Source organism: Pongo abelii, chromosome 14 (genome assembly GCF_028885655.2).
Source record: "Pongo abelii isolate AG06213 chromosome 14, NHGRI_mPonAbe1-v2.0_pri, whole genome shotgun sequence".
Taxonomy (NCBI): Eukaryota; Metazoa; Chordata; class Mammalia; order Primates; family Hominidae; genus Pongo; species Pongo abelii.
The window spans coordinates 95,544,125-95,616,213 of record NC_071999.2 but is presented as its reverse complement, the minus strand read 5'-3'; the positions used below and the strand labels follow the sequence as shown (position 1 = coordinate 95,616,213).

The following is a 72,089-nucleotide window of genomic DNA, read 5'->3' as shown; positions in this document are numbered from 1 at the left end:
TTAAAAAGTAAAATGTAGAAAACTTAAAGAAATTGAGGCATTGGCTGGGTGTGGTGGCTCATACTCGCAATCCCAGCACTTTGGGAGGCTGAGGCAGGCGGATCATGAGGTCCAGAGATCGAGACCATACTGGCTAATGCGGTGAAACCCCGTCTCTACTAAAAATACAAAAAAAATTAGCTGGGCGTGTGGAGGGCGCCTGTAGTCCCAGCTACTCTGGAGGCTGAGGCAGGAGAATGGCGTGAACCCGGGAGGCGGAGCTTGCAGTGAGCGGAGATCGCACCACTGCACTCCAGCCTGGGCAACAGAGCAAGACTCTGTCTCAAAAAAAGAAAAAAGAAATTGAGGCATAATTAGAAAACAAATGATATTTTTAAAATTTATTGATAAAATGTATGTATAATTTTCTCCAGCATCATTGACTTGTCCAGAGAAAACTGCAGGATTTTTAATCAATCATATTAAAATAAAATTATGAGTAAAAAACCATGAGTATGCAGGTAAGGACATGATCAATGCTATGGAGGTATAAGGTCAGTGATGATGTGGATTGGAAGTGAGAATACTAAATGTAAGGTCATTGTTTACATGAATCTTTACTCAACTGTATAGCATGTAAAACAGATGTGCTTAAAGTGCCAAAAAATAATTTACATAATTGTATGTGGATAAAATTAGATAACAAGATGTACTTAAGCATTATAATTATATAAAGCAAAATTAGTATAAAAATTTTTCTTTTTTTGAGACAGAGTCTTGCTCTGTTGCCCAGGCTGTAGTGCAATGGCACGATCTGGTCTCAATGCAACCTCTGCCTTCCGGGTTCAAGTGATTCTCCTCCCTCAGCCTCCTCAGTAGTTAGGACTACAAGCACACCCCACCATGCCCGGCTTATTTTTGTACTTTAAGTAGAGACGGGATTGCACCGTGTTGCCCAGGCTGTCCTCAAACTCCTGACCTCAAGTCTTCAAGTGAGCCACCTGCCTCAGCCTCCCAAAGTGCCAGGATTGCAGGTGTGAGCTACCACGTCTGGCCATATTAGTATACCAATTTTAAAGCCCATTCCTCCTATTTAGTATGGAATAAAGGCAAAAAAACCAAACCAAACCAAAACAAAAAAACGATTCAGAAGTTCTTACAATAAAATCTGTAACTATTCAATGCTTGTTTTATATGTTAATTTTAGCAAAAGACAAATACAGTTAGAAGCCTCTATAATATTTAAAGTCTGCAGGATATTTTAACTTAAAATGTAAGATCTATTTATTGTGAAATCAGAAAAACAATAAAGGTTGCATTGGTAATCATTGCAAGATTGATAAAGAAACATGTAAGTACATAATTCTTCTCACACATAACATATTCCACACTGTACCCTATATGGGAAAACAATTAATAGAATATGGGACGTCTTGTGTTACTGTCTCTGTGTACGTATAGATAGAGAGAGAGAGAGAGAGAGACTGAAGACAACTTTACATCGGTATGGGGGCCTTGGAATGAAGATCTAACTCTTTATAACCTATTATCAGCTATTACAGAAGGAATCAACATACTTAAATATCTACAAATACAATACAAAAGTATTACTTTTGATTAAAAAATAATTTTTATTTTCATTATGTACTACATAAATGTACTTTGTATTTAAACTCTGGAAAACAAAAATGTTTAATGATTTCAAAATGTGGCCCAAATGCAGAAGCTATAGGTAAATCATTAATATTACTGTGCAAACAAATTGAAAATTCATCTGTGAAATAAAAACAAAAATTGCAGATAAATATGCGAGAACAAATAGTGTATATAGTTATTCTAATACTCAATAAGAAAAGACTGACAACTCAGTTTTTAAAAAGTAGATAAAAGCTATGAAGAGAAATTTTACAACAAATGTAAAATAAATTAAAAAATAAGCATCTGAAAATATGCTGAATTAATTGGTAATTAAAAATATGAAAAAACAAAACACTGTAGCAGTATGGCAAGAATTAGAGACAGACTTGCGTATGTTCTTTAAGGGAGTATAATTAAGGCAATATTTTGAAGGGCAATTTGACATGGATTAATTCTTACAGTGCACATTTTCTGCTTAATTTATTATAAGAATATTATTACAAAAGCATTCTCATTTGAAAGTGTGGAGATGTTCATTGCAGCACTGCATATAATACTAAAGTATCTGAAAGCAAATTAATTGTCCATCAATAGGACACACTTTACATTAAGAATGCAATATTAATGGAAGGGAATATTTATTGGTATTACCCTAAATACAGAATAAGATCAATCTAAAGGTTATGATGTGCTTGGAGTTCCAAGGTATTATTGTTTTTACATTCAAAAGAGGAATGAGGTAGTAATTACTTACACCTCCATTAATGTCATTACCACATTTATTTTCTTTTATTCAGTTTTATTGAGGTATAATTGACAAATAAAAATTGTATGATATATTCCAAGTGTACAACGTGATGTTTTGATATATGTATACATTGTGAAATGACTACTGCAATGAAGGTAATTAACGTAACCATTGCCTCACACAGTTACCTGTGTGTGTGTCTGGGCAGTGAGATCTACTCTCTAGCAAGAGAGTAATTTTCACAATAAAAATGAAAGTATTCTGTTCTCCTTTTTTGACAAAAGTAAGACTTTGCATTGTATTTGTAGATATCAAAATATATTGATTCTTTCTGTAATAGCTATACAATTTGATTATGAAAGAGTTAGGGCCAGGCACAGTGGCTCACGCTTGTAATCCCAGCATTTTGGGAGGCCGAGGCAGGTGGATCACCTGAGGTCTGGAGTTCAAGACCCGCCTGACCAACATGGAGAAATCCCGTCTCTACTAAAAATACAAAATTAGTTATGTGTGGTGGCGCATGCCTGTAATCCCAGCTACTCAGGAGGCTGAGGCAGGAGAATTGCTTGAACCTGGGAGGTGGAGGTTGTGTTGAACCAAGATCATGTCATTGCACTCCAGCCTGGGCAACAAGCGTGAAACTCCAAAAAAAAAGAAAGAAAGAGTAAGAAAGAGTTAGTTCTTCATTCCAAGGCCCCCATACCAAGTTATAAAATTTGATTATAAAAATGTTAGATGTTTATTTCAAGGCCCCCCAATAAAATGTCTTTAAGCATTCAATTAATTAATCTTTTAATTAATTAAGATCAATTAATCTTTTGGTATATTTATTTTTGTCACATTTCAACAGAATCACACAAATATATACACACAAAGATTTTCGTTGTTGCTTTGTTGTGGTTTTGCTTTGTTTTGCTTTTCTCCAAGACGGAGTCTTGCTCTGTCATCCAGGCTAGAGTGCAGTGGCGCAATCTCAGCTCACTGCAATCTCCACCTCCCGGGTTCAAGCAATTCTCCTGCCTCAGCCTCCTGAGTAGCTGGGATTCATTACAGGCACCCGCACCATGCCTGGCTGATTTTTGTAATTTTAGTAGAGAGGGGGTTTCACCATGTTGTCGAGGCTGGTCTCGAACTCCTGACCTCGTGATCTGCCCGCCTCAGCCTCCCAAAGTGCTAGGATTACAGGTGTGAGCCACCACGCCCAGCCAGCTTTGCTGTGTTTTGTTTTGTTTTGTTCTTGTCATTATTACTCCTTGGTTGCCATACTATGAACTATAGTCACCACACTGTACATGAGATCTTCAGAACTTATTCATCTTGTATGGGTAAGTTTGTACCTTTGACCTACATCTTCCAATTTTCTCCACTCCTCTACTCCTGATAATCACCCTTCTCCTCTTAGTTTCTGTGAGTTTAGCTTTTTTAGATTTCACATGTAAGTGAGATAATACAGGGTTTGTCTTTCTATGTATGACTTATTTCACAGAGCATAATGTCCTCCAGGATCATCCATGTTATTATCACAAATGGTAGGATTTTCTTTTTTTTAAGGCTGAATACTATCCATTGTGTGTGTACGTGTCTGTGTGTGTGTGTGTATTATATTTTCTTTATCCATGTATCCATCAATGAACACAGAAATGGAAGTGTCAGTACCCTAGTTAAAATAATGGTATGCTGTAATACCTGAATATTTGACTTACTGAAAAAAGGCAGGGTATTTATTTTATTTTTAAAACCCATTTTTAGACATATTTGGTTTTGGTGAAATGAGCAAAGTGGCATTGAGGAAAAAAATATATATATATACACTTTTCATTCTCACTGCATTGATGCTATCAACTAATCTTTTGGTATATTTCTCTGTGGCACATTTCAACAGAATCATACAAATATGTACACACAAAGTTTTTTTGTTGTTGCTTTGTTGTGTTCTGTTTTGTTCTTGTCATTGTTACTTCTTGGTTGCCATATTCCTAAATCTGCAATATTATAAGTGATGATAGGACTTTCCATTAAGTAATAGACTTGGATATTTAGCTCTGGTTTCCTATGGTTTGATCCTAATGTCAATAAGACATTATTTATTTAAGTAAAACATGTCTACATTTTAAATTAGAGATACATTTCAGTAAATGGGGATTTTACTTGTCTAAAATGGTAATGTCAGAAGAAACTTGTTCTTGATTTGAATTCATCTAATAGGACAAACTCCTTTGTCATATAGTGAGAGTTGTCAGAATTTAAGATCATAGCCAGTCTCAAAATGATCATTCTCAAAATGACTGCGTAGTTGTCAATATTCTTCTGCATTTTAAATTTGGAGAGAACCACATTATTTTGAGTAACAGTGTAATCAATTTGAAATAGGCAGAAGACATGGATAATTTAATCATTGTATCCAAAATAAACTAAAGGACAAAGGACGATAAGAGACAAAGTGCTCATGCAAAATTACTGTAATACTTGTTTAATATATGGTCCATGATGGTTAAATCTATGAATACATGAAGCATGAAGGAAAAGAATTATCAGGGTAAGCAATTTGCTAATTTGCATCATAAAACTACAAAAATGAAAGTTCTAATTTCCCAGTAATTTCTAAAATGTGTGAGGTCCAATAAGTCTTTTTAATTAAATTTGTCAAAATTTAATAAATCTGGAAATTTAATGTCTGATGTGTGTTTTTAATGCAATGTTGAACCTAAATTACTATAAATAATGAAGCAGAATGAACCAGTCTTACATTATTTCATTATCTTACAGCATTCTTTTATGCAACGTCTTTTTTTGCAGTAACATTATATAACCTCAGACATTATAGATAATGGTTGCAGAGTATATGCTAGGAAATATTGACATAGCTTAAAGAGTTTTGCTTCAAATTTTATTATAGGAAAAACAATTGTCCAGAAACCATCTTAATGATAGTTTTATTAGTTTTGAAAATTTTGAATATAATAGTGGTTATTAATTGTTTGTTGTCATAAAGCTAAAAATCAGGTTTCAGTTACGATTACCAGGTAAAATAGAGCTAAATGAGTATATGTGTGCACATCTGTGTGGATGTTTGTGCATGTGGATGCTATTTAACTTGACTTTCTAGATTTTCTATTCGTTTTTGTTTGTTTGTTTGTTTGTTTTGGAGACAGAATCTCACTCTGTCGCGCAGGCTGGAGTGCAGTGGCGCAATCTCAGCTCACTGCAACCTCCGCCTCCAGGGTTCAGCTGACATCTCCTGCCTCAGCCTCCCGAGTAGCTGGGGTTACAGGCACCCACCACTATACCCAGCTAATTTTTGTATTTTTAGTAGAGACAGGGTTTCACCATGTTAGCCGGGATGGTCTCGATCTCCTGACCAAGTGATCCACCTGCCTCGGCCTCCCAGAGTGCTGGGATTACAGGCATGAGCCACCACTCCCAGCCTCCCCTCCATAGTTTTAAATTGTACACTTCTCAATCTCCACTTACCATCTCCTCCTTTTAATACCTCAACTTTATTAACCTTTTGACTTCTGCTAAGTTCTTCAATCCATTTTATCCTATTATTTTCACTGTTTATTAACCCATGATGAGTATTCATACTTTCCATTCCATGGTAAATCATATTATTACATATACATTAATCCCTTTGCTTCATTTTAGTTCTTCATACGTGTGTAGTAAAACCACTGTCTTTTTAAAATCCATTTTAAAAACGGGCATGTATGACTTTGTCCATGGCTATTGCAATAGAAAAGAGTCCGTAGCTGGGTCTGAGTGCAACGAAAGGGTCTTGGAGTGTTTATGAGTGGAGTTGGGAGGCAGAGGTCATGGAGAACCTGTGTTTGCTAAAGGGCCTCACCCAAAGGAAAAGGGGACTTTCTCAACTCTTCAGGAAAAGAAGTAGTTTACAACTTGGAGCAAGGTGTCCACTTAAGTTAGGTTCTCGTCCTCTCACAGAGGCTGGGAGACAGGGACATTATCTTCCTTGAGAGTGCTTTGGGCTTTCGAAATAATGCCTCCCACGTCCTTGAGAAAAACATTTCTGGGTTGTAAAACTGGCAAGAAGCTTTTAAAAAAAAATGTTAACGTATTAAGTTGACAGAGAAAGAATTTACAAATTTTCGAAAGCGAATTCTCTGTGAAAAGAGAAGTTAGAGCCTGGAGTCAGGAGATGCATTTCTTGGGTTTAGAATGTGTAAGGCAAAACTTAAGGCTTTCTTGGTCACTTCCTGGCTACTATTTTCTCTTCAGCAGCATCATCTCTAAATGATGAGGTGTGCCAGGCATCCCTTGGCTTGTGGCAACATAACGACAATTTCTGCCTCTGTCTTCCTTCCGTGTCTGTCTTTACGTGGCATTTTCTCTCTCTTTTATTTATTATAATTGCCTCTATGCTTTTTCCAGTATCATGCATTTAAACTCATTTGCCTGGCAGGTAACAAACAACTCTCCACAAGGGTGCCCGTTTTGATCAATAGGAATTTTATTACTTAGTGAAAGTAGTAAATTCTAAATTCTAACAGTTCTGAAATGCATATCTTTAACTGGGATATTTGAGTCACCAGCTCTAATTTTGTAGCCTCAAAATCTCTGTGTTAATGTCTATGAAAGGATGTGCCTCAGTGTTGGTAAAGCTAAGATATTCTTGAATAAATTTTCTGTTCCTTTTTCTTTTTAAAAAAGTTAAATAAAATATTACCTAACATGTAATCCTTAAGCTCCAAACCCCATTAAAATTTTACTGTATATTTTAAGAAAAGATTGCCATTGAATTGTCTTCTTTTCTAACTAACATAAAAAACTTTTGGATAATAATTATTATATTCATTCAATATCAATAACATGGATAGCAAGCTCCTTTGTCAGCTTTGAATATAAAAGCAATGACATTCTTAATTACATAAAGTTTCTTTCTTTAAATAAAATTTTTATTAAAAATATTCTCTTTACAAATTTCAGATTCTTGTGTTTGGCTCTAATAAATGTTTTTGTGCTTAATTATACTCTTTATATGTTAGCTTATGATACTTGTTGATTTATATAAAAGCATACCTGGCTCAGGAATCTGAAAAATAATTAGATGATTACATTAAAATGGTTCCTCATGCCATGGAAATAAAGAGGCCCAAATAGTTTTATAGTAATCTACATGCTTGCAGTTATTATGCAGTATAGGTTTCCTACAATGCAATGAGAGCTGAAGAATGTCTATAACCAGCTTATTTACTAATAAAGCATTCAATACTGCATTTATAAATCATTGATTGATTCAACAGTGGAATGGTGAGGCCATTTTTCAAAATGTCTATGATATCATCACTTGAAACTTAAAACTCTTTCTTCACTTTTTAATTTAACTTAATTTGTTGTTTTGGTTTTGATTTTTGAACATTTTCAGTGCCCAGTATTGTGCTAGGTGTGGATGATTCAACAGCAATTAAGGCAAAATTTCAAAATTAAGTAGTTTATTTTTACTTGAAGCTAATTAACTTCATTTTAGTGATAATTCATTTTAGCAGTTTTAAGAGAACTGACATGTAAATATATATTTATGTGTCTTTATATGTGCATATTGGTGAGGGTGGGTGTTATAGTTTATTTATTATCTATCTATCTAGCTAGCTAGCTAGCTCTATCTTATCTCTATGAAGTCCACTTCCTCTGTTCTGAAAAGTATTCAGCAGGTATCAATAAACAGAAAGAAAGCCAGTTAGCAACACAAAGTATTTTAACTTTCACAGGGGGCATAATAGTTTAACAGGCTCTTGAAATTCCCTGGGTGTTAAGACATCTGTTAGGGCTGAATGCCAGTGGTTTGCGAAGCTCTCAGAAGCAATAGGGAATACAAATCAAAACTGTTCAAAGGATGTTTTCCTGTCTGCCATTTACCAGGAGTTTTACAGAATTCTGTGGCTATTAATCTGATATGAAATGGGAAATTAGCAGTTGCTTTCTAACCCACATCTGGTGGTAAGTGAGGCCACAGTGCCGTCCAGATGCCATTCATTGCTGCATATTTTCTGCTCCCCATTTTGGCTGACATCTGTAACTACTTCAATATGGCACTCAATATGGCACAGCATATACAGAGAGAGAGAGAGAACTGCAGCCTTGATGAATGAAATGAATAAGAACAGTCTATTTTCAGTGAAATAAATAAACAGTTCCCATGAAATATGTGTCCTCCCTCCCCCTAGTCTGCTCCTTTTTTGGCTAAATATGCTTAGTTGTTCCTTAACAAAATGAATTGGTGTTTTAGCCTTCATTTTTGATATTCCATGAAGAATCTATTGAAATTAGCTTATTCAAAAGTTCGGATGACCAATACTGGCTTCAGCAATTTTGCTGAATATTAGCCAATTCCTAAAACAGCAATTTTCTTGTCTTTTTAAATTTTATTGTTAACTTCTTCAGCAGTTCAGTTCCAATTTGTATTTGCCTTTTGAATGCAAGCATACATTTTGCTAAAGGCTTTTTCGATTTCTTCTTAGGTAATGACTTATCCCAACTCTGTAGAGTACATTACCTTCTAATAGTCAACTCATATGTCTTGCTTCTCATTTCGCAAAGCTTGCCCTTCAGTGTATATAAACAGTTTATTTTCCATTTCTTTAAAATATGTACAAAATTAATGTTCTGTTTATTGGGATTTTTTTCACAAGACACCCTGAACATATTCCCATTTACTTTAGTTCCTTCTCTATAATACTTACTATATTATATTTGAGCAGGAAACATTTTTGGAATAATTAAATTTCTCATTACATCTTCCCACATTTATCATTAATCCAAAATAAAACAATAAAAATTGAAAATATTTTAAGTGCTACAATGCTAGAACTTACTGTATTCCACCATTTTTTTCTATTTAACATAGTAAGTTTATGAAAATTACATTATAGGTCTTTTTTTATCTATATGCCTGGTTTATACATATTTTAATTCCAACATACCCTCTTAATTGGTAGGATGAAATGTTGGGAGGACAGACGTAATCATTGGTAATCCAACCACTCAAGGAAACATATTATCAAAACCTTACCGAAACACAGATTCAAAATCAATTTGTATTATTTGAAAATAAACACAAGGGAATTTACTTCATAAAAATATAAAATGTTGAGGATATTGGGAAAAATTCATTTATTTGAAGTTAAAAAAATCTTTAAAAGTCCCAGGTTTCCGCCTAAAACCTATTTTTAGTTATTTCCTATAAAAATTCCATTTTTGTTTTTGCTAGGCCACAGCTCTGGCTCAGTAAGGACACTACTGTTATTTTTCTGCATTTCTGACCCCAGTGAGTAGCACTGTCACTTCCAAATAATTCTCAAAGTTGAAATGGTTCCTCAGAACTTCCACTTCCACTTAGGATGTAGAAAGCGGCAATAAATGTTGTTGTCACACTATAAAACCTTACAGATAATTTCGTATTTCATGATAAAGGATTGTAGGCTTGTCCAATATGCTCAAGAATAAGGCAAAAACATTGTATTCCTTACTGGAAGGCATATAGATTTAAAAGAAAAAAATGGTTTTATTCGCAGATGGCATGATTGCTTATATAGAAAATTCTGAAGAATTTCCCTAAATCCCTAATAGAATTAATAAGTGAATTTAGCATAGTTCAAGAATATGACTCAATATTGAAAATTAAATTGTATATCTTTTTTTGTTTGTTTGTTTGTTTGAGACTGTGTCTCGTTCTGTGGCCCAGGCTGGAGTGCAGTGGCTTAATCTTAGCTTACTGCAAACTCTGCTTCCTGGTTCAAGTTATTTTCCTTCCTCAGTCTCTCAAGAAGTTAGGATTACAGGCGCCCCCCCAACACGCCCGACTAATTTTTGTATTTTTAGCCAAAAATACAAAGGTCATTGGCCACAGTGGTCTCAAACTTCTGATCACAAGTGATCTGCCTGCCTCAGCCTCCTAAAGTAATGGGATGACAGGCGTGAGCCACTGTGCCCAGCTGAAAATTAAATTGTATTTCTATTTTTGAGCAGTAAAAATTTGGAAAATGCAATAAGAAATATACACACATACATATATATATAATTAAAATATCATCAATAAAATGCAATACTTAGAAATGATTGTAACAAAATATTTACACAACTTGTATGCTGAAACCCAAAAATTTATTATGGAAAAAATTAAAGAAGCCCTAAGGAAATAGAGAGATATATCAAGCACATAGATTAGAAGACACAATATTGTTAAGACGTCAGTTGATCTATAGATTGAATGCAATCTTAATCAAAATTTTAGCTTTTTTATTTTTAGAAATCTACAGTCTGATTATAAAATATACATGGAAAAACAGAAAACCTAGAATTGTCATCAATAGAATTCTGAAAATGAGGAAAAAAATTGGAAGATTTGTACTACCTAATATAAAAACTTACTGTAAAATTTACACAAATAAAACATTGTGGTATTGGCAAAAGGATGAATATATAGATCAGTTGAAGAGAAAATCAAGATACACCTCTACATATTTCGGGACAACCAAATGTCAAAAAAAATGAACTAACACAATTAAATATTCTTTTAAACAAATGGTACTGAATCAATTGCATATCTATATTAAAAAACCCTCAAACCAAGACTGCTGCAATATAAAAAATAGTGTGTGGCCGGGCAGAGTGGATTACACCTGTAATCTCAGCACTTTGGGAGGCTGAGGTAGGTGGATTACCTGAGGTCAGGAGTTCGAGACCAGCCTGGCCAACATTGTGAAACCTGGTCTCTACTAAAAATACAAAAATTAGCCGAGTGTGTTAGCGGGAGCCTGTAATTCTAGCTACTTGGGAGGCTGAGGCAAGAGAATCGCTAGAACTCAGGAGGCAGAAGTTGCAGTGAGCTGAGATTGCACCATGGCACTCCAGCCTGGGCGACAGTGAAACTATCTCCAAAAAAGAAAAAAGAAAAAAAAATATACCTATATATTTGAGACTGTCTCAAAAAAAATATATATATAATGTGTGCAAGAGCTCATAACAGTACATATAATAACTAAACTATGAAACTGTTGGAAAAACTAGAGGAAAACCTATGAGATGTGTGATTATATAAAAAGAACTTAGTACCCAAAAAAATGGTGTATGGAAGGCTTAGTACACCAACTAATGACTGATGTTATTAGTACTATTTTTTTCTAGAGTGAAGCTAGAGGAGCTGCTTGTGCAATTAAAATTTTTAATAAACATGCTTTCTTTATCAAATATACTATGAAACACATTGTTAAAAATCCAAATTTTCTACAGGGGCACATTAACTCCCATCTCAAATTGCTAAGATAAAAACAACTGCACAAAGATAAGTTATTTTTTTTAAAAGGCATATGTATTTAGTGGTCCGTTAGTGCATATGTGTGGGGAAATAGCGGTGCTGAAAACTGCAATAAATATAAGCACTCAAGTGCCTTGTTTTAAAAATTATCTCTTTGGAAGAAATTTCTGTTCTTTAAAAAAAGGTTCTGTATAATTATAAATTCAATTTTGTGCAAGTCGCTGTAATTTTAATTCAATATTCAATTCCACCTGACAACCTACAATTATAAATTAACTCTCATGGCTTATGTATGGCCTGAGATACTAACCACTAAGATTTATAGGGAAAAGGGCCCACAGTATGGTGGTTTGGTATGCAATCTACCATATATTTGTATGCCCATTTTAATTCTTAATAACATAGGGCTGCTGAAATTTTGGCAATTTCTATTTCCATATATTTTCTATAATGGTTTGTCAAATGGGAAACATAAAGTTAAAAATGACATTTAAATTACTATGGAAGACATGAGACTTGGAAATTCTGTTCTTGTGTACATTTAGTGACATATTTGTGACATATTAAATTTGTTTTTAATGTTCTCCAACATGAATATTCTTCTGTTATTCTGCACAGTGATATGAGGATGTATTCATAAGACATAAGTTAAAAATTTAACTTAAGACATGCTATATAAAAAGTGTTTTCAGTTTAGTGATGCTAAATGTTCATCTAACAAATAAAAATGTCACAGTGACTTGGGCAGTGGTGAAAAGTTGCTTAGCTCAGTCGATATATTCCAATTAGATTTCAGATGAGGTGGCTAAAACCTTACTATTTTTAACTAGATTGTACAAAGGGATATGGTAGAGAAATGAGGTGAATTGACACACACAAAAAATGCTATTATGGAATAAAAGTACAAATGGAGACCCATACACAATATATATACATATTTTTAAATTATAAATCAAGATACAAATTGTTAATTAAAATATATCCTGTTGTCCTACCATATCAAATATATTGTAAAGGGGAAAAGTTTTTTTAAAGGATATATGTACAGCTATAGCTTTTCTATAAGTGAAAGTATGCAAAATATCAAAGATGACTGAATTTAATTATTACTGCAAATATCTGTATATTCCATTGATTGGAAGGCAATATTTAGTTAGAAAATTTTAAAAAAAGTAATTATTTTAAAAATATTTGTTCTATAAAGATTTTGTCTTACTCAAGAAGAAAATGCATTTGTTAAAAATCAAGATTTTTATATAATTTTTATTTTATTGGCAGTAATAATTGTTGGGAGACAACTTGTTATGGGTCTGTCATGTTTCTGCATGTTTTTGTAAGCAGAATCACTGATTGCCCTTAGTTTCAGAATTTTTTCCAAGAATGTTTGTATATTGAACAGCCTCAGAAGATAGTGTTGCTCACTGTCATTATTAATAATTTGTGTTTGCTGGGTTTGGAGTTCTTTTCCTCTAAGGCAATGCACTGTTCTATTTGAGTTGCCTTATGGGAAGTGGGGGTCGGGGAATTACCACAAAAATGCTGGCATTTTAGCTATCACCATTGCTATGAGTTATAAAATGTCTTGGCCTGTGATCTAGAAGTCTTCAAACAAATTAGCTGGTAAATAGCATATAATCTCTCAGCCTTGAGAGGCGTGGGGCAATGATCTAAAGATTAAATAGTAACATGTAAAATATATTCTAAATTCTTGAATAATATAAAATGTAAATGTATTAGGCTTCACTTTAAAATAATTATTATGATGTGATAATCTATATATCTATATCTGTATCTATCTATATCTATATATCTATATCTATCTATATATATAATATATATATATATATTTTTTTTTTTGAGACAGAGTTTTACTCTTGTTGCCCGGATTGGAGTGCAATGGCGTGATCTCGGCTCACTGCAACCTCCACCTCCCGGGTTCAAGTGATTCTCCTGCCTTAGCCTCCGGAGTAGCTGGGATTACAGGCATGCGCCACCACCCTGGCTAATTTTGTATTTTTAGTAGAGACAGGGTTTCTCCATGTTGGTTAGGCTGGTCTTGAGCTCCCTACCTCAGGTGATCCGCCCACCTCGGCCTCCCAAAGTGCTGGGATTACAGGCATGAGCCACCACACCCGGCCGGTTAATCAGTATTTGTTATATAATACATAATTATTGGTAATCATTTAAAGTATGAAATAATATAGTAAACATATTATGTAATAACTACATTATCAAACATGTAAACTAAAGTAAATATAAAAATCAAAAATTAAAATCTTCAATTATTTCCATATTGGCAAATATCAGCTTCCCCAAATATCTTAAGTATCTAATAAAGTTCAAATAAAAAATTTAATAAAGATTAGTTATAATATTCTATATCATTCTAAGTAACATTTTTTGAAAACTATAAATCTTTATAAAAGTTTGTATAAAAACAATTTTTTTACATTTTTATGTTTCCATATCCATCTAGTGGCCAATATGAAAACTATGTCAGACTTTATGCCAGTCATGTTTAGGACACATACATATAAATTTAAGCATAATATTTGATTAATCAACAAAATATTTATCTTTGCTTGAGGAAAAGAGGACACAAATAAGCAGTATAGAGCCCCTCTGAAATAGTCTTCCTCACCAAAATTCATTGTTCAAGAAAGTTTAGTGTTACGATTGAAAGAAAGATGTGGATCTATTTTCCCTTTCTCCTAATTCAGCTCCTGTGACAGCATCTGGGCTTTCCTTCAGGGTAAACTATAAAACCTGAAAATGGGCTTCCTAGGTTCAACTTTTCATGTCCTTCAAAGAATTAAAAATATTAATAAAAAAAGGATGTCAATGTACTTCTGTTCTAATGAAAACAAGCATGTAAGTATGACTTACCATGTCTTCCTACTTAATTTATATTAGGGAAAGGGCTTATAGAGAAGAGAGAAATGACCAACCTGTATTGTGATCTTAGCTATATGCAGAACAATTTTACAACATCTGCAGACACTATTCTTCTATATCTTTCTCTGAATCAGCTTATTTAGAGAAATGTTTGGTTTAATTATTATTAAATGCATGAATTCCTGGTCCCTTGCCTTAATTTGGAAGAATTCTACAAGGCCATCTTGGCTCCAATATTTTGTGGAATTGAGTAAGACCTTCATTATGACTACACTGCAGTCAATGCCTCTCTCTGATCATTTTTTTCTTTTATTGTCTCATCGTAGTTGATTCCAAGAGCACTCCCCAATTATACCTTGCAGGCAGATATCAGTCTCAGAGTCTGTTCCATAGAAAACCCTGCCTAAGAGAGTTAATGCCTGAAACAATCCAAGGAAACAGACTGTAAAATAGAGTTTGGGTGCTGAGTCATCTACTGGGGAGCTAAGACTAATTATCCCATCATTGGTGGTAGGTGTCCCACTGTCCTTGACATACCATGTGCTACAATTTGTTAAGCTATTTTTTTCCTTTTTTTTTTCCCTAGTGGTGAAGTTAGATGAGACACCAATGAAAGAGAATGTATTAATGGGTGATGGGAGATGGGTGATGGTTGAACCTAGAGAGGTTAAAGTGCAGGGGTAATGGCAAAGATAATAAACATGAATGCCTTGGAGAAGAGCAATAAAATGATGATGATTAGTTGATCGAATGAGAGCCAACTGTAAAAGTCAGAGGGTCTCTTTTGCAGTATATAAAAAGACTCATTTACTGCAGCAGGTGGGGCAGAAAGTGCTGATGATAAAGCCTAGCACTTAATTTTAAGAGTAGTAGAGTACTAAAGAAGTTTGGATTCTCTTCCTTAGCTAGTCTTCTATACAGACAAAAGGCTTTAATTGGAGAAAAGTGGGATCCCGAGACTTGGGAGGGCAATGTTTGGATAACTCCACTTGAAAAACCATGCGTTAGGAAGAGGCAATACATACCCAAGTAGGCAGAATGACTTCACCAACTAATGTTGGCCAGCCCAATGCTGGTATGATGGGCAGTTATAATGTATCCATAACAAAGGTGTGGAGGATATGGGGTGTGAGTTGGACCAACACCGCATGCTCTACTCATATAGACTGACCCTATATGAATTACTGCTTCTGTTGGAAGTACAACCTGCCAGTATGAGACCCATGCTATATCCTAGTACAGCATCACCACTTGAAGAGATCTAATGGCAACAACTTGGTCACAATTGATTATGTCGTCCTTCTTGCATTCTACAAGGGGGGTGATACATCTTGACTTAAAATGACACATATTGGGATATGGCTTTGCTTTTTCTTCTGACATTTCCATATTATCTCACATTGCCCCATGCAGAAGCTTCCATCATGAAAGAGTAATTAAATAGACTTTTGAAGCTACATCTTTAGTGCCAGTTTGGAGACAGTGCCCCAAGGATGTAGTGCCATTCTTCAGAATGCACTGTAAGCTATATGTCAAATAAGGTTATATAGCACCACATCTTCAATAGATGAAAAGCATAAATTTAGGAACCAAAAGGAAGAAAGAGTAGCCTACTATATGTCTCCCACTTGACTTCAGGTGATTTGTGATTTCCTTTCTCTTAAGTTTGGACTTTAAAAGTTTGACGTCTTGGTTTCCAGAGAGAAATGGTCCTGTGTAATAGGATACAGTAAAAATAAAATTAAACTTCAAGCTATGGGTGCCATTGAATAACTTTGTGTTCCTTAGGTGAAAAGATCAGTTAGCAAGGAAAGGAGTCATGATCCTGGTAGTGCAATCGACCATGCTAATTTGCAGAGTGTAGGGTGTTGAAAATGGGGGAAAATTTTTTTACTTAACATAATGTCCCCCAGGTTAATCCATGTTGTTGCATGTCAAGATTTCCTCCTTTTTAAAAGCTGACTAGTGTTCCATTATATGTATATACCACATTTTCTTATCCATGTAGCCATTGATGAATATTTAATTGTTTCCATGTCTTGCTACTGTGATCGATGCTTTAATGAACATAGATGTACAAATATCTCTTTGAGATTGGGATTTCGGGATCATATGACATTTCTATTTTTTAATTTTTTGAGGAACTACCATACTGTTTTCCATAGTAGCTTCGTTATACTGAGGGAAATAAGCCAGTCACAGAAGGATGAATACTGCATGATTTCACTAACGTGAGATATCTGAAATAGCCAAACATACAGAAGCAGAGAATAGAATGGTGGTTGCCAGATACTGAGGAGAGGAGGAAGGAGGGAGTTGCTATGCAACAAGTATAAAGTTTCGGTTGTTCAAGATAATTAAGTTCAAGATATTTGCCATACCTTGTGCCTCTATATAACAATACCACATTGCACACATACAAATTTGTAAAAAGGCAGAACTCATGAAAAATATTATTACTACAATAAAAAAATATAGGCAAAGAGTAAAATAGAAAACAACAATGAGGGTAGAGGGGAATATCTTCGGCATTTAGATGACTTACAGAGGTGCTCTTGGTATTACTTGGTTCAGTTTTGATAATAAATGGATGTGTGTAGCATTCATAGACTGAGAAAGTCATGATGATCAGAGATTCAGATCCCCCAAGGCTGATGGTCTGATTCTCCCCACCAGACAAACCCCTTAGATGGTGACAGAAGTCTGGAAAGCTTTATAGAAGAAAGAGAAAATGAGCATCATTGGCAGCCTCTAGTATGTTTCCACTAACTTCCCTCATATGTTTCCCAGGAAAAGAGAGCAACAATTCTGCAGCTCTTCCTAGAAGTACTCATATAAAGAATACAGAATAAAGTAGTACAAAGCATGAACTATTATATAAGGCAAGCCACGGCCTATTATTCAGGTCCCTTCCTGAAGACTTAGGCAGTACTTCCTCCAGCTGCTGGGAGTATTGGCAGCTGAGGACTCAGCTGAGATAATGTTGGGGAATTATCTTTGGCTAAAGAGAGTCTCCTTATTCAAGTTTACCTTATCTTCTTGGAACAGTCCACATTCAGAGACTGGATACTTTTCCTTCAGGCAGGGCCATTTTGAAGGGCCATCTTAATTCCGGAGCTCTCTGTGGGACCGACTGATGAAGCTTCTGTTGTGGGACTGGCTGATGAAGCCTCCGTGGTCACTGAATTACAGTTCAGATCCACTCTCTGAGCAATCCTACATCCTTCACTCTCCAGTGAACTGCCTGAGTACAAACCTGCCTCTCAGAGTCTGTTTCTAGGGACATTGACTTAAGATAACAAATTGTATATAAGATTAAGTTTGTTCTATTATTTAGTTTTAATTCTGAAGTCTCCTTGTTTATACTCATTGCAGTTAGTTGCTACTATAGTATTTTCCTCCTCAAAGTGCTTTTATGAGGAAAAAGTATCAGACATTTTATCCTTTGTGTTTCAAGGCTGATGCTAAATTATCTGTCATTTATTCTGTATTTCTACTTACATAATTAATGAATAACTTGCCTTTTGGGATTTAGTAGATTTTTTTCTCAATTTTTGTTCAACTGTACAGTGTAAATTTAAGTTGAAATCTCAAATAAAAAACAAAGTGGGTTGTTTCACAGTGGACATTGCTCTATTTATTATGAGTTTTCCCTAACCAGAAACAGACTGGATAAAATACACTTGACCTTAAGTGGATGAATAATCACTCTTCTAAGGTGTTTATACTCTTCTAAGGTGTACTATGGATATGAATAAGACAAGGGATCCTTGATGGGTATCTACCAGTTTGAGAGCCTAGTTGCAAGCAAAAGGAAAACAAATCTGCATATATAATCACAAAAAGCATTTGTTAAAAAGGCATTGAGTGCCTCACCAATTGCCACTTGTTTGTGTGTTTGTGTGAGTGTGTATGTGTGAGTGTGTATGTGTATGTAATTTTCTTACTCTCAATCAATTCCTCTAGAATTTTTCTTTTAAGATCCATAAACATTTTAGCCTTTATGGACCATATAATCAACCACACTTGCTCAAAACTGCCTTTGTAGCACTGAAGAAATTATAAATAACGTGTAAAAGAAAAAGAAAGAACATGACTCTGTTCCAAGAAAACTTTGATTACGAAGATAGGTAGCAGGCCAGATTTGTCGCAAGACCTACTTTACTGACTCCTGCTTAAAACAAACAGTGAATTCATTCAACTTCCCAGAGTCAGATTGGAAAGTAAGTCATGATATACAGGGTTAAATAAAACCCATCTGATGATAATTTATTGTTTGTAGGGCATGACTCTCCAGAACCCTTAGATAGGAATTTGGGCAAGATTAAAAATAAAACAAGTTTAGTCCTCATCTCCTTTGTCCACAGATTATTTGCCTATATATATTTATGTTCCGTTCCCTGGAATATTTCCTCATCAAGGGACTTAGTTTTGTTTTTTTTTTTTCTGCATATTTTTTGAGAGGTCTGTGGGTTTAAGCAACTCACAGATCCTTAGAATATTCCATTGTTCCCTTGCAATTACCCTTTCCAGTTTTATCTTCAGATTATAGAAACACTGTTGAGGCTTTCTTCCTATGTGACAAACCCTCCTTTCAGTGTATGAACTAGTTGGTGATTTTTAAGCTATGTGTTTCTTAGGACTAATAGAAGCCTCTCTTGTCTTCCCTCCTGTAGTTACTGTTCATTTAACTTTTATATGCACTTCTTTCCTGCCATTGGTGGCTAGGCCCCACCTGCATTAGTTTTTGAGGTGTGTGGCATTACCACACCTAGTTAAGGTGATTTTTTTTTTCTTTTTCCACCTTTGTTTCTCCTTTACCTCTGAGGAGATTAGGACAGATTCAAAAGGTATTACAATGATGCCATCTGCCATTTCCTCATCTGTTTTAATAATTACCATACTCTATTGTGTGGTTGATCAAGATGATCTTAATGTTCTTCTCAGCTTGACTCAACTGTAAATAAGCTTCCTTCTGACTATAGGCCACTGACCTCCATTTTCTTAGATCATTTAAGTACTTTATAAAATTTGCAATTATAAATTTTTGATCTATCGCTTCGAGGTATGAGTCTCCTCTTAGACTCTTAGCAGTTTTACAACTCAAGACTGTCTTTCTTAAGGACCTGGGAGCCATCATTTTGAAATGTTATCATCAAGAAGGATAGAGCCCCTATCTTCCAGTCTCTGTGGGAGGGTGGAAGTCTAACTTTAACAAATAGCAGTTAGCAAATACAGTTGGCCTAATCACACTGACCAATTATAATGTCCCCAGTACTTTTCCACTAGGTCAGACCAGCATCAAATACCTGCCTACATTTTTTCAGTGGAGTTGAGTTCAATCTCTTTCCCCGATTGCAATAGCTTTGACCTCTATTGCAACAGTCCTGAATAAAGTTTTCCTTTCCTGTTTAACTCTGTCCAGTGCGATTTTTCTTTGACATGTTTGGGTATAGACATATATTTTTTGAGACAGAGTTTCACTCTTGTTGCCCAGGCTGGAGAGGAATGGCGCAATCTCAGCTCACCACAATCTCCACCTCCTGGGTTCAAGTAATTCTCCTGCCTCAGCCTCCTGAGTAGCTGGGATTACAGGCATGTGCCACCACACCTGGCTAATTGTGTATTTTTAGTAGAGATGGGGTTTCTCCATGTTGGTCAGGCTGGTCTCAAACTCCAGACCTCAGAGGATCCACCTCCCTCGGCCCCCAAATGCTGGGATTACAGGCATGAGCCACCACACCCTGCTGTTTGGCTATAATTTACTCAACCATTACCTTATTATTAGAGACACAGTGGCCAAAGTTTTACATGTATTTGTTTAGTTTTCAGTTTGTTTTGTTTTTCTACTTGATATTATAAACTATATTTGAAAATGTAATCTGACAGAAAATTTATTTTCTATGAGATGAAATTAGGAATGCTGAGGCGAGACGTATGTGCTTTTGAAATTGCAATTGATGTTATCAAATTACTTTTCTACAATTTTCAAAAATTCCCCTTGAGATGCTTGAATGTGATTGCCTCCAATACATTTGATTAATCTTTTCAATATTTTCTCCTTAGATGAATAAAAATATTATCTAGTATTATCCAAACTTACATTTGAATATTCATAATGATGAGTTAGGTTAAATATAAGAGTTAAAGAAAGAGGAAAGAAACACAAAATGCAGCTCAACAGTTAAAGATAGATTTACTTTAGATAAAACCTGAGAGGGGCTTCTGGCCAATTTCTGTCAGGAGTGCTTTCTCTTATAGACTAAGATTATATATTGGTTTTAGGGTGAAGGGGCTTATCACAACCTTGGAATGTTTATGTGTGGGGGAGAAGTTTATGGCAGGGTTGGAATGTCTCTGGGCAGAGGGGAGGTTACCTTGGGGAAGACATCTTTCCAGCTGGAGGGGGGTTATCTCAGGGTTGGCATCTTCCCGGCTGGAATGGGGTTAGCTTGGGGCTAGCATGTCTGTGGTCAGGGAGGAGTTTGGAATGTCTCTGATTGGAGATGTTATTTGTGGTTTATGGTCGTGCTGACCTTAGCTATTAGGCTGATGCCCTTTGGATTTAGGTGATTTTTTATTAAGGTGAACTTTAGAATGAGGGGCTTGTTCAAGATGGCAATGCTCCTGCTCTGTCATTAAACTGTATCTTTTTTTCCCTCTCAATTTCTTATTGGATTTCTATTATCAAATTTTAAAAATTATTCTACATGTTAATAAAGAAAAGTCTGTCATTTATACTGCAAAAATATTCCCCACGTCTCTTGATATATACATGTATTTTGTTCCTTTGTCTTATTTTTTAATTGCATTAAGTCAAGCCATTATTGTTTTTTTGTCATAGCTTCCTGATTAACACTTAACTTTTTGCTGTTGTATAGCCTAGGAAAGGGAGAGCATCCCTTCATGATGAATAGGAATTTTTTCTTCCACATTCTACATTTCTGAAAATATAATTAACAAAAGCAAGGGCAAACTCACAACTAAAAGAAAACCTATAGTTATGGGAAAATATAAATTTAGAATGCATTTTCAATACTTTTGCTATACTTTTTAAATCAGTGGAAAATCTAGAATCATTTAATTCAGAACTCTTTAGTATTTTACTTAATGTAGCTCCTTTTGCGGGTGTTGTTCAAAGTAAAATATGTGGCATATCAGTTGCTCAGTACCTGCTGTTACTTGTGATTAAGAGACAGACACTGTTCAGAGGAAATTGGCTTGTAATTACTAGAAAGAGCAGGCAATCAACACAAGTATTTTCTTTTTATATTTTAAAGAGAGAGAGAGAGAGAATGAAATTCAGCCAGAACCTTTATTTGAACATCACAACTCATTTAACATAAAACTATTTTCACAAAATACCTACCACCCATGGTGATGTCTCCCAGCAATGTTAGCTGTCTCTGTGTTTATAAGAAACTAACCTGAACTTTTATGACCTTACTTCATTCTGAAAAATTGCCAGAAAAAAATATAAAGGATACTTTAGGCCTTCTTTTCTGTCTCTGGATTGAAATTTTTAAATAGTTAGCATGTTACTTGATTTAATCAACTTCAGCGACAATGTTTCAATCTTGGGTTTCTTTTCCTAAATTTCCCATATATGGGTTGAATACACCTAATCCAAAATGCTTGGAAACAGAAGTGTTTTGCATTTTGGATTTTTTTAGATTTTGAAATATTTGCAGACACATAGTGAGATCTCTTGGAGATGGCACCAAATCTAAACATGAAATTATGTTTCATATATGCCTTCTACTTCTACACATAGCCTACAGGTAATTTTATATAATATTCTTAATAATTTTAGCATGAAACAAAGTTTAACTGCATTTGACTGTAACCCCTCACATGAAATTGAATGCAGAATTGTCCATCTGTAGCATCATGTTGGTGCTTAAAACGTTTTGGATTTTGGACCATTTCAATTTGGGATTTTATTTTATTTTATTTTATTTTATTTTTTTTGAGATGGAGTCTCGCTCTTTCGCCCAGGCTGGAGTGCAGTGGCGCCATCTCAGCTCACTGCAAGCTCCTCCTCCCGGGTTCACGCCATTCTCCTGCCTCAGCCTCCCAAGTAGCTGGGACTACAGGCGTCCACCACCACACCTGGCTAATTTTTTGTATTTTTAGTAGAGACGGGGTTTCACCATGTTAGCCAGGATGGTCTCGATCTCCTGACCTCATGATCCGCCCACCTGGGCCTCCCAAAGTGCTGGGATTACAGGCTTGAGCCACCTCGCCTGGCCTCAATTTGGGATTTTAAGATGATGGATATTCAACCTGTACTTAAATCTTTGAAAGGGTAGCACAATTCCCTCTGAGAATCGAAACAGAAATGCTTCCTGAAAAAGAAGAAAAAGCATTCAGAGAATTATTTATATGTATTTTTATATATAGAATAACACAAAGATACTTGGAGGTAGAAGAATCTGGGAAATTTTTATTGTTTTTGATTATTTTTAATGTTTATACTAGAGAGTCCCAAGAGATAAGTGTAAGGTGTTAATCCTTTTACTATGGGGAAGATGGACAGAGTTTGTGTACTGTAGCAATGACCAGAAGAAGAGACTGTTAATTTATATTCATATAGATGGACAGACTAGTAGGCTCAATGTAAACATTCAATAACTGTTAATGATTATGTTTTTTTTTTTACACTCTAGAACTAGGCAAACAAAGAGACAGAGTTCTCTTGCTCAAAGACAGAATAATAATAATGAGAATAATGAGGAGAAGCAGAGGCTAGTCAATAGCTACAGTGCAACACGGTAAATGCTATAATGAAAGATTATAAGGATAGCTGTAATTGCATAGATCAGTAATTAAAGATTTTGCCTAGGAGAATCAAGACAGGCATCACTTAGAAATTCCACCTTGGTGTAATAACACATAAAAGAATTAGCATAATCTCACTGAAGTCGGCTTGATCCTTAAATCCTGAAACATTTAGAGATAAAAACAAAAAATCTGATATTATGCATTTAGACATCAAAAATACATGTAATCACTTTAAATTTGCTTTTTTTGGTTTTTTACTTAATTGAAAGATTGAGTACCAATGTGATATGGTTAGGCTTTGTGTCTCCACCCAAATCTTATCTTGAATTGTAATCCCCCAAATCCCCATAATCTCTGTGTGTCAACGGAGAGACAAGGTGAAGGGAATTGAATCATGGGGGCGGTATCCCACATGCTGTTCTCAAGATAGTGAGTGAGTCTCAGAAGAGCTGATGGCTTAAGGGGGGTCTCTTCCCCCTTTGCTTGGCACTTCTCCCTCCGGCCATCTTGTGAAGAAGGTTCCTTGCTTCCCCTTTGCCTTTTACTATGATTGTAAGTTTCCTGAGGCCTCCCTAGCCATGTAGAACTGTGAATCAATTAAAGCTCTTTCCTTTCTAAATTACCTAGTCTTGGGCAGTTCTTTATGGCAGTATGAGAACAGATTAATACACAATGTATTTATATATCTATGATATATATTATAGATGAATATATAATATATATTATATATTATAGATAAATATATCATAGATATATAAATATAATAGATAAATACATAATATATATTAATATATGTTATATAAATACATAATATATATTAATATATGTTATATAAATACATAATATATATTAATATATGTTATATAAATACGTAATATATATTAATATATGTTATATAAATACATAATATATATTAATATATGTTATATAAATACATAATATATATTAATATATGTTATATGAATACATTATATATTAATATATGTTATATGAATACATAATATATATTAATATATGTTATATGAATACATAATATATACTAACATATGTTATATAAATACATATAATATATGTTATATAAATATTTATATAATATATAAATATAAATATTCATATATAATATATAATATATAATTATATATTATATATAATTATATATAATATATAATATATAATTATATATAATATATTTAATATAATTATATATATAATATATAATATATAATTATATATAATTATATTTAATATATAATATATAATTATATATAATATATTATATAATATATAATTATATTATATATTATATATTATATAATTATATTATATATTATATATGAATATTAATATATCATATATTATATAATATATAATATAATATACAAATATATGATATATATTTATATATAATATACAAATATATTATAAATATAAAATAAATATATCTAATATATATAATATAATATATAAATATATAATATATTATATATTATATATAGAATGTATATTATATATAATATATGAATATATAACATATATTATATATAATATATAAATATATTATATATAAATATATAAAATATATTATATATATATAATGTGTATATATATATATATAATTTGGCCTCAGTTTGTATCTGCTACATACTTTCCAGAATGCTGTACTCTTAAAATTCCATTACTCATACTCACATATAAATATATATATATATTTATATATATATATATATAAAATTTGGCCTCGGTTCATATCTGCTACATACTTTCCAGAATGCTGTACTCTTAAAATTCCATTACTCATACTCACACACACACACACATACACACGTCTAATATTCATGTGGATTTTGCTGAGCAATATGCATGTTTTTAATTCTTAACATGACCGCTAGAAGTTGCTGACAAAACAAAGCAGATTGAGAGGCTTTCAACTGTTTGTCTAAAGTTAAGGTTTATGTTTATCTTTCTGAGTTTCTTTTGCCAGCAGACAAAAGAACGTGTGGATCCTGTTCTAAGGAGGATCACATATTCATTTTTCTATTACAGATGAGAGAGAGAAATTTCATATTTTCACACAGTAGGATGAGCCTTAGACATTATAGCAGCACTGAAGCTTTATCAAAAACATAATTTAAACAGTCAGACAAATATAAAATATATTTGTAAACACATTTGTAAAAACACAAAAATATTAAACATTTGATACTCTAAACAGATTGAGAATTTCTATACAATAAAATGTTCTTAACACTAGTTGCCTCTCTGATAAAATACATGAACAACTGCATACAGTGTATTTCTTAAAAAATGTTGACTAAAATTTGGATGGTTTCATAAATGTTCTTGCGTCTATAAGTAAGGTAGTTGTTTTCCTATTTTTATGAATTGAGGTGCTGTGTAATTATTTGGTGGTGCCATCAGAGTCCATTCTGCTATACAAACTTTCAATAGTCCTGCATTAAATATTGCCGGCATGCCTTGGTCACAGAATACTGCTTGTTTTTCCTAAGTTAATGTTCCACTTGTTCTGTTCTGTTTTATTTTAATATTACTTCTATTTTTTACAGCAATTTCCTATAACGCCCTATATACAGGCATTCTCTTCTTACATACTTATGGTCATTGTATCTAATGTAAAATCAGGAACTTATATGAGTTAAAAATATTCCTTCATGAATAAAATCCCTAAAGTCCAATGTGGACTATCATCAAGGGTATTTCAGGATTTAGTAATATTTTTGCTTTACTATTAATTTTTAGATAATGTCAGGATATACAATATCCACATCAATGAGTTCCAGAAAGGTAATGACATATTTTAGAATATAGACTATGTGTAAACCCAGGTCAAGCTGTGTTTCAGATGGTTGAAAATAACTGAACAAATTTGGTAAAAAGAAGTTCTTGCTTATCTACTGCATCCTTTTCATTGATTTGAATCTTAGGAAATTTATTGAGTACGTATTTTATAGTGTGCAAAGATAGTGTGCAAAGGCAGCTATGCATATCATTACATGCAATCAACAATATTCTAAACCTTTAAAATATATATTTAAAAAAGGCTAAGTATCTTGCCAATGTCAGGCAACTAGGATGTGGGAAATTGAAATTTGAATTTTTGCTGACTATAGACTTAATCATGTTTCATCAAGGGACACCCACATAATCTTTTTCTTTGCTAGTAATCTATGTCATAAGTGAAAGCAATTGCATTAACAAATAATATTTTGTTTAATAAAACAAATTAATGTATTTCTTAGAACTTTGGTGAATGCTAACTGACTTCACTTTTATTGCTTTAACTGTATTTGGATAAAAATAACCAAACTCATATATTCAACCTTTTAATTATGGGCTGATACCTACATAAAATGTAGTCAGTAGAGGTCAATTAAATTCCTGCTACTAAAAATAGAAACTTTTAATTAAAATGTAACATGAGACAAGTGAAACTAAAATAATATGTTACAGAAAAAGGGACTGACATACAGAGAGAGAGAGAGAGAAACTACAATGGAGAAAATATTTAGCTGTTTTTCAGAAAACTTAGCTGAAAACTTGGAAGAGGCAGATTTGTAATAAATATTTAAATTAGGTGAAATAAGGATTAAAAACTCACTGAAGAGAAATAATGTGTTTATCCTACAGTATTAACCATTTACAGATATTTCAGTTAATTTTGAACAAAAATTTATATTGGGTCAGATAAGACAATTTTTGAGTTTTTAAACAAGTCTTTGAAAAAAATCTAATACAGTAAATAACATAAATGCTTATTTAAGGGACAACTAAACAGAAAAATAAAAGTTATAATTCCAAGCTCACTGGATTTGTACTTTAAGATATTTCATGCAGAGAAATCACCCAAAATGAACACACAGGATGCATTATTTATATTATGGTTAGACTTGTTTATTGTTTAATAAGTATCTATTTTGGTTTTACCTTCTCCCTGATTTTTATGAACAAAAGTTGAATTTTAGCATTATAGAATGCACTTACGGATCTGAAAATCTAATTTATTAAACTTTTTTCTTATTGGTTGACTATATATAATCTAAAACTAATTAAGACAAAAGTTAAGAGTACCTTAAAAATAAAAAGTAATCATCTCTGCAATGAGCATTCTATACAAATAAACTCAATATCAAAATATATTTTGAAAAATTGTAAGAGACAGGAATTAGAAACATTTAAGGAGTTAGTTGAATTTAGAGATGATTTTACAAGCCAAGCATTTATATTGCTTTATGACAACCAAATATTTTCAAATAAAAAAAACGCAGCCTGGCATTTTTATACAGATAAGAGTTTTGTATTCTACCATTTCAGCCATTCATGTGTAAATGAATTGCTTAAAGTGCTTAAAATAATTGAAAACAGATGAATATTTTGAGCATAATAAGCGTTCTCTATTCAAATTTTTCTTCCCTAGAAAACCCTTACTTTGGGTGGAGGATGGGTAGGACTACAAAAGTATTCTTTAGTCTAGTTGAATACCATGCATTTGAAATGAACAGATCTGAATTAATGAGGTCATGAGGTCTAAATGAAATATACAAGTCTCTCTGTGAATTTAAAACTGGATGAAAAACAGTTGCTAGGCCAGTTTTTCCTCTAGACATAATAGCTCTAGCAAAGGTACTTGAAACTGGGCCTAGACGGTTTTTTAAAAACAGACTTCATTTTTAGGAGCAGTTTTAGGTTCACAGACAAATGAGATAGAGGGTATAGTTTCCATACGTCTCCTATTCCCAGATATGCACAGCCTGCCCCACTGTCAACATCCTGCACCAGAGTGGCATACTTGTTAGAATCAATTAACCTATATTGACACATCATTATCACCCAAAGTCCATAGCTTACAATAGGGTTAACTTATGGTGTTATACATTCCATAGGCTTAGACAAATGTATAATGACATGCATTCACCATTATAGCATCATATAGAGTAGTTCCAGTGATTTGAAAATCCTCTCTGCTCCACTAATTTAACAATCTCTGCCCCGTAACCACTGAGTTTTTTTGCTCTCTGTAGTTTTGCGTTTTACTGATTGTCAGATTGTTTGAATGATACAGTGCAATGTATCGCCATTTCAGATTGGCTTTTTTAATTACTAACATGCATTTAAGGTGTGAACTAAGAAGAGGTGGAAAACCAGACTGCAATGCAGTAAGACAGGTATTTATCGGGGTCTTTGAAATTGTAATTCTGGAGGCACATATTTGTCCAAAGATCATGTGTTCCAAAGAGAGAGAGGGGAGTAGGAAATTTTAAAAGTACACTGAGGGTAATTACATAAGTTGTTTTGAAAGAATTATCACTGGTGGAAGAACCTGGCTTAGTACATGAGTCCATAGTTCCTTGATTGTTGCTATTCAGGAGTTGCAGTATTGGTGATATTCAGTTATTTTTCAGGATGCTATGGTTGTTGCAGTTTGGCCCAGTTCAAAGTTTCAAAGCAAACTTCTGTTTTTTTGTTTTTGTTTGTTTGTTGGTTTTGTTCTTTTTTGCGAGGTTACAAGCCATGCAGGTAATCCTTCTTAGAATGGCTTCTGAAATCTACTTTGGAACTCGGAACCTGAGTAACGCCATTTTGTAGAGCACATTTTACAAAGATTCCTCCATGTCTTTTCATGACTTCATAGCTCATGTCTTTTTAGCCCTGAATAGTACATTGTCTGGGTGTACTGTAGCTTATTTATCCATTTACTCTTTGAAGGATCTCAGTTGCTTACAAGTTTTGACAATTAGGAAAAAGCTGCTATAAACACCATTGTGCCGTGTTTGTGTGGACACACAATTTCAAGTCATATGAGTAAATATCAAGTAGCATGATTGCTGGTTTGCATGGTAAAAGTATATTTAGTTTTGCAGGAAATTACCAAAAAGTCTTCCAAAATGGCTGTACCATTTTTTGTTCCCACCAGCAATGAGAGTTCCTATTGTTTCACCTACTCGCCATCATTTGGTGTTGTCAGAGTTTGAAATTTGGGCCATTATAATAGGTATGTAGTGATATCTTAATATTGTTTTAATTTGCATTTCCCTTATGATGTATATTTTATATATTTATTTGTCAACTTGTACTTTCTTTGGTGAGATATCTGTTTAGATCTTTTGTCTTTTTTTTTTTTTAATATCAGGTTGTTCCCTTCTTCTTATTGAGTTTTAAGAGTTTTTGTATATTTTGGATATCTTTTGCAAATAGTTTCTCTCAGTTTGTCAAGCCTTCATTTTTAAAATAAACAAAATTCCATAAACAAATGTCTAACTCTATAGAAAGTTAATTCTTGCCCTGGGTATTGCCTCTATTTCACAACATCTAACTGCATGAACTCCTTAAGTGTTCCCAAAATCTATGTGCATTCTGAGAATACACAATCTTCATTAGGTCAACTGCTTTTTGTTTAGTAAGCTGTGTTATTGATTAAATATCTTTTTTACACTGTCCTGTGGAAACTCTAGGGGCCCTAAAAGGCTTTGATGTGAGCAGTGGGTTAGGAGAGACTGTTCTCCAAAGGGATATTGGAATTGACACTGGATTAAAGACCCTAAGAGACTAGCTCTTGAATGACCTGGATGGATTATGTTAAATCGAGTAATCACAGTCAAGATATTGCCAAACGTCTACTGCTAAAATTTTCTGAAATTCTTTACTATGGGAATGCCAAATGTGTGGCACAAAGCTCTCACTTATTTGACCCCCAGATCCAAAGCGGGTATTTTAATTGAATAAAGTCATTTTGTCTGAACCAGGGTGATGAATTTCTTCAGTTGAGTGCTCCAGGAAGCTGCTAGCAATAGTGAGGACAGCATGACAAAAATAAAATTTGTGATTCTCACTTGGCTACTAAAATTATCTCTACTTTCCTTCGTTAATTAATGTCCTCCACTTTTTCCTTATAAACATATAAAAACAAAAAGGAGTAGATCCTTGTTTTACATATTTGAATTTCTTTTTTCCCCACTTTTAATAACAGGAAAATTCACCACCCTTATAGCATTCATTCATTTCTGAATAAAATACCTAGATTTTACCACCTAACTGGCACTGCTGTAGACAGTGGGATGGGACTACCAACAAGCACACAAAATGTACTACTTTCAGGATGCTTACTTTCCAACTGGGGAGAGTGAAGATGAATAAATAGAATATTTCATATATTAAAGAACAGCAAATGCTAAAAGTGAAATTGAAATGTGAAATGTGGACAGGGAATGTGTATGAGGGTGGGGTGTCACACATGTGGGTTGCAATCTTAGGTAGTGTGACCAAAAAATGCAACATTGAGAAAATGACTTTCGAGTAAATATCTGGAGGAGGAGTTTTGATTTGAAGCAGAAGAAAAGCAAGTGCTTAAAGCCCTGCTGTACATAGCCTGAGATATTCAAAGAACAGTGAGGCGTCCAGTTAATTGGAGAAGAGCAAGCAAGAATGTAACTTGAGATGCCAGCAGATAGCATTTTGCATTTCCTTCATGCCTTTTTATAATTATTTCATTGAATTATTTTAGTAGCTTTTTAACATAGTAGGTATGAGTACACCACTTTATACAGGTGAAGACAGAATCAAAATGTGCTATGCTTTATCTAATGTCTAACAACTAGTAAATTGCAGCATTCCCGCGGAGATGTAAATTTTTGGAATACAAATTCATCACATATTCTGTTACAGTACAAATGCCGCTTCATGACTAAAGAAATAACTAACATCTAAAATGAAAACTATCCTGCCATGTAGTGTCCCTGGCACCTAATTCAAAACAGCATGCAGTCCGCATCTTCCAAGTAAAATCACTATTTTAGCAGCTTCCGTCAAGCTGGGCTTCTTATTTGTGGTTTTGTTCATCCATGCCAATGTTCTACTTGATATATATGTCAATGAACTACAGGAAAATTTTCACTTATGTGCAGTGTATTCTCAAAGATAATTTTTTAAAAAATGGAGTGAATGCTTATCAAATTACAGATTTTTTTTTCCTAAGAGAAATTTGAATCACAATTGATCTCAATTACAAAATAAACAGCATTTACACTGTAGATATTATCTTTAGTTTTTGTCTTTTCTTAATACCTAATACAAAGCAGATGAGTTGAAGTCCTATGAATGTTTCATTTGAACATAAAATTTAGCAGCCTTTTACACCATTAATTATTTACGAATTGGTTTCAATTTAATCAAATTTGTAATATTTTTATTTTTCTCCAAAAGAACAAATAATTTTAATATTTTCCTCACTTTAACAAAGTAGCTAGAAACCATCCTCTAGGATTGCCTATAGGGAATAATCAACCACAGATAAATATATAATTCCCTATTACTAGGAAACTTGGAAATTGCTGTAGTAAAGTTGCCTGTTTGAGAAACAACTATAAAAATTCATCAGTATCTGAAATCTAGAGGAATTTGCCCTTGTGTCTTTTGATTTGGGGTTCATGTTACAAAACCCATGTTGATTTTCTCTGTTCACAAAATGTTAATACATATGGGTAAATTTCCTGGTCATCTGACACAAGTCTTTTCCTGTAAATCATTTTTTAGCAATTGAGTAGGATGACTGCCTCTACCTTTGAGCTGCCACATAGAGCACCCAAAATAAATTTTCCATATACTTTAAAACATATGTTTAAATAAGATCATTTTTTTCATTTTAGTTATTTTATATTTTTTAACTCTTATTTTAGATTTGGGGGTACTGTCCAGGTTTGTTGTATGTAGGTAAACTCATGTCAAGGAGGTTTGTTGTACAGATTATTTTGTCACCCAGGTACTAAGCTTAGTACTCAATAGCTATTTTTCCTGTTCCTCTCCCTCCTCCCACCTCCACCCTCAAGGAGGCCCCAGTATCTGTTGTTCCCTTCTTTGTGTTCGTGAGTTGTCACGATTTAGCTTCCATTCGTAAGTGAGAACATGCACTATTTATTTTCTGTTTCTGTATTAGTTTGCTAAAGATAATGGCCTCCAATTCCATCCATGTTCCCAGAAAAGGCACAATCTCATTTTTTATGGCTGCATAGTATCCCTTGGGGCATATGTATCACATTTTCTTCATCCAGTCTGTCACTGATGGGCATTGAGACTGATTCTATGTGTTTGCTATTGTGAACAGCGCTGCAGTGAACATACACATACATGTGTCTTTATAGTGAAATGATTTATATTCCTCTGGGTATAAACCCAGTAATAAGATGGCTGAGTTGAATGGTAGTTCTGTTTTTAGCACTTTGAAGAGTCACCACACTGTCTTCCACAATGGATGAACTAATTTACATGCCCATCAACAGTGTATACTTGTTCTCTTTTCTCCACAACATTGCCACTAGCCAGCATCTGTTATTTTTTGACTTTTTACTATTAGCCATTCTGACAGGTGTGAGATGGTATCTCATTGTGGTTTTGATTTGCATTCCTCTAATAATAAGTGATATTCAGCTTCTTTTCATATGATTTTTGGCCAATGAATGTCTTCTTTAGAGAAGTGTCTGTTCATTTCCTCTGCCCACTTTTTAATGGGTTTTCTTTTGTTGTTTGTAAATTTAAGTTCCTTATAGATGCTATATTAGAACTTTGTCATATGCATAGCTGCAAATATTTTCTCCCATACATTATGTTGTCTGTTTACTCTGTTGATAGTTTCATTTGCTGTGCAGAAGCTCTTAAGTTGAATTAGATCCCATTTGTCAATTTTTTGCTTTTTTTTGCAATTGCTCTTGGTGTCTTTGTCATAACTCTTTGCCTGTTTCTGTGTCCTGAATGATACTACATAGGTTGTCTTCTAGCATTTTTATAGTTTTGGGTTTTCCATTTAAGTATTAAATCCATCTTGTGTTGATTTTTGTACATGGTGTAAGAAATGGCTTCAGTTTTAATCTTCTGCATGTAGCTAGCCAGTTAACCCAACACTATTTATTGAATAGGGAGTCTTTTCCCTGTTTCTTGTATTTGTCAGCTTTGTGGAAGATCAGATGGTTGTAGGTGTGTGGACTTATTTCTAGGCCTCTATTCTGTTCCATTTGTCTATGTGTCTGTTTTTGTACTAGTACCATGCTGTTTTAGTTAGTGTAGCCCTGTGATATAGTTTGAAGTTAGGTAACAAGATGCCTCCAGCTTTGTTCTTTTTTCTTAAGATTGTCTTGGCTATTTGGGCTCTTTTTTTATTCTATACGAATTTTAAAATAGTTTTTTTTTTCTGATCCTATGAAGAATATCATTGGTAGTTTGATAGGAATAGCATTGAGTCTATAAACTGCTTTAGGTAGTATGACCATTTTAATGATATGTATAGGATATCTTTCTATCCAGGAGCAAAGAATTTTTTAAAAATTTGTTTGTGTCATCTCTGATTTCCTTAGGCAGTGTTTTACAGTTCTCATTGTAGAGATCTTTCACCCTCCTGGTTAGCTATATTCCTAAATATTTTATTCTTTTTGTGGCAATTGTGAATGAGATTGAATTCCTGATTTGGCTCTCGGCTTGGTTGTTGTTGCTGTATAGGAATGCTAGCGATTTTTGTATTCTGAGACTTGCTGAAGTTGTTTATCAGCTTAAGAAGCTTTTGGGCTCAGACTATGGTGTTTTCTAGATATAGAATCGTGTCATCTGCAAACAGGGATAGTTTGACTTCCTCTATTACTATCTGTATGTACTTTCTTTCTTTCTCTTGCCTAATTGTTCTGGCCAAGACTTCCAATACTATGTTAAATAGGAGTGGTGAGAGATGGCATCCTTGTCTTGTGCTGGTTTTCAGGAAGAATGCTTCCAGCTTTTCTCCATTCAGTATGATGTTGGCTGTGGGTCTGTCATACATGGTTCTGAGATCAATTAAAACATATTACCCAAATATGCTGAAAATCTACCTAGGCTTTTTCCATTGATGGGCAAAAGAAAAAAGATAAAAGGTCTATTTACTTTATGAACTATAGCAAAATGTAATAGAATATTGAAATTACCCCATATATTATGTGTAAATAGGAAGCCCTTAGGAAATTCACAAAATATACTATCTGAAAACAATTCCACAGCTTAAATATTTTACTTACATATTGAATAATCAGAGAAAGTTTTAGGATATCAGTGCACAGTGTATCAAATCTAATGTCATTCAATATGTAAAATGCAAAAACTACATCTGTCTTATTTTTATTCTTTTGACAAATTTTTGATCCATGATCATTGGTTGAAATATTTTAAGAACTAGGCATTTTGTCAAGTGATAGAAACTTAGAATATAGGTTAAAATAACAAGTATATAAAATAAGTATCTCATAATTCTAGAGAATATTCACATAACTCTTATTTCTCGATTTTGGTGCTTTTATCTACCTGGGGGAGTTTTGCTTTTTTCTTGCCTGGCTTTTTTTGGGGAGGAGGCAGGTGGGACAGAATCTTGATCACTGCAACCTCTGCCTCCTGGGTTTGAGTGATTCTTGTGGCTCAGCCTCCGTAGTAGCTGGGATTAAAAACCTGTGCCACTATACCGAGCTAATTTTTTCTCCTCAAGTGATCTGTGTGCCTTGGCGTCCCAAAATGCTGGAATAACAGGAATTACAGGTGAGCCACTGTGCTCAGTCACATATTTCTATAACATTTTAAAAGACCTTTCTGGGGGGGGGGGGGGGGTGGAGCCAAGATGGCCGAGTAGGAACAGCTCCAGTCTACAGCTTCCATATGAGCGACGCAGAAGACAGGTGATTTCTGCATTTCCATCTGAGGTACCGGGTTCATCTCACTAGAGAGTGCCAGACAGTGGGCGCAGGACAGTGGGTGCAGTGCACCGTGCATGAGCCGAAGCAGGGCGAGGCATTGCCTCACTCAGGAAGTGCAAGGGGTCAGGGAGTTCCCTTTCCTAGCCAAAGAAAGAGGTGACAGATGGCACCTGGAAAATCGGGTCACTCCCACCCTAATACTACGCTTTTCCGAGGGGCTTAAAAAACGGCGCACCAGGAGATTATATCCTGCACCTGGCTCAGAGGGCCCTACACCCATGGAGTCTCGCTGATTGCTAGCACAGCAGTCTGAGATCAAACTGCAAGGCTGCAGCGAGGCTGGGGGAGGGGCGCCCGCCATTGCCCAGGCTTGCTTAGGTAAACAAAGCAGGTAGGAAGCTTGAACTGGGCGGAGCCCACCACAGCTCAAGGAGGCCTGCCTGCCTCTGTAGGCTCCACCTCTGGGGGCAGGGCACAGACAAACAAAAAGACAGCAGTAACCTCTGCAGACTTAAATGTCTCTGTCTGACAGCTTTGAAGAGAGCAGTGGTTCTCCCAGCACGCAGCTGGAGATCTGAGAATGGGCAGACTGCCTCCTCCAGTGGGTCCCTGACCCCTGACCCCCCGAGCAGCCTAACTGGGAGGCACCCCCTAGTCAGAGCAGACTGACACCTCACATGGCCGGGTACTCCTCTGAGACAAAACTTCCAGAGGAACGATCAGACAGCAGCATTCGCAGTTCACGAAAATCCGCTGTTCTGCAGCCACCACTGCTGGTACCCAGGCAAACAGGGTCTGGAGTGGACCTCTAGCAAACTCTTAACAGACCTGCAGCTGAGGGTCCTGTCTGTTAGAAGGAAAACTAACAAACAGAAAGGACATCCACACCAAAAACCCATCTGTACATTACCATCATCAAAGACCAAAAGTAGATAAAACCACAAAGATGGGGAAAAAACAGAGCAGAAAAACTGGAAACTCTAAAAAGTAGAGCGCCTCTCCTCCTCCAAAGGAACATAGCTCCTCACCAGCAACGGAACAAAGCTGGATGGAGAATGACTTTGACGAGTTGAGAGAAGAAGGCTTCAGACAATCAAACTACTCCGAGCTACAGGAGAAAATTCAAACCAAAGGCAAAGAAGTTGAAAACTTTGAAAAAAATTTAGACGAATGTATAACTAGAATAACCAATACAGAGAAGTGCTTAAAGGAGCTGATGGAGCTGAAAGTCAAGGCTCGAGAACTATGTGAAGAATGCAGAAGCCTCAGGAGCCAATGTGATCAACTAGAAGAAAGGGTATCAGTGATGGAAGATGAAATGAATGAAATGAAGCGAGAAGGGAAGTTTAGAGAAAAAAGAATAAAAAGAAACAAACAAAGCCTCCAAGAAATATGGGACTATGTGAAAAGACCAAATCTACGTCTGATTGGTGTACCTGAAGGTGACGGGGAGAATGGAACCAAGTTGGAAAACACTCTGCAGGATATTATCCAGGAGAACTTCCCCAATCTAGCAAGGCAGGCCAACATTCAGATTCAGGAAATACAGAGAATGCCACAAAGATACTCCTCGAGAAGAGCAACTCCAGGACACATAATTGTCAGATTCACCAAAGTTGAAATGAAGGAAAAAATGTTAAGGGCAGCCAGAGAGAAAGGTCGGGTTACCCACAAAGGGAAGCCCATCAGACTAACAGCGGATCTCTTGGCAGAAACTCTACAAAGCCAGAAGAGAGTGGGGGCCAATATTCAACATTGTTAAAGAAAAGAATTTTCAACCCAGAATTTCATATCCAGCCAAACTAAGCTTCATAAGTGAAGGAGAAATAAAATACTTTACAGAGAAGCAAATGCTGAGAGATTTTGTCACCACCAGGCCTGCCCTAAAAGAGCTCCTGACGGAAGCACTAAACATGGAAACTAGTACCAGCCACTGCAAAATCATGCCAAATTGTAAAGACTATCGAGGCTAGGAAGAAACTGCATCAACTAACGAGCAAAATAACCAGCTAAAATCATCATGACAGGATCAAATTCACACATAACAATATTAACTTTAAATGCAAATGGACTAAATGCTCCAATTAAAAGACATAGACTGGCAAATTGGATAAAGAGTCAAGACCAATCAGTGTGCTGTATTCAGGAAACCCATCTCACATGCAGAGACACATATAGGCTCAAAATAAAAGGATGGAGAAAGATCTACCAAGCAAATGGAAAACAAAAAAAAGGCAGGGGTTGCAATCCTAGTCACTGATAAAACAGACTTTAAACCAACAAAGATCAAAAGAGACAAAGAAGGCCATTACATAATGATAAAGGAATCAATTCAACAAGAAGAGCTAACTATCCTACATATATATGCACCCAATACAGGAGCACCCAGATTCATAAAGCAAGTCCTGAGTGACGTACAAAGAGACTTAGACTCCCACACAATAATAATGGGAGACTTTAACACCCCACTGTCAACATTAGACAGATCAAGAGACAGAAAGTTAACAAGGATACCCAGGAATTGAATTCAGCTCTGCACCAAGTGGACCTAATAGACATCTACAGAACTCTCCACCCCAAATCAACAGAATATACATTTTTTTCAGCACCACACCACACCTATTCCAAAATTGACCATATACTTGGAAGTAAAGCTCTCCTCAGCAAATGTAAAAGATCAGACATTATAACAAACTGTCTCTCAGACCACAGTGCAATCAAACTAGAACTCAGGATTAAGAAACTCACTCAAAACTGCTCAACTACATGGAAACTGAACAACCCGCTCCTGAATGACTACTGGGTACACAATGAAATGAAGGCAGAAATAAAGATGTTCTTTGAAATCAATGAGAACAAAGACACAACATACCAGAATCTCTGGGACACATTCAAAGCAGTGTGTAGAGGGAAATTTATAGCACTAAATGCCCACAAGAGAAAGCAGGAAAGATCCAAAATTGACACCCTAACATCACAATTAAACGAACTAGAAAAGCAAGAGCAAACACATTCAAAAGCTAGCAGAAGGCAAGAAATAACTAAAATCAGAGAAGAACTGAAGGAAATAGAGACACAAAAAACCATTCAAAAAATTAATGAATCCAGGAGCTGGTTTTTTGAAAGGATCAACAAAATTGATAGACTGCTAGCAAGACTAATAAAGAAGAAAAGAGAGAAGAATCAAATAGATGCAATAAAAAATGATAAAGGGGATATCACCACCGATCCCACAGAAATACAAACTACCATCAGAGAATACTACAAACACCTCTACGCAAATAAACTAGAAAATCTAGAAGAAATGGATAAATTCCTCAACACATACACCCTCCCAAGACTAAACCAGGAAGAAGTTGAATCTCTGAGTACACCAATAACAGGCTCTGAAATTGTGGCAATAATCAATAGCTTACCAACCAAAAAGAGTGCAGGAACAGATGGATTCACAGCCAAATTCTACCAGAGGTAAAAGGAGGACCTGGTACCATTCCTTCTGAAACTATTCCAATCAATTGAAAAAGAGGGAATCCTCCCTAACTCATTTTATGAGGCCAGCATCACCCTGATACCAAAGCCGGGCAGAGACACAACCGAAAAAGAGAATTTTAGACCAATATCCTTGATGAACATTGATGCAAAAATCTTCAATAAAATACTGGCAAACTGAATCCAGCAGCACATCAAAAAGCTTATCCAACATGATCAAGAGGGCTTCATCCCTGGGATGCAAGGCTGGTTCAATATACGCAAATCAATAAATGTAATCCAGCATATAAACAGAACCAAAGTCAAAAACCACGATTATCTCAATAGATGCACAAAAGGCCTTTGACAAAATTCAACAACACTTCATGGTAAAAACTCTCAATAAATTAGGTATTGATGGGACGTATCTCAAAAGAATAAGAGCTATCTATGACAAACCCACAGCCAATATCATACTGAATGAGCAAAAACTGGAAGCATTCCCTTTGAAAACTGGCACAAGACAGGGATGCTCTCTCTCACCACTCCTATTCAACACAGTGTTGGAAGTTCTGGCCAGGGCAATTAGGCAGGAGACGGAAATAAAGGATATTCAATTAGGAAAAGAGGAAGTCAAATTGTCCCTGTTTGCAGATGTCCTATTCAACACAGTGTTGGAAGTTCTGGCCAGGGCAATTAGGCAGGGGAAGGAAATAAAGGATATTCAACTAGGAAAAGAGGAAGTCAAATTGTCCCTGTTTGCAGATGACATGACTGTGTATCTAGAAAACCCCATTGTCTCAGCCCAAAATATCCTTAAGCTGAGAAGCAACTTCAGCAATGTCTCAGGATGCAAAATCAATGTGCAAAAATCACAAGCATTCTTATACACCAACAACAGACAAACAGAGAGCCAAATCATGAGTGAACTCCCATTCACAATTGCTTCAAAGAGAATAAAATACTTAGGAATCCAACTTACAAGGGACGTGAAGGACCTCTTCAAGGAGAACTACAAACCACTGCTCAATGAAATAAAAGAGGATACAAACAAATGGAAGAACATTCCATGCTCATGGGTAGGAAGAATCAATATTGTGAAAATGGCCATACTGCCCAAGGGAATTTATAAATTCAATGCCATCCCCATCAAGCTACCAATGACTTTCTTCACAGAATTGGAAAAAACTACTTTAAAGTTCATATGGCACCAAAAAATAGCCCGCATTGCCAAGTCAATCCTAAGCCAAAAGAACAAAGCTGGAGGCATCACGCTACCTGACTTCAAACTATACTACAAGGCTACAGTAACCAAAACAGCATGGTACTGGTACCAAAACAGAGATATAGATCAATGGAACAGAACAGAGCCCTCAGAAATAACGCCGCATATCTACAACTATCTGATCTTTGACAAACCTGAGAAAAACAAGCAATGGGGAAAGGATTCCCTATTTAATAAATGGTGCTGGGAAAACTGGCTAGCCATATGTAGAAAGCTGAAACTGGATCCCTTCCTTACACCTTATACAAAAATTAATTCAAGATGGATTAAAGACTTAAACATTAGACCTAAAACCATAAAAACCCTAGAAGAAAACCTAGGCATTACTATTCAGGACGTAGGCATGGGCAAGGACTTCATATCTAAAACACCAAAAGCAATGGCAATAAAAGCCAAAATTGACAAATGAGATCTAATTAAACTAAAGAGCTTCTGCACAGCAAAAGAAACTACCATCAGAGTGAACAGGCAACCTACAAAGTGGGAGAAAATTTTCGCCACCTACTCATCTGACAAATGGCTAATATCCAGAATCTACAATGAACTCAAACAAATTTACAAGAAAAAAACAAACAACCCCATCAAAAAGTGGGCGAAGGACATGAACAGACACTTCTCAAAAGAAGACATTTATGCAGCCAAAAAACACATGAAAAAATGCTCACCATCACTGGTCATCAGAGAAATGCAAATCAAAACCACAATGAGATACCATCTCACGCCAGTTAGAATGGCAATCATTAAAAAGTCAGGAAACAACAGGTGCTGGAGAGGATGTGGAGAAATAGGAACACTTTTACACTGTTGGTGGGACTGTAAACTAGTTCAACCATTGTGGAAGTCAGTGTGGTGATTCCTCAGGGATCTAGAACTAGAAATACCATTTGACCCAGCCATCCCATTATTGGGTATATACCCAAAGGACTATAGATCATGCTGCTATAAAGACACATGCACACGTATGTGTCTTTATAAATAAATATAAATTAAAAAAATTGCAGCACTATTCACAATAGCAAAGACTTGGAACCAACCCAAATGTCCAACAATGATAGACTGGATTAAGAAAATGTGGCACATATACATCATGGAATACTATGCAGCCATAAAAAATGATGAGTTCATGTCCTTTGTAGGGACATGGATGAAACTGGAAATCATCTTTCTCAGTAAACTATCTCAAGAACAAAAAACCAAACACAGCATATTCTCACTCATAGGTGGGAATTGAACAATGAGAACACATGGACACAGGAAGGTGAACATCACACTCTGGGGACTGTTGTGGGGTGGGGGGAGGGGGGAGGGATAGCTTTAGAAGATGTACCTAACGCTAAATGATGAGTTAATGGGTGCAGCACACCAGCATGGCACATATATACATATGTAACTAACCTGCACATTGTGCACATGTACCCTAAAACTTAAGTATAATAAAATAAAATAAAATAAAATAAATTAAAAAAAATAAAAGACCTTTCTGGATTGAGTGAGTTCTCATTCCTATGTATCACTTTAGGAATCTGTGTGCTAGTGCTCAGGATAGTTATCAGATTGAAATTGTCTATTCCTTTTTTTGATTAGACCGGTAAATTTTTGCACTTGGTTTATTGTTCACCAATGTGGTCCAGAACTCAAAAAGAATCTTTAATATACTATAGGTATTTTTTAAATTATATTAATCAAATAACACAAATTGAAAGCTATGATATTTTGGTAGATATTGTAGAGCAATAGAAATAGTTACAGAAAGCCTTTTATAGATTTGACAGTATAAAATGACACTAATAATACAACATGTTGCATGATATTTTGCAGCATACAAAAATGCTGATATAAAATGAGGATGCTCTAAGCAAAAATGGGTAGGATTTCTTTGTGGATTTTTGTTTGTTTTTGTTTTGTTTTGTTCTTCTTTTTGAAACAGAATCTTGCTCTGTCTCCCAGGCTAGAGTACAGTGGTACCATCTCAGCTCACTGCAACCTCTGCCTCCTGGGTTCAAGCAATTCTCCTGCCTCAGCCTCCCAAGTAGCTGGGATTACAGGCATGTGCCACAATGCCCGGCTAATTTTTGTATTTTTAGTAGAGATGGTATTTCACCATGTTTGCCAGGCTAGTCTCAACCTCTTTAACTCAGGTTATCTGCCTGCCTCAGCCTCCCAAAGTGCTGGGATTGCAGGCATGCAACACTGCGCCCAGCCTGTTTTTAAAATATAATTGAGCATTGATATATTTAACATACAGTTACTGCTTTCTTAATAAAAATAACTTAAAATTGCATGAACACATATTATAAATATCCCTCACACATCTTCCTAATAATAAAAACAAATAATATAAACATTTATTTCATGCAATTATGATTAAATTAAATTTATCCCTCATCTAATATTGATTCCTTTAAACATATTATGTAATAATTAAGTTTAAGAATCTCATTACAACAGTGCAACGATTAAAGGACTCTTATGTGTAATCTATGTTCCTAGGCCTATAAGTTATCAAAAAAGTAAATGAGAATTTATCACTGTTAAATATGACAGTAAGTGGTCAATATGGCAAAATGGCAATTATATGAATGAGCCAATTGAGAATTAGGCAAACTTAGAGGAAACTAAGGAGTATCCTTTAACGAATAATCTCCTTGAAGACAGAAGCTGTACCATGTTCATTCTAATTGTAGTTACGATCATGTTGCCTATCACATTAGAAATAATACATATTTGTTAAAATGATTTATGATATTTTAATTGATTTTCCTAATGATTCAGATGGTATGTAGTATGAACACACGATTCCCTGTCTGCTTTTTTTCAGCTGTTTTTGGTATTTGACGTGAGCCTCCTTCCAAAGAATAAAGAAAGAATGGAAACAAATGAAAACATTATGGCTAACATTCAAAAGATATGCCATTACCTAAAGTTGTGTAAGCTAACCGGAAGGAGATCCTGTGCCTGTCCGACTTTATTGTAACACTGCAAATATTAATGCCAGTGTTCAAGAAGGCATGGGCAGGAATGGAAACCTACAAAGGTAAAGGGCATAGCACATATTTAGGAATGAAAGGCTACACTTATGTTAAAAAGGTTTCAATGGACTAATTCTATGTTAAACAACTTAGATCCCAAAGTGAAACAGTATACAGAGTAAGAATGTACTAAGGATGCCAGCACAGGTCATCTGGTAATGGTGACAGAAATACAATTCAATTTATTTGGGTTTATTACATATTAATATTGATGTGCTGCTTATATGTGTCTGTGTTTTTACTTTCACGTATCTGGTTCTGAAACAATCTGATTTTTAAAACTAACAATAACGTGTGCTGAGCCTGCATGATGAAGGACTGACCCTGAAATGTAGCACATTCTTTAAGGTAAAGAAGACCATCTGTGAGTCCACTTAAGACATAGCCAAGCTATGTTCTACTAGATTGGAAACAAATGACATTTCTTATGTGAAATATCTACACGAGGTATCATCAATATGCGTTCTTCCTGGTTTTATGTTTTCAGTCCATTGTCCAGGAAGATAATTTATATAGCAATCATAGTTGTATCTCCCATAATCTATAGACTTTTAGCTCACTATGTGGGTTCCTTTCATTAGGGTTATGTACCCTTGTTCTGAGAACCATGATCGAGGCACTAAAAGCATCCTTGTTTAATAATGCCCAGAATGACTATTTATAAATAATGTTTTTTAGACAGGAAGAGTAAACTATAAGTATTTGAGGTGAAGGATATGTTCATTAGGATATATTAATTTTACATTGTATACATATATCATAGCATCACTTTGTACCTCATAAATATAAACAATTATAATTTGCCAATATAGAATAAAATAAAAAATAAACAAAAGAAAAATGACAAATCATAATATAATGACAACTATGAATCTTTTATGGATAACAATACAAAAACGTTGAGAGCATCTGAATAAAATTATCATGTAAACTCCCAAATTTCTTCACTTTAGTTATTTAAGAACACTTAGGCAATGGCATTTTTTGTATTCTTGTCTGTCCTCCTTTTGCTCATTCTTATTCAACTGATATTCTTCAGTAAACCTTGTGCTGCATTTATCCTAGAGCACTCTCATTTGTGTCACTTCCTTAGATTAGATGCTTGCTAAAAACCAACGAAGATTCCTAATCTTTGCATAATATGAAGTCAAAGCTTACTTTCTCCACAAAGTCTTCATTGATGAAGCTCCTCAGGAAGTATGCTTTCCTCCAATACAATTTTCTACTTACTTATAACTTGTGGCTATCTTCTCTTTCTATTTTCTTGGCACTAATTTTTGTTTTACTGCCTGCTATTGCTGTTTTGCTTTTATTAACTATTTTGCATCTGAATAAAATGATAGAGGGGACATTATTATTTTTATTGGACAAAGGATATTTCAAATTAGGTACCAGTTTGGAACACATTTCTCTGTTAACATAAAAATACATACCATTTAACTTCTTCTGTAAAATTCTATTCAATTTACATGAATTTTATTTGAAAAATGTGAGTTATAGTGCTCTATATTAGAAAATAGTAAAAACTCAAATACATTTATTGGGAATTATGTTTTTAAAGAAATGGACTTTTGTGCAATAATGCAATGATACACAGATTATTTCTAACAGTATTCTGCTTTTTTCTGAATTATAAGTTACTTGATTATTACTAATGTAATTGAACTAGTTGGCTTGTGAAAAGAATATGAAAAAGCAAGAAGATTACTAGTTTTTGAATATAATGTACAAGACATGAGCTAGGTTAATATATATATGTATTTGATTAATTTTTCCTTAAATTTCTCAAGGTAGGGATTTTTACTACATTTTTAAATGCCAATTTTGTTTAGACAATGTCCTCTTACAGGACTTCATTTTCCAAGCAATAGCGTATGTTAAAGATTAGGTACAAGAGTGGGTAAATTTACTTAGTTCTCTGTTGCCCCATGGGCATGTGAGCTGAAAACATTTTTTAATCTACACATTACCTAGCTTCTTTGACTTGAAAGAGTTGAAATAAATATATAACATGAATGTTCATTTTTGACACTAGTTATAGCTCACTAAATCTTAATAAATGAAGTGTGCTGTTAATGTTAGCAGAATATATACCTTATCTTCTTAAGTCAACATTGCTGGACTATTTCATGAGTTTTGAATACTCAACTTCACATTTGAAACAGCATTAGTCAACAAAAGCATCCACTTATCAAGATACCTTAGGTTTGCAATAGATGTTCATTATTTACCTTTCTAAGCACTCAGCTTCTTTCAAAGGCCCTGGCAAGCCAAATAAACCAGCTATTCCTCATGCAGGAGAGTGTGTGAGCATGGCTTTTGTTCTTTCAATTGCAAGAGATACATGGAAAAAAAGATTTCTTGAGAAATTTGTGAGGTGCAGGTTTTATTTGATAATCAGACACCGTTTTAACTGAATGGAAAAGAAATGTACGGCACTTTCTATCGTTTATGCAATCTTTTTGCCTTCTTTATCCCAAAATGACCAGTAACATTAATTGAGGAATTCATAAAGTTAATTAAGAAGTTCATAAAGATGGAATGGCAAAGGCTTTTGACTTCTGTTGTTTTCAATTCTGGAGCAATGAATAATTCTAATGTACTCAAATATTTTTTAACTGGTGATAATTATTAGTATTTATTTGTGTTCTAAAAGTTGGTTTATTTTCATGTTTGTTGGTAGGTTTATAAGGGCACACATTTGTCAGTGATCACATTTTACAGAGTGCCGAGGACCAGGCTATATAATCTGGTTTATCGAATGCCAGCAGGACACTGTGTAATTTTAGAAGCTCGATGTGCTATTGTTGATGAATATTATGATGATGGTTGATGTATTTTTTTATTATCTATACAACACTAATAATATCTTATTGCTTTAATTTTTCAATGCAACAAAATAAATGTAACAGACAGCCATATGGAATACATTATATTGTGTACAATATGAGCAAAATACTTACGAAGTATTTTGTTTTTTTTTTTTTGGAGACGGAGTCTCGCTCTGTCCCCTAGGCTGGAGTGCAGTGGCACAATCTCAGCTCACTGCAAGCTCCACCTCCCGGGTTCATGCCATTCTCCTGCCTCAGCCTCCCGAGTAGCTGGGACTACAGGTGCCCGCCTCCGCGCCTGGCTAATTTTTTGTATTTTTAGTAGAGACGGGGTTTCACCGTGTTAGCCAGGATGGTCTCGATCTCCTGACCTCATGATCCGCCCATCTTGGCCTCCCAAAGTGCTGGGATTACAGGCGTGAGCCACTGTGCCCGCCCTACAAAGTATCTTTAAAAATTAAAAATAACAAAATAATACATAGATCTAACAACATACTGAAAAAACAAATATACTCTCAAGGCATGAACTTTATTGTTTTCGCTATTTTTATTATAGAGTATCTGTCTCTTGGCTTCCTGAGAATCTGTCATGATTAAATAGTGAATGAAAGAAACTGAATGGTATGTAACTGGCTTTTTCAAATAAAGCTAATTAGAAGTAAAGTAGCCACAGAGCAATGGATGAACATTGCAATTAAAAAGAATTGCACAGATAATCTTATGAAAATTGCAGAGATAAGGGTAGATATTTATTGTTGATGAAATAATAAGCCAGGGCTGAATTTCAGTTTTTGAGTCTCATAAGAGTAATATAATTCTAAACAAAATAGTTCTCTTTTAGCATTTTAAAAGTTATTATGCAAATATACATATAAATAATATTAATAAATTATTTATAATTATTAGTAATTTGCTTTATTGAGTAGGTGTACAAAATGATTTTCATCAATTGAAAAAGCATACAAGGAACTGATTTTTCAAAACAACTAAAATTCTCCTCAAGCTAATAGCTTCCATTTAATACCATGAATACCTGGAAATGTTTTCTCCTCAGCTTTTTGACTCTACATGACAGATAGTTTATCAATTTAACTTTTTGGACACACATTTTTGATATCGTGACACTACTCTCTGAGGGCTAAACTATGTGGAGATAAGTTATTTTAGAATATTTAAAAGATACCTTAAAATCACAATATTGCCTTTTTAAAATAGTTTATTGAAGGCATCTTAAAAATGATAAGGCACTAAATTTGCATTGTATTTTAGCCTGAGTATTAGCTTTAGAAAGTTCTTGGGCTAGGAGGCTGATCACCTCACATATCCCGGAAATATTTAATTAACTCCTCTCCACCACACCCCTAAGAGCAATTCCTTACCATTGTAAATGCACAGATGCAACTTGGAAATGCACAAGAAGAAAAAGAAAGGGCATAAAGGCTTCTTTGCTGGGCACCTCCAACATGAGGATCTCAAGTGCCAAGGGCCTAGTTTTGATAATATGGGAAGAAATAGAAGAGAGTAACTGTATTTCATCTCTAGTCACCTCTTGCTCACTGTTGCCGGGAAATGTTACAGACTTTGCATCACTTCTCTGTATGTGTCATTTCATTCATTTTAAAACTCCCTTTAACAGATCTAATTTTTTTAATTGAGAAGTAAAAAGTGGATATATTTTCAGTGTACTTATCTGATTTTTTAAAACGTATAAACAGGACTATCAATAATGTAGTAAACATTGGCTCTTTTCTTCTTATACATTCATATACCTAATATTTTCTAGTAATATTCTAGTTCAGCTTTTAACTTTTTCTCTTATTTTATTTGTCTTTTGTTGATACTATATACTTTCCTATTACTTTATTTAAAATTTATTTATTCATTTATTTAAAATTCATATTATGTAATTTAAGCACAATATAATATTTAACAAAGTAATAAAATTGATTCATAATAATTTTCTTATCAAATTTAAAGAAAGAGGCTATATATAAGAAAACAGTACATATTCTATATGAGAAAGGCAGGGCTTGCTCTTGCTCAAGGCCTGTTTATAGGCCATGAGACATCTTTCTATAAATTAGAAAAATGGTTATTTTTATGGATGGATCCAGCTCTGCAACTAGAAATCTTAATGAATAGACAGTGCTTTATGTGCAGGAAAATGACATCGGATGCATGACTTGAAGTACAGCACACAAGCTTAATTCCATCTCCTTTATTCCCCTTGGTCAGGAACCTCTGTGTAATGCAAAATTCATACATATATATGATCATATTGCTTGTAGAACTCCTTCTAACCTCTCTATAGCACAATATTAATCTAAAAGTAAAAGTTAGAAATAATGTCACAAAATTACTTCAACTGCAAGATATATTAGTTTGTCAGGCCAAAATTTCTACCCATATCCAACTATCCAACTATATAGACTAATTCCTGCAACTTGCCTTTGCAAATGCAAAATAACTGTGCTTCTTTCCATGGCAACCCTTCTGAACTGAGACAACAATCTCTTTATATCTCATTTACTAAATGTCCTTTAAAATATGTAGAAGCACTTAAGCTTTCTGTAAAAACCTTAGCACAAAACGAAATAGAAAGTAGAATGTGTTCACGAACTTATTTCTCGTTATCAGCCCGAATTTAGTCTATGGAAGCCAACAGGTATTTGAACTTTCTTAGTGCGACTCTCAGAGAAACAACACAAGAGTGTGACATAATGGGCACTAGAATCACATTTCCAACAATTTTGTAAGTTTCCTATTCTCCTGGGTACGTCCTCTTAAACAAACAAAAAGTATTTAATTCACTTCCATCCAAACAAATTAAGAAAACAAGTTTCCTCTGGACTTTGCCTCATTTTGTTCTACAAATCTCTTCCAAAATTAAAACCTCTTATGACAGATATATACCTCTTTATTTTACATGGTATTACTCTTGGAATTCTATAACCCTCATGACAGATGTATTACATTCCTCTCAAATTGCTTGCATTTCCCTTAACTTTTGATGTTATCTCAATGAATTCTTTTCTTGCTGTTCTAGGAATTTGCTGTACCATTGTGCCCAGAATTGGTTCCTTCCGGTGGGTTCTTCGTCTGGCTGACTTCAAGAATGAAGCTGTGGATCCTCGCAGTGAGTGTTATAGTTCTTAGAGATGGTGTGTCTGGAGTTTGTTCCTTCAGACGTTCAGATGTGTCCAGAGTTCCTTCCTTCTGGCGGGTTTGTGGTCTCGCTGACTTCAGGAATGAAACCACAGACCTTCACAGTGAATGTTACAGCTCTTAAAGGTGGCGTGTCTGAAGTTGTTTGTTCCCCCCGGTGGGTTCGTGGTCTGAGTGACTTCAGGAGTGAAGCTGCATACCTTCACAGTGAGTGTTACAGCTCATAAAGGTAGTGCAGACCCAAACAGGGAGCAGCAGCAACGTTTATTGTGAAGACTGAAAGAACAAAGCTACCACAGCATGGAAGGGGACTCGAGCCAGTTGCGGCTGCTGGCTCTGGTGGCCAGCTTTTATTTCCTTATTTGGCCCTGCCCACATCCTGCTGATTGGTCCATTTTACAGAGTGCTGACTGGTTCATTTTACAGAGTGCTGATTGGTGCATTTACAATCCTTTAGCTAGACACAGAGCGCTGATTGGTGTGTTTTTACAGAGCGCTGACTGGTGCATTTACAATCCTCTAGCTAGACAGAAAAGTTCTCCAAGTCCCCACTCGACCCAGGAATTCCAGCTGGCTTCACCTCTCACCATTTCTCATTTCTCCATTGAAATATTTCAGAATGCCCTGTCCTGTAGCTGCCTGTCACGTTATAAATATCAGTTCAATAACATTTATAAAGAACTTACAATGTAGAGGCCTTATGCCAAAGTGCTTTCATATTTAACAACAAAGGCAACAACAGCAACATCATCAAGAATAAATATTATCATTTACTCTTAATCCTTTCTAGGTAATGCCCCACTTCTTTTGATCATGCCTGACATATAGAAAAAAAAAGTGACTCTCTTAAATTCCAGTTCTTTTCTGCTCTCAGTGCTATATGTATAACCCACCTAATCTCCAAAGTTTATATCCAAAGATCACATTTCATTCTTTATTTGCTTCGATCACTTAGAATTTTGATAATAAAATTCTCTTTTGAAATGCTCTTCTTTCTTTGTTGCCATGACACTAGTCTCTAAGTCTTCTTTGTATGATGAAACTTTACTACCCATGATCCAACAGACTAATTTTCCTTTATTTACGTTTAAATCATTTTTGCACTAGGTTATTTCTTAAACCCTCTTCCCTCTTCATATTCGTGTTCTCTTCTTGTGTACTCCAAAAAGAATGTCAATAATCATGAGCACAGAGAAAACCCTGTTTTCTCTCTTTGCACATTTCAAAAAGAGTAAGAATGATCAGGCATGCTATAGTAATTTTCTGTTTATTGGTTAATATTTGAAGTGTTTAATAAGAATTATTTCAGATGGTTACTCCCATCGGTATGTCTTTAGGATTATCTATAGGAATGATACTAACCGTGAAGGTTTTACACAAGGATACAATTCTCTACTTTTTAATGAGTTCTTGTCTTTCCTAACAGTTGTATTGGCAGTGATTAATTTTAGTTTATTTCCCATATTAAATATAGATGGTGCATTTCAAAAGAGAAATGCTTAGTATCTCAAATATTGGCCACTCACCCTTAGGTACTCATTTATTTTCTGCTTCTGCAGATTACTGAATTGGCTAATCACTTCAAAGCACTGTGTCAAGAATTCATTTCTGTTAAATGCTGATAATGTCTGAGTAGGAATAAGTGTTTATCTACAAGATGTTTTTGCAGAATCAAAATGCCCTATATGTGTCATTTCATAGCAAATAAAAGAAAAAAATTAAAATCCCAAAAAAAGCTCTTAGTGATAGTATAAGTTCCTCTGTCTACCGTGGCCTTGATTATGACAGCACAGATTAACAATCACCAAAGCCAGATATAAATTGTAATTGATGAAATAAAGACAGCTGGTTCATGAATATAAGAACATAAGAGTTGGGCATTGACTGATTGGCATGACTTTTTGGATTAAAAAATTTATGAATTTTTATTTTTTCTTTGCTTCAGAGAATAGAGAAAAAACATTGTTTTCTGAAAAACAACTCTGCAAAAACACTGACATTAACAAAAAACACACCTGCTTGGAAAAGGGGATAACATGTTGGTCAATGGTTAAATTATATTTACTTTGATATGTCTCTGCAGGTTAAATCAATACCTATATGAAGCTTGAAGTTCACATTTATTATGGAGGGCACTTGTAAAAGTGTATTTGAAGCCTGTAAGAGCCAGAAGGACTCAGTCATATGCTGCCTTCTGTGCCTGATGTTTTCTTTTGAACTAGGGAGAGACGTGAACATACAGTCTGTTATTGTAGCTTGTGCACAAAGACTCAAATAAGAAAGATGCGGGTGTCTGTATAAGAAAAGGTTTAGAAAACTTGGCACATATTCTATGAATGTTAAGAACTTGTATTATTGTAATTCTGTAAGTCTAAATACAATTGAAGGAAACAAACATCTCTATGTATAATGAGATTAACTGAAACATAATTGAACAAAACTGGAAATAAAGAAAAATCTATCAAATAATTAAGAAATAATGCTATTTTCTTCTAATGAAGTCATAATGTTCTCTCATTTTTAAATTCAGAACATAGTAACTCCAATATAAAGCACCTATAGCAGTAATCTCAGGCACTTCATTACCTGACATAATACCTTACAGTATAAAACTGTTGAGATCTAAAAATATGCAACCAGTTAAATCTGCCTCCTTATTTATTTTAAGACAGTATTAAAATCATGACATTGAAAAGAATAATAATATGATATGATATGACATAATGTGATGTGATATGACATACACAATATAAAATAATATATCATATCTTACTCCACATTTTGGGTTACTTGCAGTATGCTAGTATTGAACTTGGGTTGAATTCTTTGGAACAGAGTGATATGGCTCAGAAAGAAAGGGAGTTAAACTAAATCCAGCGACAATCTCAGGCATTCCAGGATGAGATATTGTATGATTAAAAATGCAGAATTTGCCGAGGCGGGTGGATCACGAGGTCAGGAGATTGAGATCATCCTGGCTAGCACGGTGAAACCCTGTCTCTACTAAAAAAAAAAAAAAAAACAAAAAATTAGCCTGGTGTGGTGGCACGCGCCTGTAGTCCCAGCTACTTGGGAGGCTGAGGCAGGAGAATCGCTTTAACCTGGGAGGCAGAGGTTGCAGTGAGCTGAGATCACACCACTGCACTCCAGCCTGGGCGACAGAGTGAGACTCCATCTCAGAAAACATAAAACAAAAACAAAACCCAGAATTTATGACAAGAGTAATTAAACATATATAAAATCATACATATCACTGTGTTGATGCATACTGTTCTGAAATTCTCTGTACTTGATTAAAAAAAAAAAAAACAAATGCACATAGTGTAACTTCCATACACGAAGCCTCTTTTCTTCATCCTCATGGCATCCACTATGGTACTTTCTGCTGAACCTAAACAGCTTGTGTCCTTGTAAAAGAAAGTTTCTAGTGGAGAGTACACAGGATATCTACTAACTAAGGCAGGACACTATGTTTGATGTCTAGATAGAGACAAAAATACACATAGAGGAAGGTAGGAGTTTATAGACAAGAAAGTAGAGTATTTGGTATTATATGAATCTAAATATTAATTTGGGTCTACCAGTTACTAATTTTATGCTTTCTTCATCTGTAATATTGGGATAATACGACTTGACTTTTAAAATATTAAGCACAGTGCTTTACATATGGTAGGGATTTAACATTTTAAAATGCTTACATTAAGATAGTATTTTAGTCAAAGCTGTGTCTTTGAAATAGCTAAGCATCCTGTCATAGGTTACTGATATAAGTCAGGCATACTGTGAAATGCTTCTGGAGGGAGTTTCAGGTTTCTAAGACTGAGGATTCCATCTTTTAAATTTACTACCCCCAGCAAGAGTCATAGAAAGGAACACATTTATATTCTTTTGTTTTTTGGCAATTATTGCATTCATGGCAAGTATCCAAATATTTATTCAATAAGAAAAAGATCCATCTTTTCTTAGAAAACATGTCAAAAAGAGATGTTGTTGGCCCTGATCTTCGATCTACATATTCCTGCAAAGATACATCCCACTGCAATAAAAGGGACTAGTGCATCAGAATTACTGCAAAAAAAATACTGCCTTTCCTGACACAGAATTAGTGATCAAAATCAAAATTGTGAACCTCACCAATGTAGTTTTTGATGCTATACATCTGAGTGGAAGCAAATTTGACAATGTAGTTGTCCAATTAGACATGGAGCATTAACTGCTCATTGCGATGAAGAAGGCAGGATATCTTATGTGGAGTTAGAGAATGGCTTAGATGAGTACAAGGGCAGAGTTATAGACTTTTTTAAAGGGTAGTTTTATAATGGTTCTGACAAAAATGACAGAAAGCACAAAAATCTCTCTTTGGAAAACACAGATGCGGTCATCTTCATACCAGCTCTTTTTTTTGTTAATGACCTCTAGCTTAACTTCCAAATATATTAAAACCATTGCTAGTTTTTATGTGCTCAGAGACATCAATGAGCCAATACCATTGACTTTGTTTATGGCTTGGTGCCACAAGAAATGTGTTATATTTGATATATCCATTCTCACTATTAAAGAGGTTATCTATCAGATCTACATCTGAGGACATCTACATTGATGCAGGAAATTTTGATTAATGAAGCTCCCTCATCACAAAGTACAAATGAAGCATACAGTGAAATTAGTGAGAAAACTAGGGCTGCCAGTTTCCTCTATATTGTCTGTGAACTTGCTAAGCTCAGCATTTCTTATAACATCTGGGCCACAACTGATACTGAGCTCCTCTGTGAAGGAATTTACTTCTGGACCCTTAACTCCACCGTTATCCAATTCTATGTAATTTTTCCACTTCCTCTTAATATCTGGATAAACATAGATTTGTTGTGGTAGCAATTTCACTGAACAAAGAGAATATTTAGTTTTCCTTCAGTTCTAAATATAGACTGCATGAAAATAACTTCACATAGTACAGGAATATAATGAAGACTCATTTTATGTTTGAATTAGCCAGTTTTTACCCATGGATAGCAATTAAGGATACTGACAAACACTGCATAGAATTTTACAACCAGATATCTATGAGAAATTGTGATTTATTTTCCCTACCAAGATATACTACACCCCAAACCCAGATAAAGTGTCAGAATTTAATAGAAATGCATACTAGAATCAACAAAAGCATCATTCAAAAATGATGCTTCTTGAAGGTTCATTGTAACATGATAACCCTTTCCCTAATAATGTATGTTAGTGTGTAGGGGTGTGTGTGTGTGTGTGTGTGTGTTGGGGGGTGTGGTGATGCAGAATAATCTTGTTAGAGCTGAACTCTCATCCACTCTCACATGGTTTTGGTTTTTCAGCATTAACTTTCTAAGAAGTTCTTTCCATTCATTCTTTTTTCCTTTTTTTTTTTTAAATTTTGGGGAATTTGTGGACATAGTGCCCTCAATAACCCCAGCCCCTAAATATTACTTATTTCCTTACATTCACTGGTAGTGTTAGTAAATAGAAAAGTCATATTTTTTGGAATCTTGGTTATAATTTGTTTGGCTATAATGTATCCAACACATTTTACTGTGATATGAAAAAAATAATAAAATTATTATGTGTCAATTTAGAATCTGCTTTTTCCCAAATTTATTGATAATGCTTTTCTGAACCCCTTCAAATTTAATGAAATTTTAAAGATACACCTCCAGGTAGTACATATTCCTGAATATAGTGGAATATCTGCAAACACAAGTCTTTGCAAAGAGGCCTGAGTTTCAGCAATTTTCCATGGCACCTCTAAATTTTGAAAAACTCATTGTATAAATGAATGTGCTTATCCACTTTCCTACTCTAAGACTACCTGCTAAACTGAAACTGAACTAGCTTCCTACTAAGCAATCTAGGGCATTCTGTATATAACAGAATTTAAATAAACCAATCTTTTGCAATAATCTGCACTATAACAATACTCAATTAACATCGGCTTGCTACTTTGAGATAATAGTATTAAGTAGCAATTCTTTAATGAGATCCTTCAAATAATTGACTTTCCTTGACAAAAATAATTACTGTAGAACACTGCCCAATCATTCTGGGCAGTGAAAATGTTAGATGAAACTGCCACTCTAGCATAGGTTATTTCATATCTCAATAATGAAGGACAAAAAATGGCTCTCAGCTAAAATTTTGCAGGCATTGCAGAATTATAGGAACTAAAGCTGTTCAAATCAGCCCTTTTGTCTTTTAATCAGCTAGTGTAAGAGAGAAGTCGCCTCACACTGCCTTGCAGCCTCTATCTCCTGGTTTCCCAGGATGCACTAAACATGTAGTTCAATTTAAAGTAGTTACCAGTCACTGGCTGAAACCACCAAATCATGAACCAAACCTTTAGGCAGAAGGAGCTAGTCCCTTTAATTCTGGCAACTTTTGATAGTTACTAGTGTTGAATAATATTCAATAGTAGTGTGCTGTGCAGAAATTCTCTCATCTCCAAAACCACTACACATAATTCCAAGTACACTATACTGCCACCATGAATAGATGGGCCTCTTCTTAAAATTTACGTAATCCTAGTCCTATCAGAGTACACAACAAAACATTAACACAGATGTATTCACTTAAGAGCTCCATAAAGTGATTTGATAAATGGATTACAGGGTTTCTTATACCTTAGTTATTTGGGTATAACCTGAGTCCTTAGCAACTCCACAAGCTTTGTATAATTTTACTTCTTCAAAACTCGATTAGAGTTTGAATTTCTGGATCTGCAGAGAATGTCCTATTTGCATTTGCTTCCCTTTCCTAATACTATTTCTTCATTCTCACCACGTTTCTATTTTTAAATTTGACATTCTACACTAATATTTCTATCTCCTATTAAAATAGAATAAAACAACAACTAATGAAACAAATAAAACTTGCCAAATATCCTTAAAAACTTGGCAATTTCCATGACTCTTCTTTGGGTTTATAAATTTTACAACACCAGCACTCTTCTGTGAATTTCCTCCTGGCAGATTCTGCTCCCAGTGAGAAGAAACAGCAACTTTACATCCCAAGGGTCTACAGGACCAAATAAATAAATAAACATCTCTTAAGTTGCAGTTTGCTCTTTTTCTCAAACAACTAGGAGAGTAAAATACATTTAATGCTACTCAGTTATTTTTGGGGGGCCACCTTTTTAAATGATTTATACACAAAAATGCTTTGCATTTCTCTTGCTACATAATCTTGAGCTTATTCCAAACAAAAAAAAACCCCTTCACTCCTACCAAGGTCACACTAAAACAGGGAATGCTAACTGTTTTTCCCCATTTACAAGTTTTATTTTGGGGTTACAAACTGTTGGTAAGGAAAAAGACCAAGGGAGATTGGTAGGAGTTGTATCATGTTGGTACAAGTGAAGGCAATATCCGTGATTGCAGTAAATTTTACTGGAATGGAAAGCCAAGGGCTTGACTTTATTTGTAGGTGTCTACTATATTTTGTACTTAATAAAAAGTAAAATTAACCAACAACTAAAGTTCAGATATTTATTTTCAGATGGGAGAGGTTTTCACTTTCCTTTGACTACATCTCCCTTATTTATTTTATCGTTTTTATTTCTGTCCTGCTGCTTGCAGGACTCAAATTTTCTCAAACATATTTTCTCTGTCTATACAAAGAACATTACATTTTGGTTTACACAAAAATTCAGTACTATGAAGTTTGAAAATAATAACAAAGTGAATATGAGAAGTTTTCTAAATGGAAGATGTAAACATTACAATCCTTGGATTCTGTTCAAGCTAAGTATGAAGTTATTAACCAACAGAATTCTTAACTGAGATGAGGCTGACAGGCAGTCATAAGATGTATAGAAACATAATTATTAGCAGTTTTTAATGAAATCATTTTGTTTCCTTCAAAAGAGTTATTTTATTTTATTACACATGTGCTACTTTAAGCGATTTCAATCCCTTGTAAAAGTAAGTTGGCCAGGTGCGGTGGCTCATGCCTACAATCCCAGCACTTTGGGAGGCTGAGGCGGGTGGATCACGAGGTCAGGAGATGGAGACCATCCTGGCTAACATGGTGAAACCCTGTCTCTACTAAAAATACAAAAAATTAGCCTGGTGTGGTGGTGGGTGCCTGTAGTCCCAGCTACTTGGGAGGCTGAGGCAGGAGAATGGCGTGAACCCGGGAGGCAGAGCTTGCAGTGAGCCTAGACCACCCCACTGCACTCCAGCCTGGGTGACAGAGCAAGACTCCGTCTCAAAGAAAAAAAAAAAAAAGTCAATGCTCAATTTTATTTTTTCTGAGATTAAACTCTCAGTACAATTCCCTGAGTAGACAAAAAAGAAGTACAATCATAGGCTTATTGTTGCTAAGAGAAACAAAGCATGGGGAGGGACAGATAGCTGACTAGACGCAGCCACAAAACACCCCTCACACACACACACACACACACACACACACACACACCACAAAAATATTGAGTAATCCGTCATACTTAGAGGAGATTTTTTTTAAGAGTAAACACTGAAAGTCAACAGAGAAGTGCCACAGACACTGAGGTTGAAGACGGAGGAAGCTGAGACGCCTGCATGGAGTTGCTGAATGCCAGGACCAGCTCCTGGTACTGAACAGGTTCTAAGGAAGGGTTGAGTGAAAGAGCTCCTGGGTACCACACTACTGCTGTGGACCTCTGGGATCCTAGCTACAAGAGATCCCATTACCCCCACAGGCATTTGTGTTGACAAGGGGAACTGCCTGGAGACTGAGCAGAGGCAGCTCAAACCTGTACAAAGTCCAGAAGGTTTTACACAGAGGGTTGCTACAGCCAAATGTGCTCATAGGTGCCCATCTTTCAAGGCTCTCCATCTTGCTCTGAATGACTCTAGTCCCTGCTGAGCTGGGCTGGGAGAGACAAGGGCTGCCTTTCCTGCAAGACTGCTCTGATTTGCATGCCCCCTTGTCTGACAGCCCCTCCCAAAGTCTATGACTGGCTGCTTCCACAAGAGTGGGCGCAGCACAACCTTCACTGCCCCACCTGAGTGTTTTGCCAGTGGTCTGGGAGCAATTTGGCCCCTCTAGCACAGTCAGTGCTCAACCCCAAGGGATGAGAGGCCACAGCCACAGGCCTGTGCTCAACCCCTCAGCCTTCAAGCACACTGCCAAGGGGTACTGAACTGAAATCTGTGGCCTGAGCTTGAGGCAGGGAGGTGCCTCACTCTCAGAACTCTGAGAAGAATTAGGCCTGGGTTCATGCACTGGGGCACTAGAACTAGGCATCTCTCCGTCTGCAACACAACTCCAGAAAGGGTGTACCTGTTGGCCAGCCACAGCTTCTGTCCAAGAGAGCTCTGTGGCCCAGAATACCTGGAACAGCCCAGCACTCTTGGCACAGAATTTCTCAGGATAAAATTAGCTTGTTAGGCCTGCTCCTGGGAAAGACACTGAAAGGAAATCCAGGCAGGAGAGCACAAGCTGGGTGGTCCCCACAGCCATCTGCTGGGCAAAACACCCCAGGCCATTGGTGCCACACCAGCTTCACACTTCCAACACACTGCAGTGCCTGGGGATCCTCCTCCCTTAACCCACTATATCTCTAGACCACCCACAGAAATACCACACAACATACTTTGACTCTACCAAGCTCAGAGGACCAACAGATCCCTGGGGAGTTGCCGGCCTACTGGTGACCTACCTTCAGCTCAAGCTGCCCCTATGGAATGGAGAAGGGCAGCCCACCAGGGCCCCACTTAGGGCTAAGTAAAGGTAGGAATGGTTCCAGTGATTTGCGGGGGTTCTACCAAGGCCTAGGAGCAAACATGGTGAGGGGGTCATCTCTTGCCCGTTTTCCTATCCCCAGAGCACTGCTGCAAATGAACTGGAATATGGAAGAGGCACGTGGCTGTGTGAGAGCCTCTCTGCTGGTCCTTACACTTAAATACCACCTGATGGATTGCACAAAAAAAAAGAAATAAAATAAATGCCTTCAGCATGCATCACCTGTGAAGCCAAATGCAAGAAACTAGCCACAATGAAGGAACCCATACAGAGCTCTGGCCCTTTGAAAACACCCAGATATGAAGCCAATTGACTACTCACAACATATGCCACAGTCAAACCCTCAAGGGAAAAAATAAAAACAATAAAAAAAAAAAACCCACCCAAATGACAGCAATTTCAAAAAGAAAAAGAAACACCAGCCTTCTCAGATGAGAAGAAATTAGCTGTATTTTCAGTTCTTAGAGAAATCTCCAATCTGCTTTCCACAGTGGCTGAACGAATTTACATTCCCACCAACAGTGTATAAGCATTCCCTTTTCTCTGCAGCTCCTCCAACATCTGTTGTCTTTTGACTTTTTAATAACAGCCATTTTGACTAGCGTGAGATGGTTTCTCCTTGTGGTTTTTGGGTATTTTTTTCACATGCTTCTTGGCTGCTTGTATGTCTTCTTTTGAGAAGTATCTATTCATTTCTTGCCTGTTTTTTAATGGAATTATTTTTAAGGTTTTGCTTATTGGTTTATTTAAGTTTCTTATAGATTTTAGATATTAGACCTTTGTCAGATATAATATATAGTTTGCTAATATTTTCTCACATTCTGTAGATTGTCTGCTTATTCTTTTTATAGTTTATTTTGCTGTGCACAAGAACTTTGGCAATTCAAAAAGTCATAGCATTTCTTTACCTCCAAAGGATTCCACAAGCTCTCCAGCAATAGATCCTAAACAGATTGAATTGCCTGAGACAAGAGACATAGAATTCAGAGTCTGAATGGCAACTAAATTCAAGAGAAAGTTGAAACCCAATAGAAGAAAGCCAGTAAAATGATCCCAGAGCTAAAAGATGTTATAGCCATATTAAGGAAGAACCAAACTGAATGTGTTTGGAATTTAAAAATTCACTATAGGCATCTCAAAATACAATTGGAAGCCTTAGCAACATACTAAACCAAGCTGAGGAAAGAATTTCAGAACTCAAGGATGAGTTCTTTGAATCAATTCAGTGAGAAAATAATAAAGAAAAACTAACTTTAAAAATGAACATAACCTTCAAGAAACATGAGTTTATGTAAAAACACCAATTCTGTGACTCACTGGCATTTCTGAGAGAGAAGGAGAAATAATAAGCAAATTGGAAAACATATCTGAGGACACAGGTCATGAAAATTTCCCCAATTGTGCTAGAGAGGTCAACATACAAATTCAAGAAATTGAGAGGACCCCTGTGAGATACAATATAAGATGATCATCACCAAGACACATAGTCATCAGGTTTTCCAAAGTTAATGTGAAAAAAACATCTTAAAAGCAGCAAGAGAAAAGGGTCAGAGCACTTACAAAAGGAACCCCATCATGCTAACAGTGGATTTCTTAGCAGAAACCTTACAAGCCAGAAGAGATTGGGAGCCTATTATTAGCATCCTTAAAGAAAATAAATTTCAACCAAGAATTTCATATCCTGCCAAACTAAGCCTCATAAATGGAGGATAAACAAAATATTTTCCGGACAGCAAATGCTAAGGGAATTTGTTCCCACTAAGTGAGTCTTACAAGAGAGCCTTAAGGACGTTCTAAATATGGAAGCAAGAGAATGATGCCTGCTACCACAAAAACCCACTTAAATACGTAGCTCACAATTCCCATAAAGCAACTACACAATAACTATGAAGCAACCAGATAAAAACATTAAAAAAAAACCCTCACATAGCAATATTAATCTTACATTTAAATGGTCTAAATGCCCCACCTAAAAAGCACAGAGTGATAAGTTGGGTAGAAAAACAAGACCCAATTGTCTGCTGTCTTCAAGAGATCCATCTCACATGTAGCCATACCCACAGGCTCAAAGTAAAGGAATGGTGAAACATATCATGCAATGGAAAACAGAAGAGAGCAGGGCTCGTGATTCTTACATCAGATTAAACAGACTTTAAACCAACAATAGTAAAAAGGACAAAAAGACAATATGTGATGAATAAAGTTTCAATTCAACAAGAAGACTTTCCTAATTATATGCACACTCAACACTGAAGCATCTAGATTCATAAAACATGTAATTTTAGACCTATGAAAAGATTTACACAGGCATGTAATAATAGTGGGAGACTTCAACATGTGATACATATATACCATTGAATACAACATAGCTATAAAAAAATAAAACTATGTCCTTTGCAGCAACACGAATGTAGCTAGAGGCCATTATCCTAAGTGAACTAATGCAGAATCGGAAAATCAAATACTCCATGTTTTCACTTATAAGTGGGAGCTGAACACTGGGTACACATGGACAAAAGATGAGAGTGATAGACACTGAAGACTATAACTAGGGAAGGGGAGGCTCAGGGATTGAAAAACTGTCTATCAGGTGCTAGGCTTACTGCCTGGGTGATGGGTTCAATTGTACACCAAATTGCAACATCACACCATATATCCTTTTTTTTTTTTTTTTTTTTTTGTGAGATGGAGTCTCCCTCTGTCGCCCAGGCTGGAGTGCAGTTGTGCAATCTCGGCCCACTGCAAGCTCCACTTCCCGGGTTCACACCATTCTCCTGCCTTAGCTTCCTGAGTAGCTGGGACTACAGGTGCCCACCACCACATCTGGCTAATTTTTATATTTTTAGTAGAGACGGGGTTTCACCGTGTTAGCCAGGATGGTCTCGATCTCCTGACCTCATGACCCACCCGCCTCGGCCTCCCAGAGTGCTGGGATTACAGGCCTGAGCCTCCGTGCCTGGCCTCATCACAGCATATATCCTTATGACAAAATTGCACATATGCACCCTGAATCTAAAATAAAAGTTGAAAAGAAGAAATAAAACCAAAATCAAAGTGTTTAGTATATATTTAAAGCTTTATATCTAAATACGGTATTAATTGATATGCTTTATTATCTATTTGATTTTTATTATCTTACATGCACTTTCTACCCATTGACTTCTCTCCGATAGTTCTCATGCAATTTTCTGTGATAATAAACATGTTTATACTTATTAATTACTAAGGACATTATTACAGTGGAAATTATCATAGCTAGAACTCAAAATCAAATGCATATATTCTATTTTTAAAAATTGTTTTCCAGGGCCAGGTGCAGTGGCTCACGCCTGTAATCCCAGCACTCTGGGAGGCCAAGGCAGGTGGATCATGAGGTCAGGAGATCGAGACCATCCTGGCTAACACGGTGAAAGCCCGTCTCTACTAAAAATACAAAAAAAATTAGCTGGGTGTGGTGGCAGGCACCTGTAGTCAGCTATTCAGGAGTAGTCAGCTACTCAGGAGGCTGAGGCAGGAGAATGGCATGAGCCCAGGAGGCAGAGCTTGCAATGAGCTGAGATCGCGCCACTGCATTCCAGCCTGGGCGACAGAGCGAGACTCTGTCTCGAAAAAAATTATTTTCCATGGGGATACTGGTTAATAATTCTGAAACCATTATACATATATACTAGAATTAAACAATTAAATAAATGATTGGCAGATAGTAGAAGCCAGGTTTGTTACTTTTGGAGTAGGAGGTAACAGATGAGCAAAGGGTAGCAGCTTGGACAATCATGGATTAATGGATTAAAGTTGAGACATCACTATGAATTTAATGTTTAGCTTAATACAGACACAAATGGTTATGCATAGGAATATTTCTAGATATGTATAAAAATTTGGGTTAGTATACACTTATATATTTTCTTGTTCTATGCCTTTCTAGTAAGAGGGACTAAAAATGAGGATACACAAGCTGTGATGAGCAAACCTAGCACATAGATGTTGGTTTCTAATACCACTTTCTAATGCTTTTATAGTCCACTACCATTACCTAACCGAATACAAACAAATCACTATCACATTTTACTATAATATTTCAAATGCAATTATATGTAAATGTTAGGTGTTTTGTTTGCTTTTTTGCATATTGTATGGCAATAAAAACAAATAGCTGAGAATTAACTTTGTATTAACATTGCAGTGCAGAGTTAGTATTCATGAAAAATAAAAGCCAGGAGACTGAACTTTCCTTAAAAACATACAAACTCAGGAAATCCTGTGTAGATTTAGTGAGGGCTTGGGGTTTCCACAGGGTGGAAACAGGGCTTTAAGCCAATTGTATCTGAACCTAACTAGAATGACATCTGATTCATCATCTACTTAGAAACACAAGAAACAGGCATATAGTGATAAAAGCAAGTCATGAGAAGTCCAGATAACTAAAATAGAATTTAAATATGGAAGAAACAATAGGTTTATTTAAGCTAGAACTTTCATTATAAAAATGAGAAACCAAAGTTTCTTGTGAAAGTAAAATCTGGGTGGGCACAGTGGCTCATGCCTTTAATCCCAGCACTTTGGGAGGAATTTGACTTTGTGACTGCTTGAGACCAAGAGACAAGCATGGGCAACATGGTAAGAACTCTCTAAAAATTTTGTTTTTTTAAAATCAGCTGGCCCTGGTGGTGCATGCCTGTAGTCCTAGCTACTTGGGAGGCTAAACTGGGAGGATGGCTGGAGCCCAAGATTTCAAGGTTGCAATGGCGTGACCTCACCACTGCACTCCAGGCTGGGTGACAGAGCAAGACTCTGTCTCTAAAAGAAATAAAAGGAAAAGAAAGTAAAACCTACGGTGGGCATGAAGAATGGCTAGGAGTTACCCATAATGAACAGACAAAGAATTTTGAAAACAAAGAAATATTATGTTACAAAGAATTGGAGGTGAGAAAGTATACATGGTATAAATAAAAACAAAAAGGTAATATTTAGAAAAATTTCCAGATTTTTTACAACAATAAAATAGATGAAAGATATCTTTTATGATCTTATTAACATTACAATTGAATTTGTCTTCTCAATGCTGAAAGAGTATATCAGAAATGCAAGAAACATGAATGGATTATTTCCTAAAAAATGTTAAAAGAAATAATTTCAACCTTCATTTCAAGACACCGATATATATATATACTATACATATATAAAAAGAATTAGGCAATGTATATACCATATCATATATAATATATATCATTCATATGTAAATATAAATGTATACAAATATAGATATACATGCATACATATCTATATAAATGGTAGAAAGACATTTGTCAAGAAAGATATAGAGACCAAAATCTCAAAAAAGCAAAATAGTTCTGTGTGGGCAGATGGTTAACAGGACCCTTTCCTCTCCTATGTAAAGTTTTGATCTTTGATTAACTGCTTAGCCCTGTTCCTCTAATAATACCTTGATAAAGTGTGATATCAATTCAATAACTATGCAGCGTTGTTTTTGATGAAAAGACATCTGATGAGAAAATTGTATCTGGCCTAGAGGAAGCAAAAATACTTGACAGTAGCCATAGCTTTGAGTTCCTCTGGGCATAGTGATTCCTATAACTGGGACTGCCACTTATGAAAGCCCTAAGGCTGTTTTTAGATACAGTGGCTTCTCTTAGAAACAAGACATCTAAGCCAGGGCTATTTCTGAAAAAGAATTATTGTAACCATTGAAGTAGATATTGAAAAATATCATAAACTTAGATAACATAAACTTATCACTCAATTACTAATAAAGGAAAGTACATGTATCTTGACTCCATAAAAAGAAGTGTCAGCACAGAACAATGTGAACAAGCTTTCGACAAATATTTACTGAATCTATGTCATGTACTAGAAAAAAAATACATATACATTAATTTTTAAAGTATATAATAAGGATATAAAAATAGAGACAATTTTTTTTTAAAGACAGCCTAAATTCACAGTAGATAACTTACTGCTTTCTTGCACACAAGTACGTGGCTATAAGTTTACATCCCAGTATATAATGAAGCTAAGAACATCATTCATGGTAAATATTTTATAGCACGAGAAATTGCTTAGGTAAAAAGTAGACAAACATGTTTTTAAATTAAATACAAAGGCATTCCTTGTTTTATTGTGCTTTACTTTATTGTGCTTCATAGCTTGTTCCTTTAATGCCCTGATAAAGTGTTATATCAACTCAGTAAATAAGCACATAGATATTGTGCTTTTTACAAATTCAAGTGTTGTGTTAACTCTGCATTGAGCAAGTCTATCTGTGCCATTTTTTTCAGCAGCATTGGTTTACTTTGGTCTTTGCATCACATTTTGATAATACTCAGAGTATTTCAAACTTCTCTATTATTATAGATATGACCAGTCTTTGATGTTCCTATTGTGATTGTTTTTTGCATGTCACTAACCACACCTGCATAAGATGGTGAACTTTTTTTTTTTTTTTTTTTTTTCTGAGACAAGGTTTTGCTCTGTCACCCAGGCAGGAGTGCAGTGGCAATTATGGCTTACCGCAGCCTAGACTTCCTGGGCTCAAGTGATCCTCCCACCCCAGCCTCCTGAGTAGCTGGAACTACAGACATACACCATCACACCTAGCTAATTTTTGTATTAGCAGAGACGGGGTTTTGCTGTGTTGCCCAGGCTGGTCTCGAACTCCTGAATTCAAGTTATCTGCCCAACTAGCCCTCCCAAAATGCTGGGATTACAGGTGTGAGCCACCGCACCTGGACTTAAGGTGGTGAACTTAATCCATAAATATTTTGTCTGTACTTATTGCTCCACTGACTGGCCTTTCCTCTTTTGCCCTCTCTTCAGGCCTTCCTTTTTCTAAGGCACAACAAATTGAAATTAGGCCATTAAACAGCTCTACAGTGGCCTCTAAGTGTTCAAGTGAAAGGAAGAGTCACACATCTTTCACTTCCAATGCAAAGCTAGAAATAATTAAGTTTAGTGAGGAAGACATGTTGAAAGCTGAAATAAGCTAAAAGCTAGGCCTCTTGCACCAAACATGTCATCAAATTGTGAATGAAAATGAAAAGTTATTGAATAAAATTAGAAGTCCTACTCCATCAAACACATGAATGATAAGAAAGTAAAACAGATTTATGCTAACATGGAGGAAGTGTTAATGGTTTGGATAGAAGATCAAACAAGCTACATTCTCTTAAAACAAAGCCTAATCTAGAGACAGTCCTTAATTCTCTTTAATTCTGTGAAGGCCAAGGGAGGTGAGAAAGCTGCAGAAGAAAAGTTTGAAGCTAACAGAGGTTCGCCATGAGGTTTAAGAAAACAAGCTCTCTCAATATCATAAAAAAGCAAGGTGAAACAGCAAGTGCTGATGGAGAAGCTGTGGCAAGTAATCCAGAATATCTAGCTAAGATAATTGAGGAAGGAGGCTAACAACAGATTTTCAATGTAGAAGAAACAGTCTTAAGTCAGGAAATGTCATCTAAGATTTTCATAGCTGGAGAGCATAAGTCAATACCTAGATTCAAAGCTTTAAAGGACCTGCTGACTCTTATTAGAGGCGAATGCCCCTGGTGGCTTCAAGGTGAAGCCAGTGCTCATTCATCATTGCAAAAATTTTAGAATCCTTAAGAATTACTCTAAATCTACTCTGCCTGTGCTGTATAAATGGAAAAAGCAAAGCCTGGGTGACAGCACACCTGTTCCCAGCATGGTTCCCTAAATATTTTCAGCTCACTGTTGAGACCTATTTCTCAGAAAACAAGATTCTTTTCAAAAATTATTGCTCAGTGACAATGCACCTGGTCACCCAAGATCTCTGATAGACATGTAAAAGAAAATAAATGTTTTCATGCCTGCTAACACAATATCCATTTTGCAGCCAATGTATCAACTTTCAAGTTTATATTTTTTAAGAAATAGATTTCATAACACTATAGCTGCCATAGATTATGATTTCCCTATTAGATCTGGGCAAAGTAAAATGAAAACTTTTTGGAAAAGATTCCAGATGACATTAAGAACATTTGTGATTAATGGGAGGAGTTTGAAATATCAACATTAACAGGAGTTTGGAAGAAGTTGATTCTGACCTTCATGGGTGACTGAGGGGTCCAAGACCTTAACAGAGGGAATAACAGCAGATGTTATAAGGCAGCAGCAGATTTTGAGATGACTGACTCCAAGTTTAAAAGTTCTTCTGTGGGGAAAATGCTATCAAGCATCATCACATGTTACAAAGCAACCATTCACGAAAAGAAGAGTCAAAAGACTTGGCCAACTTGACTGCTGTCTTATTTTAAGAAATTGCCAGGCCGAGTGTGGTGGCTCACGCCTGTAATCCCAGCACTTTGGGAGGCCAAGGCGGGTGGATCACCTGAGGTCAGGAGTCCAAAACCAGCCTAGCCAACATGGTGAAACCCCATCTCTACTAAAAATACAAAAATTAGCCAGACGTGGTGGTGGGTGCCTGTAATCCCAGCTACCTGGGAGGCTAAGGCAGGAGAATTACTTGAATCTGGGGGGTGGAGGTTGCAATGAGCCGAGATCATGCCACTTCACTCCAGACTGGGTGAAAGAGCAAGACTCCATCTCAAAAAAATAAATAAATAAATAAAAAGAAAGAAAAGGAAAGTGCCACAGCCAACCCAACTTTTATCAGCCATCATCCTGATCAATCAGCAAGCATCAACATTGAGTTAAGAACTTCCAGAGCAAAAAATTATGACTCACTGAAGGCTCAGATGATTGTTAGCATTTTTTGCATAAACTATTTTTAAATTAAATTAATATATGTATTTTTTATACATAATGTTATTGCACATTTAATAGACTATAGTATGCTATAAACATAGCTTTTACATGCACTGAGAAATCTCAGAAAGTTCATGACAGTCATTTTATTATAGTTGTCTGGAACTAAACCCACAAAATCTCTGTGGTATGCCTGTATATACATGCTCATTTAAAAAAAAAAGGCTAAATGGAAAAACAGCAATGTGTCAATAATGTTATTCTCTGGCTAGGAGATTTAAAATAGCTTTTCTTTTTGTGTGTATGCATTTCTTCATTATTTTATGACAATATGCATATAATAGTTCAAAATAAATTTATTTCAGGCATATAATATGTCAGTGAAAATTAAACCTGTAAAGAGTTTAACAATATGCCAAAAATTAGATACATTTGTCAATGGCAGGTAGAAAACCAAGTAGTAACTGTCCATTTTATTAATTGAGTTTATATTATCATTACCAGAGGTGTTTGAATGTAGTGTCATAAAGTCCTAAGGAAATCAGGGGAAGCTTAATTGCTACCTCCAGAGAGCAGTGAAAATTTACACATTTGTTTAAAAACTACCTTATAGGAATGAGATGTGCTTGAGTTTGGAGTCTTACAATTTCACAAAATATCAAGCACTTTTAGAACTAACCGTTTGTAAATTTTCGTATTTTTTACAATTAAAAAAATTACAATAAAATTAAAAACAAAAATACAGTTTAAACTTTCAAAATTTTATTTTAACTATATCACATAATAATGATTTTACTCATAACTATACTACATATCATGTACATTAGTTTTTTATACACTCACTGAGATTTATCATGGAAATTTAATATTGTGACTCCTCAATTTAGAATTACTTATATATTTAGGCTCAGTGTATATTGTAGAGGCTTGATTTCTGAAATTTACGGCTATTAATTCTGAAATTTATGACAATTAATACACAGGTCATAGACTCATAGTATTTTTTTCCTGTAACATTCGTATGTCACAAAATTAAGGATTAAATAAATAAATTTTTATTTTTGTTTGAAAAACTACAATAATATTCAGAATAATGCAAACTGCATTTTTTCCTATTTAATCTACACTTTAAAAAATCATAATTTATATCCATTTTATGTGTCATGAACATCTAGATACAAAAGTAGGATTTATTTTCTTGATGTCTATCCTCCAAGAGAGGTTGTGAGCATTCATCTTAATCAGGATACCTTTAGGAGTACATGCTATGACTCTAAAACAAAAACATAAATAACAGAACATACTGAAAAACTACAGCAATTTTATATATTCTAAAATATTAATAAACCAATTGCTGTCCTCAAAGCAAAGTAAGACCCTATTTGTTTTTCATGTAGAATAGAACACAAAATTTTTAGTTGAAGATGAAGCCACAGCCTGTGAAGCAGTAGTACCAAATACAGTCAATATTGGCTTGCATTGGACTTCAGAGAAGATTATCTGACGAGTGGCAATACTGCTATACTTCAGGTAAAATTACAGTCCCATTAGCTGAGAGTGCAACACACAATGTGTATAAAATTGTAAACTTATAGAGGTGATAAAAGAGAAAAAGAAATCCAGGAAGATTTAGACTTAGCTACTAGGTTCTGTAATGACATTGTAATTGCAGGATGGAAACCTTGAGCTATTAATAGAAACCACATCTATGAATTAGGCTCTTGGGGGACCAAGATAAGAAAAGACACAAACAAACTAATATATGAGAGTAAGACAGACAGATAGATAGATGATTGGTAGGTAGATAGATAGATAGATAGGTAGATAGATGGATGCCACATTCTTAAAGAGGCCAATTTAAAAATAATATTTCTAAATAAAAATAAAAAAATTTACTTGATAAGATTGGCCACTTTATTTCATGAAATCAACTGGCCAGGCTTATCAAGAAAAATGATACTAAGAAGTACAACAGAACAGAGTATATATTTATTCTCAAAAACATGCAAGAAAATATAGGCACATAAGACTACGTGTGTGTGTATGTGTGTGTGTGTGTGTGAACTATTGCTGCAGCTTCTTCACTCCTGTAGTTCAGTGAGCAGGAGGGAGTGTTACAGCCTTTTCACTCCTGCAGTTTTGTGAGTTCCGAGTTCTTGTCTCACAACAAAGAAGAATGAGATACACTGACACCAGAGAGTGCGTAAGGTAGAGTAGAATTTTACTGAGTGACAGAAAGAAAGCTATCAGCAGTGAGGGGGCACCTGAAAGTGGGTTGCCAGCTGAGAGGCTGAGTCTGGGGTTTTTATGGACTTAGAATGGGGAAATGCATGCCAATGGATTTATGGGTAGGATTGAAAAAATATCATTCAGAAAGAGGTATGATAGTGTGAAGACTCAATCAGGGGCTGAAGTGAAAGCTTGGCCCAGTACCAATTAGGGGCTGAAATGAAAGCTTGGCCTAGGACCAATCGGGGCTGATGTGAAGGCTTGGCCTGGGACCTTGGCCTGGGACCAATCAGGGGCTGCAAACAGGAATGGAAGTTCTCACTCCAGTCCATGGTCTCTATCTGGAGCTCGTAGTTTGGTGTTCAGGCTTCAGACTGTTCTTGGCTTGAAGGTCGAGTGTCACCGGGGACGCTTCCCTGTGTGCCTAGGAATTTGTCTCCTTCCTATTGCTATCATTATTCAATGATAAAAACCCAAATATATTTATGATATAGAAACAACAACAACAAAAAACAAAATGCAATGCATTAGGTAGGATAATTTCTATGTTACATACAATGTGAAAAAGAAATTTTAAGACAATACCTATAAAACACCAATAAATCAGCAGAGTAAGAGTTAAAGTATGACTTTAAAGGATATACATTGAGTGACTTAAACATATGACTATTTGAATTTCAAATAAAACTCTCAGAGAATAGTTGACAAGAAGTAATATTTAAATACTTTGAAAGATGAAGACTGAGAGGTTTGTTTCTACATGTATGGCATAATATCAAGAATGAAGACAGAATGCTACTTCATTGAACAGAATATTTCAGGTCCTCTAACAGTTACATTGCTGGAGGAGTTTCTATACTCAGACGAAAAATCATTCAAGAATGAGGGCAAAATAATTATATTATCTGAATACAAAAGAAACAAGAAACTGAAAAAATTGCCTTTCACAAAACTTGTAGAAAGTCCTAAAATAATTATGTCAGAAAAAGAAAACTTTATCTAGAAATAGGTAGATAAAATAAGTGAAATTGTACAGAGGCACTGATAAAATATATTGAAAAATAATATTAACTATTCATTGACAGGAAAAACATAATTAAGTATGTTGCTACCTTAAAAAAGAGTTAGAATGAAAACACAGGACATATAGAAAGAGTAAGTAAGAGGAGACAATATAGTTTACTGGCAACATAGACCTTGATGAGGTTATTTTCTTAGAAAGTGAGAATGAGTAAAAAGTACTAAATAAATTTAAATTTATATATTTAAAAACATATTATCTAATATAGTACCTATATATATCTATATATTTTACTTATATTGCACGTAATATAATCTGAAATAAATTTAGACTTGTGTGTATGAATGTGTATGTATGTATGTGTGTGAGACCACAGGGCTACTGAGTTAAAAACTATTAACAGTATAAAGATAAGAAACAGAAAAATATCACAACAACACAAATAATAGAACAATGATGGCTATGAAAATTAAATACATACACACATTCTCTCTTTAGTGTATCAAAAGTTAAAGAAAATATCACAAAGGCATTTTTTTGCTTGTATTATTTTTATTAATGCACACTAACTGCACAAATGTATGGGTTACTGTGCAATATTTTGATACCTGAATATACAATGTGTACTAATCAAATCAGGGTAATTAGTATATCCATCACCTCGAACACATATCATTTCGTTTTTGAAAATATTCAAAATCCTCTTTTAGTTGTTTGAAAATATACAATAAATTGTTGTTAATTATAGGCACCCTATAATGATATGGAAACTAGAACTTATTTCTCCTATTTTATGTGAATTATAGTTGTAATTTTATATTCAGTAACAAATATCTGGCTATCCCCTCCTCCCTACCCTTCCCTACTTTTCTACTCTCTAATTCCATAAGATCAATTTTTATAGCTTTTACAGATGAGTGAGAACATGTGATAATTTGTTTTCCTGTGCCTGGCTTATTTTACAAATGCAAATTTGAGATTTTAAACTAAATGACACATTAAAGTACTTCACTTCAAAATTTGTAAAATGAAAGTAAGCAGTATTTCAAGAGAAATATATAACTTTAGGAACATTTATTAAAATAAATATTGAAATCATATCTTTAACTTTTAAAAAGAACAGTAAATGAGGAAGAAGCATAAATATGGTAAATATTTTAAAACTTGAAGAAGAAAATTTTAAATTGACAAATAAATGATACTAAGATAGAAAATAATTTCTTTTGGCCGGGAGTGGTGGCTGATGCTTGTAATCCCAGCTCTTTGGGAGGCTGAGGCAGGTGGGTCACCTGAGGTCAGGAGTTCGAGACCAGCCTGGCCAACATGGTGAAACCCCATCTCTACTAAAAACACAAAAATTGGTCGAGTGCAGTGGTGCATGCCTGTAATCCCAGCTACTCAGGAGGCTGGGGCAGTAGAATCGCTTGAACCCGGGAGGCGGAGGTTACAATGAGCCAAGCTCGAGCCACTGCACTCTGGCCTGGGCAACAGAGCAAGACATTGTCTAAAAAAAAAAAAAAAAAAGAAAAAAAAAGAAAAGAAAAATAACTGTTTT

The 72,089-nt window shown here is 35.2% G+C and overlaps 1 long non-coding RNA gene across 1 annotated transcript; it reads left to right on the top strand.

Moving 5' to 3' along the window:
• The first annotated feature begins 29,245 nt into the window (after positions 1-29,245).
• LOC103892272 (uncharacterized) lies at positions 29,246-51,167 on the top strand. Its single transcript, XR_656501.1, has 4 exons — positions 29,246-29,322; positions 46,193-46,257; positions 48,683-48,772; positions 50,747-51,167. It is a non-coding gene; the product is annotated as an uncharacterized LOC103892272 (long non-coding RNA).
• Positions 51,168-72,089: the final 20,922 nt, after the last annotated feature.